The sequence below is a fragment of the Solea solea genome, chromosome 16 (genome assembly GCF_958295425.1).
Source record: "Solea solea chromosome 16, fSolSol10.1, whole genome shotgun sequence".
Lineage (NCBI taxonomy): Eukaryota > Metazoa > Chordata > Actinopteri > Pleuronectiformes > Soleidae > Solea > Solea solea.
Genome location: NC_081149.1, coordinates 17631019 through 17691141, shown reverse-complemented (window position 1 = coordinate 17691141; position 60123 = coordinate 17631019). Strand labels below are relative to the sequence as shown.

At 40.2% G+C, this 60123-nt stretch overlaps 6 protein-coding genes and 1 long non-coding RNA gene across 8 annotated transcripts; 4 read left to right on the top strand and 3 right to left on the bottom strand.

Moving 5' to 3' along the window:
- The first annotated feature begins 848 nt into the window (after positions 1–848).
- On the top strand, positions 849–10773 carry LOC131475498 (GDP-L-fucose synthase-like). The gene is made up of 11 exons (XM_058653675.1): positions 849–1098; positions 3584–3769; positions 7650–7764; positions 7886–8014; positions 8144–8217; positions 8467–8600; positions 8711–8775; positions 8944–9010; positions 9872–9951; positions 10139–10238; positions 10334–10773. Exons 2-11 carry the CDS (start codon positions 3615–3617, stop codon positions 10387–10389), a joined length of 975 nt encoding a protein of 324 aa, XP_058509658.1. The 5' UTR covers positions 849–1098; positions 3584–3614; the 3' UTR covers positions 10390–10773.
- A 7258-nt stretch (positions 10774–18031) lies between these two features.
- LOC131476153 (GDP-L-fucose synthase-like) lies at positions 18032–22199 on the bottom strand. The gene is made up of 10 exons (XM_058654684.1): positions 21747–22199; positions 20866–20980; positions 20651–20779; positions 20401–20474; positions 20014–20147; positions 19837–19901; positions 18910–18976; positions 18733–18812; positions 18463–18562; positions 18032–18368 (listed from the first exon to the last, which is right to left on the bottom strand). The coding sequence occupies exons 1-10, from the start codon at positions 21899–21901 to the stop codon at positions 18313–18315; spliced, it is 975 nt and encodes a 324-aa protein (XP_058510667.1). The 5' UTR covers positions 21902–22199; the 3' UTR covers positions 18032–18312.
- Positions 22200–24700: 2501 nt separating this feature from the next.
- On the top strand, positions 24701–26745 carry LOC131476076 (uncharacterized). Its single transcript, XR_009242561.1, has 3 exons — positions 24701–24973; positions 25351–25446; positions 25574–26745. It is a non-coding gene; the product is annotated as an uncharacterized LOC131476076 (long non-coding RNA).
- An 834-nt stretch (positions 26746–27579) lies between these two features.
- On the bottom strand, positions 27580–32982 carry gtf2f1 (general transcription factor IIF, polypeptide 1). Its single transcript, XM_058654551.1, has 14 exons — positions 32833–32982; positions 32252–32322; positions 32027–32073; positions 31731–31803; positions 31370–31563; positions 31020–31190; positions 30711–30913; positions 30466–30613; positions 30315–30370; positions 30048–30179; positions 29897–29967; positions 29514–29667; positions 29025–29163; positions 27580–28382 (listed from the first exon to the last, which is right to left on the bottom strand). Exons 2-14 carry the CDS (start codon positions 32261–32263, stop codon positions 28178–28180), a joined length of 1605 nt encoding a protein of 534 aa, XP_058510534.1. The 5' UTR covers positions 32264–32322; positions 32833–32982; the 3' UTR covers positions 27580–28177.
- Positions 32983–34929: 1947 nt separating this feature from the next.
- gng14 (G protein subunit gamma 14) lies at positions 34930–35540 on the top strand. Its single transcript, XM_058653893.1, has 2 exons — positions 34930–35273; positions 35415–35540. The coding sequence occupies exons 1-2, from the start codon at positions 35181–35183 to the stop codon at positions 35538–35540; spliced, it is 219 nt and encodes a 72-aa protein (XP_058509876.1). The 5' UTR covers positions 34930–35180.
- A 2622-nt stretch (positions 35541–38162) lies between these two features.
- fbxw9 (F-box and WD repeat domain containing 9) lies at positions 38163–42276 on the bottom strand. The gene is made up of 7 exons (XM_058653712.1): positions 42141–42276; positions 41908–42058; positions 40661–41459; positions 40321–40469; positions 40030–40233; positions 39886–39951; positions 38163–39748 (listed from the first exon to the last, which is right to left on the bottom strand). Exons 1-7 carry the CDS (start codon positions 42227–42229, stop codon positions 39674–39676), a joined length of 1533 nt encoding a protein of 510 aa, XP_058509695.1. The 5' UTR covers positions 42230–42276; the 3' UTR covers positions 38163–39673.
- Positions 42277–42353: 77 nt separating this feature from the next.
- dhps (deoxyhypusine synthase) lies at positions 42354–48709 on the top strand. 2 transcript variants are annotated; one of them, XM_058653715.1, is made up of 10 exons: positions 42354–42470; positions 43817–44013; positions 44439–44591; positions 44710–44831; positions 45918–46014; positions 46189–46275; positions 46520–46625; positions 46719–46822; positions 46947–47072; positions 47888–48709. In XM_058653715.1, the coding sequence occupies exons 2-10, from the start codon at positions 43819–43821 to the stop codon at positions 47981–47983; spliced, it is 1086 nt and encodes a 361-aa protein (XP_058509698.1). In that variant the 5' UTR covers positions 42354–42470; positions 43817–43818; the 3' UTR covers positions 47984–48709. The 2 variants fall into 2 exon arrangements, with proteins under 2 accessions (XP_058509698.1, XP_058509696.1); XM_058653713.1 differs by lacking the exon at positions 42354–42470 and adding an exon at positions 43059–43211.
- The last annotated feature ends 11414 nt before the right edge of the window (positions 48710–60123 follow it).

Here is a 60123-nt window from a genome sequence, read left to right as displayed (position 1 = left end):
ACTGTCCAGAACCGCATGGCCCTTGCTGTACGTTTATTCCAAAAAACACTGCCCCCGACAGCTCTGTGACCAGAGCCCTGGCCGGACTCTAGCTGACCAAATGGCAGGAGACTTGGGCATAACCTCCATGTTTGGCAAAAGGAAGGGGCTGATTATGTCCATTATGGGCTCCCTGGCAGTGTTCATAGCTGTACTGGTCACTTGATAGGTTGTTGTTGCATTCCCTGCATCTGCACACTGACCAACAAGGTCATTGATACTGCAATGATGAAAGAAGCTGACCATGGTGATCCTCCCCCCTACCAAATGCCCCCTACTTACTGCTGGACGTTGACCAAACCAACATTGACATTGGAGACGATAGCAGGGCGACCTGGACTACTTTGTGTGAGTACTTTCCTTTTATACTCAGGGGACATCTTATTATCCTCATCTTATATCTAATCTAAAGGAGGAAATTGGAATTTTTTTTCCCCACAGTTTTTGTTCACACTACAAGTGGTGTGAAAGGAGGGACTTTGTGGGAACATATCCTTTACACACTAAAACTTTAAATACACTGACATTTGCTGTATGCTCAAAACAAATCTAGAAAAGCTGCATCCACAGCATCATGTAAATAGTTGCCCGCTCACAACAACACCATACCAAATAACAGTTCATAAGGCAGTCCTACAGTGCAGCCGCTGGCAAGGAGGGACCAATCTAGGTGCGGCTTACTCGTACCGACATCGTGCCAACAGGCTGGGCACCAACAAGGGACTGCTACGTATTATCCATGGCTCATCGTCCATCTATTGAACCAATCACAATTGAACACATACCCATAGACTACGATAAACCTTAATTCTCCTTATCAGGTGCTCTTCTGAGATAATATTTCATATCATTTTAGAGAAGTACAGCAGCAAGGGTAATTTCACTTAGCGGAACCCACAGCTGTGTTTTGTATTTTGTTCGTTGCCGTAATAAACGTTTTAACTATAGGGAAGTTTCCTCTCCCATCTCAAAATACAAACAGAACCTGCCTCCAGCTAACGACTTTCGGTGATTTTGGATTTAAGTGTACGTTCGCCACTACACCAACTGTACCAAAAAGTAAGTGCAAGCTCAGAGGAGACCTGTGTATTTACAGAGGAATGACCTGCCTGTGCACGTGAGACAGGCCTCTTCCCTGTCCGTTTATAAATCTCTTCGTAAACTCATCTTTTTTCATCTTTTCATTCACTATTTTTGTTTTTATTGCGCTTAATTCTACGGCTGCTACTTTTACCCCTGTTTTATGTATTTTAACCTATTTTTTTTTTTAGATGTCTTTTATTGCCTTGTGTGGTCTTTTTTATGTCTTTTTTATTTTGTCCATCTAGTTATTATTCTGTGCAGCACATTGGTCCACTGTGGTTGTTTTAAAGTGCTTTATAAACAAAGTTGGATTGGATTGCACTGGATCATGCATCAGCCACTGTTATAACACTTATTCCTTAGTCCTTTATTTCTCCCGCAGTGGGGAAATTTACATTGTTACAGCAGCAAAGACAATAATGATAAAGATAATAAATGCTAAAAGGTTTTTAGAGTACCAGAGTCATTTTCTGGTTCTGAAGGGTGACTTTAACTTCTACCAGAGTAATTTTCTGGTAAGATACTTCGCCCAGGGATGTCATAATGTAATCAAAAAAGTTTATTTATTATCCAAGTGAAAAAAAAGAGTACTTTATTGTATTTCAAGTATATTTATATTTCCAATAGTATGTTGAAAATGTACTTACACAAATTGTACTTTTTGTAAATATATAAAAAGTATACTAGCATCACGCTTTCACACTAACACTTTTAACGTACTTTAAAATAATTATACTATATTACACTTGATAGAAATATATTATCCTAAAATATACTTTAAGTGAAAGTTAAGTGTACTTTCTAAAGTGTACTTATTTGAAAATTGTTTTTTACATATATTTTTGATATATTTTAAATTGTATGCTCAAAATTGTCATTGTAATATACACTGAAAGCACATTTCAAAAGTTTGTGTTGTGTGTAAAGTACGCAGATAGCAATTATTGCAGCTGTTCTGTACTATGTAAAGTCTTTCAGCCTTTAGTATACATGTGCAAGTATGTGCAAGGTAGAAAGTAATAGAGCAAAGTAATAATAAAGTATATTGACTATTAACTGCAAAACATCCTTTTTTAGTAATTGGAATGAGCCAAAAGTATAATTAAGCATATTATTAACACAGTAGAATATATTCAAAGTATAAAGCTTATATATTTTTAAGACACTAACAAATGTTTTTTTAATTTACTTATAATATAAACATAGTACACTTTAATTTTACTAATTAAGCATATATTAGTACATATAAAGCCATATGCTTAAAGTATACAAAATATACTTTAAGTTGTTCCACTTTAGCACATAAAAGTACACTAAATACACTTCAAGTTGAGCTTTTCTACAATTTAATTACAATTAAAATATATTTAGTACAAAATGAGTTGTTCCAAAATAGCATGCTTCAAGTTAACTAATCATGAACGCACTTGAAGTATAATGATTAGTGTGGCTTCAAGTACACGAAAATATACTTAATTTTAGTACACTTAGCACTCTTATTTTTCAGCTGGGTATAAATGTTTTTTATCCACCGCGAAAATATTTGAGCCACGAAACGCGGCGGAATTGGAGTGAAGTGAGTATGGATCAAAAGCGCAAGGGGAGCGCAGCAAAACTCAGGCCGCTACAACGAGTTCTACCTCAGCTGTGGGTGCAGGACCGCCGGCTTCAACATCATCAAGTGCAGAAGCAGTCCCTTCGAGTGCAGGGGGCTGTCGGACTGGCCCATGTGCAAGTAAATATTCAGGTGGATTCAAATAAACAAGGGAAATAATGCTATGAGTAGACTTGGTGTCCAATTTACAGTGTTATTTTAGCTTGCCAAATGTTATAGTTTGCAGGTGTTACCGCTTACAGTCATGTAGACTAATATTAGTGAAACATTGCTTTGCCGAAATGGATGCTTAATCATAGGTAACCAGCGATTGATTGCTAATCATGACTACAATAATCAATAATAAAAAAAAATATTTGGATAATCTATTTTGAAAAATGCAATTTTTCACCATGTCTGTCAGATGATGTTGCATCTGTATTTCAAAGCTCTATTATGTCTTTACTGTTGTGTTCCGTTATAAGGGTAATACCAAATGTTGACACTTGTGAATACATCAAACCGGAAGAGCTGTACACACTATGCAATGTTGTTATTCCCTCCAATGGAGTTGTTAGTATAAAGTGAAAAAAACGGCACATACTTTAAGAGTATTACGAGGTAGCTAATACTACATTTACCATCGTCTCGCAGTCTAGGTCATTCACATGAGGTCACACCCAAATGGAGTTGACAAAAAAAAATGCTGTTTTAATAAGAGCAATGGCCTTTTTGTCTAGGTAAACAGCCAAAACATACAGCCATTGTCTGTGACTCATGATCTGGGCTATTTAAGGCTTTTTCCCCCCCCTCATCTGCTCACTTGTTTTTTTTCCACCTGTATTCATCTATTTTGTCTTTACTCAGTCCGCTGGAAAAGACAGCTAAGAAATAGAAGATGGCATCAGGGGAGAAGACAGAGCCGATGCGTGTCCTGGTGACAGGTGGATCTGGGTTGATTGGCAAAGCCATTGAGCATGTGGTGTTTAAGGAAGGTGGGAAACGTGAGGGAGAAGAATGGTTCTTCCTCTCCTCAAAGGACGGAGATCTAACGTAAGTTGCCAGAGTTGTAAGTTGATTTTTCACATTTTGTCCTTTTGTCTCTTGAGAATTCATAGATGGAGTTACGCTTACAGTGGCCCTCATTTATCAAATGTGTGTACACGCGCACGCTAATTTTCACGCAAAGATGCGCATTTATCAGTGTGGAAAATATCACGCCAGCTCAGACCAGACGGTGCACGCAAGTTTGAAGTAGCGGCGGACTCGAAGCGCAGGGTGTGACTGTTTGGATAAATGTTATCGGATGTTCAGAGGTTCGAAACTTCTGGATTTTGCCACAACGGGTGGTGGCACTCTGCGGCATACACACTGGCACCTCAGTGGTCCTCACTGTCCTCACTTCATGGGTTTGAGTGACAGCTCCCGCCGCAGCGAATACAGGCTTTAAGACAAGGTACTGTAGTCTCAGTTTGGACTAACTTCCCAGACAAAGCAATACGTTTATTAAATGCAATGTTTTTCTTAAAATTATTATTATTGTTAAGCTTGAGCAGATACAGCACTGAGATGTGCTCTATGGATCTATAATTGCTGCTCTTTGCAGCACAGGAAATCATTCCTGCCTGTGGCTATTAAACTGTACAACTCGGACTATGGTTATCTATAAAACAAAACAAAACAAAACAAACTAAACAAACTATACTCATCCTCACTTCTTTGCTAACTATTTGTATATTGTATATATTTCCAGATTGTCTACTTTATTATTGTATATATTTTTTTTTATTTATTTAATATTTTATTTTATTTGTCGACTGGCTACAGGCAGGGATGGACTGGCAAATCGGGAGCACCGAGAGTTTTCCCGGTGGGCCGATCAGTTTTTAGTTTTTTTTTTATAAAGTCGTACATTTACATTTATGAGCATAAAGTAGTAATATTCTAACCTCTTTTTTAACTGGAACTGGTCCACTGCAGGGTTATCGGTGGATGAATCAGCTGCCGCTGTGCTTGCTGGACCTGGACTCCTCCTGGATCCAAAATCTTAATCATCAGTCGGATTGTTACTTGAGAAACCACAAAACCCCTCTGAATGGCCCGCTGATGCATCCACCGCAAAAGCAGCGATTTCCTCCAAGTCCGCCTGGTTCTTTATCCATCTGTGGAAAAGATGCATCTTCTTGCATATACTTTTTAAAGTCCTGATACGTGCCAAAAGATTAAGTATCTCTTTGGGGAAACCTATTCTAAAGTACAATTCCACGAAATGCTCCACGGCCCCTCATTTTAACAACTCTCCTCTTCTAAAACAACAGGTTCGAATATGACGACTGTATTCTCGTTAATTAGCACTTTAATTTAGTTAATTGAGACTTTAATTTCGTTAACTAAGACTTTATTCTCGAAGTCTGTCTTTAAGAACAAATGTTTTTTTTGTCAATGTGGCCCTAACACTCCGTCGTACTTTTAGTGTTATTGCAAACAGACAGCGATGTGTATGTCGGTAATTAACCGGCAAAAAAAGAGTACAACTAAAACTAAACCCAAAGTAACAACATGAAAAGGTCGACAGGATTAACCGGAATCACAATTACCGCAACATGGGATTTCTCTGGGTGAACTGACGATCTGACACAGATGCAATTAACCAAACTGAGAGCAGCTGTGCAGGTGAACCAGAGCTGCCACGCCCAGCCAGAGAGAGGGAGAAAGACGAACAACGGACATTCGCTCCAGATCCAACGGCACCCTTCTACTTCTCAACACTGAGATAGGTGCACGATCACGGCTTGTTCAAAGTCCGACCCATCGCTCTTGACTTTCGTGGTCTTATTTAGGGACCGTCAAAAAATGACTCTTGAAAAGCCAATATTTACATAAAAATTGAGAAAAACATATATACGAGGTACTAACATGGAATAAAAAAAGGTGTGTCCTGACAAGGCAGTCTAGCACTATGGCCCTATACTGATTTGGCGTCTTTAGGTCACATGACCTGGAAGCTATTGAGCTAAAATGCTAATATTTCAGTAAAAGAATTATTAAAAATGTGGGAAGTATTGCATTGGAATAAAAAGAGGTGTGTCCTGACTAGGTAGGCTAGTACTATGTTTCTGCACTAATTTGGTGTGTTTGGGACACATAACCTGGAAGCTATTGAGCTAAAATGCTAATATTTACATTAAAAAAATATTAAAAATTTGGGAAGTATTTAAATGGAATAAAAATAAGTGTGTCCTGACTTGGTAGGCTAGCACTATGTTTCTGCACTAATTTGGTGTCTTTGGGACACATTACCTGGAAGCTATTGAGCTAAAATGCTAACATTTACATTAAAAAATTATAAAACATTTGGGAAGTATTTAAATGGAATAAAAAGAGGTGTGTCCTGACTAGGCAGTCTAGTACTATGTTTCTGAACTGATTTGGTGTCTTTAGGTCACATGGCCTGGAAGCTATTGAGCTAAAATGCTAATATTTACATTAAGAAAATTATAAAAAATTTGGGAAGTATTTAAATGGAATAAAAAGAGGTGTGTCCTGACTAGGTAGGCTAGTACTATGTTTCTGCACTAATTTGGTGTCTTTGGGACACATGGCCTGGAAGCTATTGAGCTAAAATTTAAAAAAAAATTTAAAATGTGGGAAGTATTTAAATGGAATACACCTTAGTCTAGAATAAAACCTAGTAAGGACACACCTCTTTTTATTCCATTTAAATACTTCCCAAATTTTTAATATATTTTTTTAATGTAAATATTAGCCTTTTAGCTCAATAGCTTCCAGGCCATGTGTCCCAAAGACACCAAATTAGTGCAGAAACATAGTGCTAGCCTACCAAGTCAGGACACACTTCTTTTTATTCCATTTAAATACTTCCCAAATTTTAATAATTTTTAATGTAAATGTTAGCATTTTAGCTCAATAGCTTCCAGGCCATGTGATCTAAAGACACCAAATCAGTTTAGAAACATAGTACTAGCCTACCTAGTCAGGACACACCTCTTTTTATTCCATTTAAATACTTCCCAAATTTTTTATAATTTTCTTAATGTAAATATTAGCATTTTAGCTCAATAGCTTCCAGGCCATGTGACCTAAAGACGACAAATCAGTATAGGGCCATAGTGCTAGACTGCCTTGTCAGGACACACCTCTTTTTATTCCATTTTAGTACCTGTATATATGTTTTTCTCAATTTTTATGTAAATATTAGCTTTTCAAGAGTAATTTTTTGACGGTCCCTAAATAAGACCACGAAAGTCAAGAGCGATGGGTCGGACTTTGAACAAGCCGTGATCGTGCACCTATCTCAGTGTTGAGAAGGAGAAGGGTGCCGTTGGATCTGGAGCGAATGTCCGTTGAATATCCAACCTGAAACTGATTTCACCGCGGTGAAAGACGAGGAGAAAAAACAACAACAATACTCCACCCACAGTCACAACATCCTGACTTCCCTTGATCCCACTTTTTTTTTCTTTTTTTTTTTTTTTCGAAATCCCACATACTTTTCAGCTTCTGAAGCTTCTCTTTGTGGTCTCAAAAATATGATTACATGGGGGCTTGGAATTCAAATTACAAGCATTTTCAGGCACAAAGGCCGCATGTGTACAGTTTTATGCAAGTTTGCTAAATGAGGGCCAATGTGTGCCAAAAAGGAAAAAAATAGTGAGCACTGTCTTCAAAATACAGATGTATTATATTTTTACAAAGTATAGGTCCATTTTTATTGTTATTATTATTATTATTATTATTATTATTATTATCATCATTATTTTACATGTTTCCTTTATACTGTTTACACAACAGTCCTGCTTGGACAAACAGGAATTCAAACAGACAGTTATCAAAGCTGAGTTTCTTGTGATCTTTAAACAAACAATTGAATAAAGTCGTCTGTCTGTCTGTCAATGTATTGAAATATAAACAGGGATGTTGAGCAGACCAGAGCTGTGTTCGAGAAGTATCATCCCACTCATGTCATCCACCTTGCTGCCAAAGTGGGAGGACTCTTCATGCACTTGAAACAGAACCTGCAGTTTCTGGTGAGTTCATGTTGATGGACATATTAATGTCTCCATGATCCCCCACTGTAAAAGTGAAGTCTTGTATCTATTGTCTTTGAACTGTCATGGCCAGTGAGTGACAATCTGACTTCTTTTACAGAGAGACAACATAAAGATCAATGACAACGTCCTGCACACTGCCCATGAGACGGGTGTTAACAAAGTCGTGTCTTGCCTGTCCAGTTGTATCTTTCCTGACAAAACTACATATCCCATTGATGAGACAATGGTAAGTGGAGCTACACGTGTGGAGTGTTTATGATTGAGTCACTGGGTTTCAATGAGGTGTCTCAGATAGTGATGTGTGTAAATGATAAGAAAATGTAAAAAAAAGATTGCCTTATTCTCACTCTCCAAGATCCACAATGGGCCACCTCATGAATCAAATTACGGATACTCGTATGCCAAAAGGATGATTGATATTCAGAACAGGTAAGCACCAGGTGTGTGTGTCTAATGTGTACATTCATCTGACACTGAGACTAAGGATAAATGACTGGAGGATTAGTGCTTGACCACAGATTGTCTTTTGTTGCTTTTATATAACCAGCATGGTACCCATGAACTACTTTTTTTCATGGATATCACAAATGCATTTGTGTGTCATTTCTGTTTCGTCAAAAGACAGAAATGAACAACTACCAGCATCTGAAATCTTCTCTCTCTTCTCTGTGGTGACAGGGCATACTTTCAGCAGTATAAGCGTTGTTACACATCAGTCATCCCAACCAATGTGTTTGGTCCCTATGACAACTTCAGTCCAGAAAATGGCCACGTGCTCTCAGCTCTCATGTGCAAGACACACAAAGCCAAACGTGTGTAACTCACAATCACAAATCCATCTTCTGTAACAGTGACTACAACCACAGATAAAAAAAACACACAATAACTGTAGAGGGTTGTTTTTCTTCTTTGTCTCTCACAGAAGATGGAACCCACGTGAAGGTGTGTGGCACTGGAAATCCACGAAGACAGTTCATCTACTCTCTGGTAAAGTCTCAGTGTGCTGCTGTCAGATAGTTCACAGTATACAATTAATACAAACAATATATATATATATGTTGCTATTTAAATATCTTACAACGGTATAAACGTATTCCAGCATGTTGACTAACAAAGTCTACACAAACTAATTCCCATTGTTATGTTTATTCTCAGGACTTAGGCCGTATACTTGTCTGGGTCCTGAGAGAGTATGATGAGGTGGATCCTCTTATCACTTCTGGTGCGTACACTTCTCACTCTGAATGTACATTACGTGTATTACACATTATAGTCATCTTCCATAATATCAACTGTCTCCGACCCTCTCTCACTCCTCACACCACTGCCATCCTGATCCACAGCCTTGTCACTTCCCGTTTGGATTATTGATTTTGGCCAAACACAACTCAGTAGAAACCAACTGAAACTGGCAAATCACAAAGGCTTCTGTGTAACCCTGGCATCACATCATTTGTCTACAGAGTGTTCCTCATTATATCTTTGTTGTACATAACCCAACTGGGGCAGAGGACCGATAACACAACTACGTAGTCCTCCCTGTATTCCACTCTAGGTATCAGCAGAGGAAGGCTTAGGTACCAGACATCTTGACCTGAAGTCTCTCCCCTCTCCCCCTTTTCTCCAAAACCTTAGATATACCTTAACTCAGAGATTCACTGGACAGAAGATGCCCAACTCTTAACATCTCCTTGTTCATGATTGGCATTGTCTCGGTTCTCCTCGGATCTGAGCTGCCTTCAATAAAACCTTTCAACTTAACCCATCACTGACTCCAGAGGTTCCATCATTGGTCGTCTCACTTGATAATCAAAATCTCCACAACAATCCTCAGATCCTCCTCCTCCTCCATCCCCCTCACTGTCCCTCCTGCCCGTCTTGTCACCAGCTCTGGAATTCCCTCACTCCTGACCTTCACAACACTGATTCCCTCCCACATTTCAAGTCCAAACTAAAAACTCACCTGTTCAATAGCATACTCCCAATGACCACACAGCACTGTTTTGTTATCATTATTAGTATTATTAGTATTATTATTATTATTGTTATTATTATTGTTGTTGTTATTATTATTTATTTCCAGTTGGGTCAGAAAAGGAAGTTTCCCTCAAAGAGGCCGTGGACATGATCGCAAAGGCTTTGGACTTCAAGGGTGAAATAGTCGTATCCTTCAAACATTTCCTGGTAATCCAGACACCAACGCCTGCTCCCACAGGCTGGTTTCAGGATTCCTTGATAATGCATGAACTGTTCAGAAGGTGTTCTATTTTGAGCAATCTAAAAAACCATGTTTATGAACCCGTTAAGTTTAAAAAGAATAATTGGGTTTACCCTTGACACTTCACACTAGTATGACACCACTATGTCCGATGGGCAGATGAAGAAGACGGCGAGCAATGACAAACTGAGACGCTACCTTCCTGACTTCACCTTCACACCGCTTGATGAAGGTCAGAGTTCATAATAGTACAAGTTAATGAATGTGGATGAATATTTGCCTGTGTTTTAAAGTAACTCTTTCCTTTTATTTTATCTGTCCTTCCAGCCATCAAGTTGACCTGTGAATGGTTTGTGGCCAATTACGACATTGCGAGAAAATGATGTGATGAAGCACTGAGCTGAAAACACTGCATGTTCTTGCTGGTGTTGTTTTTCTTCTTCTTTGTTTTGGAGTGAACATCTGCAATATGAGCAAACATGCGAGGGCCAATAATAACTTATGCTGTTGATGCAAATGTATTCTTCTGATTTACTGATTGACATCTTAAAACTTCTCTATACTTTTGGTTTTATGGGGCAGGGAGGGGCAAGATGACCATTTTAAATGATAATACCTTCTTCTTTTTTTTTACAGTGATTATGTTTTCTAAATGAACTTTCAAATTTAACACGCAAAATCTGGTGTTCATGTACAACTACAGTGTTTTGTTTTGTTTTGTTTTTTTAAATAAAACTTGCTGTTTTTCTTCATTTCAACCTTCAATATCTGGCATTTATTTACAATTTCAACATACAGTAAATTGTAAATAAATGCCAGATATTGAAGGTTATTCTGGTAAAATTGGCAAAAGCACTTACTCACAGGATATTTTATTATTATAATAATAATTCATTTAATTTAAATCTCAAAGTGCTACAAAAGCAATCAAAAGGAGCGTGTATATCTCTTACTTCCCTAGTCCCTCATTCAAACTCAATAATAAAATAAAAAGTCAGATGAAGTAAAGTACTGAGTGCTGTCCCAAGTTCACTAAAAGCATTTGTGGCTTTTGACCAAACAAACTGCAGAATGCGCTTTTCTCCCCCTTTTCTGACCCCCAGTCGAGGCAGATGGCTGCACATCTTTGAGTGTGGTTCTGTCAGAGATTTCTTCCTGTTAAAAGGGATTTTTTTCTCTCCACTATCCATGGTGTTTGCTCACTGTGTGAATTATTGGGTTTCTCTGCTCTCCATGAAATGTACAGTGCCTTGAAATAATGTATTACAAATCAAATCGAATTGAATTGAGGAGTTGTATTAGAAATGATGACAGATTCAAACAATCTTATACAAACTACATGAAACCTACAACTTAAGTGTTGAATGTTGCAGAGATCAACTCTCAGATTCCACACAATCTCCCAACACAATATTGACTTTGATATTGACACATTCCACAATGGCAAGTGCATACAAAGAACAAGGCATTCATATGTCACACACACATTCTCGCAACACAATACTGACTTTGAACTTTGTTCAATATTTTCAAACATCACCACACCATCTCCCAACACAATACTGACTTTGAACTTTGTTCAATATTGTCAAACATTACCACACAATCTCCCGATACAATGCTGACTTTGAACATTGTTCAATATTGTCAAACATCGCAGATATTGCACATTCCATTGGGGCGGGGGGTTGTGCTGTGCCAAACGCCTTATGTTAATCTCCACTGACATAGGGCAATAGGTGGGGTCACACCCAGTGTTGTTTTTGACAGCCATTCTAGATTTAGTCTTAGTTTTAGTCTTTTGGACTAAAACGCTTATTAGTTTTAGTCACGTTTTACTCATTTCTATATGTGATAGTTTTAGTCACGTTTTACTCATTTCTATGTGATAGTTTTAGTCACGTTTTAGTCATTTCTACATATGATAGTTTTAGTCCCGTTTTACTCATTTCTATATGTGATAGTTTTAGTCCCGTTTTACTCATTTCTATATGTGATAGTTTTAGTCACGTTTTAGTAATTTCTATATGTGATAGTTTTAGTCACGTTTTAGTCATTTCTATATGTGATAGTTTTAGTCACGTTATACTCATTTCTATATGTAATAGTTTTAGTCAGGTTTTACTCATTTCTACATATGATAGTTTTAGTCACGTTTTAGTCCTTTCTATATGTGATAGTTTTAGTCACGTTTTAGTCATTTCTACATATGATAGTTTTAGTCACGTTTTACTCATTTCTATATGTGATAGTTTTAGTCACGTTTTAGTCATTTCTATATGTGATAGTTTTAGTCACGTTTTAGTCATTTCTACATGTGATAGTTTTAGTCACGTTTTAGTCATTTCTATATGTGATAGTTTTAGTCACGTTTTACTCATTTCTATATGTGATAGTTTTAGTCACGTTTTACTCATTTCTATATGTGATAGTTTTAGTCACGTTTTACCCATTTCTATATGTGATAGTTTTAGTCACGTTTTAGTCATTTCTATATGTGATAGTTTTAGTCACGTTTTACTCATTTCTATATGTGATAGTTTTAGTCACGTTTTACTCATTTCTATATGTGATAGTTTTAGTCACGTTTTACTCATTTCTACATATGATAGTTTTAGTCACGTTTTAGTCATTTCTATATGTGATAGTTTTAGTCACGTTTTACTAAAACGTGTTGGTGATTTGCACTTCAAGGCCACCGTAGTAGAGCTGCAGCTAACGATTATATTTATAATCAATTAATTTTCTCCATGAATGGAGTAATCGTTTGGTCCATGAAATGTCATGAAATGTAGATGGAAGGAAGGGGAAAAGGAAAGCCATAAGAGGATGAAAGAGGACAGAAAGGAAAGAAAGAACGAAAGAAAATAGAAGGAAATCTGTTTGTCTACTCACACAGGTAAATCACATTCAGTCCAGTCAGTGAAATCCAGTCCATGTGTTTCGCTGCTGGTTTCTGTGAACGCATGAAAACAGAAAATTAACTTGGGGCAACTTCACGTTATCGTCTCCGTCCTGCAGAGGCTGATGCTGCTCCATCATCCTTTCCTCGTCTCCTCTTTCCTCATCTCCTTGTCACGCAAACATGGACAAAGTGTGTCTCGGACCGCGTCTCATTGATATGTCCTGTCCCACAACTTAGACAAACAGTCGGACAGGACTGTGAGTCTGTTAGTGTCGGTCAGTTTTGCTCTTCGTTCACAGTGAAGAGTCCATTACAGTCCCTGCACTGTGAACGGTCATCAATTGGAAAAGGGGAAGAGGGATTGGGGAAGATAGAAAGAGGACGGAGACAAAAGAAAGGGACGTTTACAACATGAATGACGCAGACAACAATGACAAACAAACATTGAAACACCATTTTATCTTAGGTATAGTTTAATTGTTTAATAGAGAGAAGAGAAACCCAACAATTCACACAACGAGCAAGCACCAGTGGCAACAGTGGAGAGAAAAAACTCCCTTTTAACAGGAAGAAATCTCTGACAGAACCAGACTAAAGATGTGCGGCCATCTGTCTCGACCGGTTGGGGTGATAGGAGATAGGTGATAGGAGGTAGAGACAGAAGAGAGCGAACAGGAGCAGAACTACATCATCCAAAACAGGTTACAGAAATGTAAAACACACAAGGGGCCCCCATTTTGTGTGATTAATATAAACTTTTGTGTTGCTGTGGAAGCAACTTTCAGGTTTTACTTTTGTCGTCGCTTTAAGTAACTTTTTGTTAAAGAGCATACATTAATACAGATGTAACAATGTTACAATGTAAAAATTTAACATGTCCTGGAGATGTCGTGGAGATCTGCCAAGCGTTGCCTCGAGGTCAAAACCATGTTGGGTTTCCATCTGGAATAGAGAAGAAGGATCCCCCCCCCCTCCCTCCCCACAAAGCAGCAACAAACACCAGTCACTTGAGCCACAGGAGGAGATTGGGATACTCACAACCATAGGTTCTTTTTGTATCATGGTGGCCACTGACCAGGGGGGCTATTCCAGAAGTAGGTAGAAAAAAGAAAAACAGCAGCAAACATCCCAGTCATTTAAGACACAGGTCAGGTCTGAGTCTGGTAGACTCGTCATACAATGGGAGGACAGAGACAGAAACGGCCGACAAGTACTACAGATCTTTTTTAGAAAAGAGATATGCTACAGTAAGTATAGTCCAATCCAGTTCCATTGCATTGGGTCCGATCCAGTTCCATTGTATCGGTCACAAAGCAGCAACAAACAGTAGTCACTTTAGCCACAGGTGGGTTTGGGGAGATTTGCCACCCTTTTTCATTCAGGTGGCGCAGACCGGTAGGGGGAGGGGACCGTGGATCACAAGTTTCCATGTTCCGTGTTGCATTGCGACGGATCCATTTCCTTCGGCAAACACCCAATACAATAGACTGCACCCAATGGCCTGCACCAACTCCAAAACAATACATTGCACGCAATGCACTGCACCAACTCCAAAACAATACATTGCACCCAATGCATTGCACCAACTCCAAAACAATGCATTGCACAGCACACAGCCACACAGCACACAGCACACAGTCAAACAGCCTACAGTCACAGCTAAGTGCTGTTTGAAGGTCATGTTGAAAGTCACTGTTTGTTTTGTGCTGTAGCATATTTGAGAAACCCCTTGAGAAACCTAGGGGTCCCTTGTAAACCATGAAATACCTCGAAGTCATTGTGAAACCATTTCAGCCATTTTATAGGGTGTACCCACTGGCATTAAAGTTTTGCTTCCTCTGAAGCTTTAGCAATATTATTGGTCCTATATAAAGCTTTAAATATACCTTTATAAAGCCTACAACAGATAAAGGACTCATGTCCTCCCCTGCTCCCTCCCTGGGTGCAGCAGTTGAGATTGGAGCCTGTTGGGGTGAAGAGATGATAAGAATGAGAGCAGAAAATAACCAGCGTTTATTTATGGCGTATTTCCACCGAATCTACTAGCCTCTGGCGCCCTCTGTCGGTCATGTTGGCAAGTGCAGCAAGTGCAGAAGAACAGACACACACAGCCACCAAAAACTCCGTGGAGTGAAGTAATAAGCCATGTATGAAAGCTTGTTTGAGGTTTTAATTCCAGTTGTCCACATTATTATTTACTTAATATTATGTCTAGATTTGTGTCTCTGTATTTCTCTCTAAACTCAATTGAGCAGCTACAAATACCAGTAGAGTGAGAAAGTGAGTTGGACTATGGCCGAAGATGCAAAGAAATGCCCATTAAGAATTTCAAAATTTGATTTTTTTTTTGTTGCTAAAAATAAACCTGGACATTAAGTAGGGCTGCACAATCACATTTTGTCCCCACACCTGCAGCAAGGTTCCTGCATACAGTCGAAAGACAGATACAACGCGTGTGTGTATAATAATAATTTATTTATTTGTATAGCACTTTTCATCAAAGTGCTTTACATTACAAAATAAAAACATACACCATGAAATGTACACAATAACAAAATTGAAAATTAACATAACAACAGTAAAAACAAAACGTTTATAGTCAGTGCTACAGAAAATATACACAGTAAAAACAGTGACCCTAAAGCAGCATAACAATTTAAAAACAGGAAGTGGACAGTTAGAAACTACTAATTAAGACTGATACACAGTAGGGAACTGGCCTGCCTGACCTCAAGAGGAATACTTTTCCACAGTATAGGAGCCCGAAAAGAGAAAGCTCGTTCACCAACTCTTTTTTTGGAACAACCAGACAGCTACTGTCCTGTGATCTCAGTGAACGTGTGGGCACATTAACACACATTAAGTCCGATAAGTAAGAAGGTGCAAGACCATTTAAGAGACTCTGCCCCAACTCCCGGCTGGACCTGACCTGACCTCCGGAAGCTAAGGGGCCGCTGCTAGCATGTGAGCTCAGACAAAGCCGAGAGCAGGTGTAAACGGGTGGTTTTTGGATTCGTTTTAACAGCGTCAACAGTCACATCCTCGTGTCTGAAAGGTTGTTTATCCACCTCGCAGCACAGACCCCACTTCCCTACATTGCGGCGAGGTCTTGTTGGCGGATGTTGTGGTAACGAAGTTTACCAAGCGCTATGCATTGTGGGGCTTCTTCTTCTTTACGGTTGCAAACGACGGTTTGGCGCATTACCGCCACCATCTGGTGTGGAGTCTGGACCTTAAAAAGAAGAATTTAAATTGTTATTAATCCCCTAATAACAATGCAATCTAATAACGTTAGTTTGCAATGAAAAAAAAACGGCAGATTTAGGGAGTAGACCAATTTGACCGTAGCTGTGAGTGTGAATGGTTGTTTGTCCCTGTGATGGACTGGTGACCTGGCCAGAGTCGCCCTATGTCAGCTGGGATTGGCAGGACGATAACGCGGTAGAAGATGAATGAATATACATGAATGAAGTGCATTAAAGGCAGTCAATATTAGTATCATGTGTATCCCCTTTAGTTAATGTAAAATAAATATTCGCATACACCCGCCATGATTAGAGTGCAATTATTTGCGACTTCTGGCGCACACAGTGCCGTGATAATTATGTAAACAATTTATCGCGATGCGGATACACGTGGGAGCCACAGGGTGGCGCTGTTAATCAATAAAATGCTGATGACTGAACCCTACAACAGGACTGTCGTGTCTGCTGCATGAAACCACATCGACACACAAAGTTAGTTTTCTATTTTGTTGTAAAATGGGACAACAGTATTGGTGGATGTGAATGAATTGTGTCTACCACTTACACACTACATACCTAATAATAATAATAATAATAATAGGGTATGGCAGGGAGTCTGAGGCTAATCTGGTGTTGAATCTCCTTTATTCATTTATGGATAATCACAAGATTTTTTTTTTCTTAGATTCCTTTTGAGTTGTGTGTAATAGGAATGGGGTAGGTTCATGTAAGGTTATACTTCTGCCTACTCCTTTTTAAACATGTGACGAGATAAATAAATGTAAATGTTGCACATGTGTTAGAAATAAATGATCTATCTACTACCGTGCCCATTCTTTTATAATAAGTATTGCATAATGTCTCTTTTGTACTTGCTCAATCCTTGAAAAGCACCTGCATTTTAATTTGATTTAATAAACACACCATCTCTTGTCTATTAGTACAGTGTGTTGTTGTTCACAGGTTCAATGAAACTGTATAAAAACTACTATAGTGACATGGTGGCCCTATAAGTCCTAACTGATGTTCCTCTCATGTCCTCTATTGTTTTCAGTGAGCTGCACATACGATATAGCAAATGCCCTTCCTGAAGCCTCCTCATTTATCTGGTTCTTTGAGCCACTATATTTGTTAATATTTTCAGATCATTACATAATCAACTAAGTGGGCTGTATCCCTCACATTTAGTTGTGTCTTTTCTTTATGCGTTACAATTTCTCCATACCATGTTTTGGGGAATTCCTCTTTTATTAATGCATTATTGTAAACTTTTAATAGTTTTAATGTAATCTGTTCTGCTAAAGACAGTATTTTTGTTTTTAAAAAATACTGTATATTTGGGGTTAGGGTTAGGGTTAGTAGCCTGTTCGCGTCACTTGAGAAAAAAAAAAGGCTCACCCAGATAATTATGGGATGTCAAGTCATAAGTTCAAATATTTGCATTCAAGTACATAAATAGTGTGTATTGTTTTCTCCAGGTATGTTGATTAATTTTCTTATAAGAGCTGTTTCTGGGTTTGGATTTCATTTTTTTTCTTTCTTGGAATTGTATTTATTTATTGGACATGGACCCCTAAATTGCATTGTTTGTACTTTAACTTGTGTACAGTAATATGAGCTCTGACCTTGTCAGTGCTGTCTTCCTCATCTGGTCATCAGACATACTGTATATGACTTATAATTAATGAGGGTGTCTTCTATTTTTTGTTTAACAGACGACATTTAGATCCACAAAAACAACCACTGCTTTTGCTTCCGGTTGACTTAAAAAACATTTTAATCTACAACCTAATAAACATCCCCCACCATATGTAGACATTGTGCTCCGTCTTAAGAAAAACATCAACTTCAAACTTAATAAAATTTCACCATATGTTGAGTCTAGTATTCCTTTAATTTAAACATGTAACTTAGGTTCGAAACATAATCACCGTAAAAGAAGAAGAAGGTATTATGATTTAGTTCATATAGTTCATATTGCCCCTCCCTGCACCATAAAATAATTTAATAAATATAGAGAAAGAAATGTCAATCAGCAAATAGGAAGAATAGATTAGCATCAACAGTGTAAGTAATTATTGGTCCTCGTATTGCAGATGGTAACTCCAAAACACCGAATAAGAAAAACAGTGTTTTCAGCTCAGTGCTTCATCACATCATTTTCTCGCAATGTCGTAATTGGCCACAAGCCAGTCACAGGTCAACTTGATGGCTGGAAGGACAGATAAAATAAAAGGAAAGAGTTACTTCAAACACAGGCAAATATTCATCCACATTCATTAACTTGTACTATTATGAACTCTGACCTTCATCAAGCGGTGTGAAGGTGAAGTCAGGAAGGTAGCGTCTTAGCTTGTCAATGCTCGCTGTCTTCCTCATCTGCCCATCGGACATAGTGGTGTCATACTAGTGTGAAGTGTCAAGGGTAAACCGCATTATGGGTTTTTTTTTAGCTTAACAGGTTAATAATCATTGTTTTTACCTCAAAATAAAACACTCAATAATAAAATAAAATAATATCAAAAAATTGTTTTTCAATGAGAAAGCCACTGTCTGGATTACTGGGACAAGGATACGACTATTTCACCCTTGAAGTTCAAAGCCTCTGCGATCATTTCCACTGCCTCTGTGATGGAAACTTCCTTCTCCGGCCCAACTGAAGTTTAAATAAATGAACTTAGACAAATGCTAATAATGAATTAAACAGTGTGTCAACTTTCTCGCATTTTATTGCGAGTGAGAAGTGTACTCACTAGAGGTGATGAGAGGCTCCACATCGTCATACTCTCTCAGGACCCAGACAAGTATGCGGCCTAAGTCCTGAGAATAAACACAGCAATGGGTATTAGTTTGTTAGTCAACATGCTGACATGTGTTCATACTGTTGTACGATATTTAAATAGCAATACACAGTGCTTAACAAATGTATTAGACCACCTGTCAGAAGCGAGAAAACGTAAATATTTTAGAAATCTTTCGAAAACTTGTTTAACTCTTAGGAAATCTGAGGAAATTCCATCCATCCATTTTCTACCACGTTATCTTCCACATGAGGGTCGCGGGGGGTGCTGTGCCAATCTCAGTGACATAAGAGCCTGAATATGTGACCTATAAACACACACCCCCAGGTAGTCCACATAAGGAGTTTACCATGGGTAAGAGTTAAAACTAACAATTGTATTGTTATTTATTTGGCACATGACAATCTAAATTCATCTTTTTACACCCACATTTGAGCCGGCTCACTGGACTTCTATGAGAAGTCTTTTGAATTTTTGTGAATTGTATTTGAAACTGATTTGCAACTGATTACAGATAAAGGTTATATTTAGTATATTTAAATATTATTTACTGGCATTCATCTTGTTGTGGGTTGTTTTGTCAAGGCACCTGAGCCAGTCTTGACACAACCACTAAAACTAATTTTTCTGTTCAGGGATGCAAGTAATTCTTGATCAAATATTTTGATTTAATTAGATTAATTCAATAAATCAATTTTTGCAACAGACTATTGCAGAAAAAGATTTTGATAATTACCAATGCTGTTAATTTAGGACAGCTGTGCCAGCTGTGGGTGGTGGTCTGATCAATTTGTTAAGCACTGAATGTTTTTATTTTATTTTATTTTTTTATCAATCTTATACTGTGAACTATCAGACAGCAGCACACTGAGACTTTACCAGAGAGTAGGTGAACTGTCTTCGTGGATTTCCAGTGCCACACACTGTCACGTGGGTTCCGTCTCCTGTGAGAGACAAAGAAGAAAAACAACCCTCTACAGTTATTGTGTGTGTTTTTTATCTGTGGTTGTAGTCACTGTGTTACAGAAGATGGATTTGTCGTTGTGAGTTACACACGTTTGGCTTTGTATGTCTTGCCAATGACTGCCGACAGCACGTGGCCGTTTTCTGCACTGAAGTCGTCATGGGGACCGAACACATTGGTTGGGATGACTGATGTGTAACAACGCTTATGCTGCTGAAAGTATGCCCTGTCACCACAGAGAGAGAGGGGGAGAGAGATAATGAAGACAGACATTCAGTCAGCGGGAGCTTTAAGGAAGTTAAATTAAGGTAAATGAAGGTTATATAGGGCAAATAAAGGCAACAAAAGACAGCCTGTGGAACTGATCCGGTTTGTCTGGTCAAGCACTAAACCGCCAGTCATTTATCCTTAGTCTCAGTGTCAGATGAATGTACACATCAGACACACACACACACACACACACCTACAAAGCTGCTTACCTGTTCTGAATATCAATCATCCTTTTGGCATACGAGTATCCGTAATTTGATTCATGGGGTTGCCCATCGTGTATCTTGGAGAGTGAGAATAAGGCTTTTAATTAGTATTCATATTTTTAGATAAGTGCACAATGTTTGTTTTGTTTTTCATTTTTTTAGCATGTGGGCAAATGATTTTTTAAATGTTCCTTTAAAAAAACAAAACTCAGTGACTCAATCAAAAGCACTCCACACGTGTAGCTCCACTTACCATTGTCTCATCAATGGGATATGTAGTTTTGTCAGGAAAGATACAACTGGACAGGCAAGACACGACTTTGCTAACACCCGTCTCATGGGCAGTGTGCAGGACGTTGTCATTGATCTTTATGTTGTCTCTCTGTAAGAGAAGTCAGACTGTCACTCACTGGCCATGACAGTTCAAAGACAATAGAGACACTAATATGTCCATCAACATGAACTCACCAAAAACTGCAGGTTTTCCTTCAAGTGTATGAAGAGTCCTCCCACTTTGGCAGCAAGGTGGATGACATGAGTGGGATGATACTTCTCGAACACAGCTCTGGTCTGCTCAACATCCCTGTTTATATTTGAATATTTGGTTTAAAGATCATTATCATTTGTGTCCTGTTTGTCAGAGCAGGAGCATGAATGAATTAATGCAGTAATGCAGAGACCCTCTGACTGTGTGTTTTTTTTTGTACTGAATATAGTGCATAATAGTGTGTTATGTAACATATGTAACACTGCTCCTAATTCTAGGATGGGTCAAATGCAGAGAATAATTTCCCCTAAAGGGGATTAATAAAGATACATTATAATTATAAATTATAACACACTATTATGCACTATATTACTGACACACGTCAGGCAAAGTTATAACCAAATAGGAAATGTCAGCTTCAAGGAAAGGCCAGCGATACTTCTGGATTATTATTATGCGTTTAATGACATATCGAAAATCCAGCTCAGCTTCACAAAAAATAACCATATTCTTTCTGGAAATATAATCATAACATACTGAAAAAGTAATTGAATTCAGACACGTTCAGACACACATTAATTTAATTATTAAAAAAAATAATAATAATAATAATAATAATAAAAAAATAAAAATACTTTTTTTGATATTGTCAGGGCCAGCAGAGAAGGCCCCGCTGGCCCTGACAGCCCACCACTGGAAATGACTGAGTCTTCTGGTACTTTCTGAGTCTGACATGGAGCAACTGTAACAAAACAATTTCCTTCGGGATAATAAAAGTATTCTGATTCTGAAAAAAATGTGACGTAAAATGAATCGCGACTTGGACTCAACAACACACGAGAAGACATGTAAAGTAACTTACGTTAGATCTCCATCCTTAGAGGAGATGAAGAACCATTCTTCTCCCTCTTGTTTCCCACCTTCCTTGAACACCACATGCTCAATGGCTTTGCCGATCAACCCAGACGCGCCTGTCACCAGCACACGCATCGGCTCCGTCTTTATCTCTGATGCCATCTTCTATTTAAAAAAGGAAAGTTTCCAAAAAGTTGGTGTCGTAGCGAAAGTACACTTAATTCCACCGAAAGTCGTTAGTGCTTAGCAGGTTCCTATGGGCTTGATCATCAATCACCAAGGCAAGAAAGAGTTATGTTTAGGGTTAGTTGTGCAATTATTGTTGCTAGTTGGTGACCCCTGGGAGAGTAAGGATTTCAAAGAGGACATAAAAATTAAGGTCTTAAGTCAAATATTTAAAATGTAATCCCATCTGTGTAGCTTGCACGCAGAAGTCTGTTCTCTTCTGACAGCTCAGTGGTAACAGCCCATTTTATAGGTGGACATACTTCAGCAGGTAGGCGGGCCCAACCTTTTTGATTTATTTAAATTAGGCCTAAAGTAAAGGGAAGTGTTGTTTTGTAATTACCCTAATGGTCTAAAATGTCTTATACATTGTGCATCAATACACAGTCATGATATATTGTACATTATTTGCAGCTGGTTAATTGACTTGTTCTACCTGTTCTTCAGAAAGGGAAACCTGTCCATCGTGAAAGAAGAATTCAAGGCGTTATTCACACTTAAAACGTTAAAAAGTCTCTGATCTGAAGGACCCGTGTATAACCATGCAATTATTTCACACAGTTTTTGACATTGTTACAGACAGTTTTCATTTTATTGTACTGCACAGATCGGATTGTTATACTTTTGCCACATGGATGGTGACTTGACGTGTTGATGGGTTTCAATTCCACAAAAGCCTGACTGAGGTTTACTCCCAGATACAGACAATATCTGCAACCTGACTCTCACCTCCTGGAGCACAAACAAAGTCACCATGACAGCCTTGCCAGGTCATCCACAATGAGTACAAGGAATGAGGAACAAATACAAATAAAATCCCAATTGTTTACACCGTCATTGGAACGGTCAAGACTGTCTTCAGTAAACTGTAATGCACAGACCACATGTGGACGGTGCCTTAATGTGTTGATGGGTTGGAATTCCACAAAAGCCTGACTGACACAGAACAATACCTGACGAGCACTTCATGGTGCACAAACAGGCCATCGTGATAGTGTTACCAGCGTTACGTCGGCCTGAAATTCATACCTTGACTAGCTAACAAACTGAAACAAGGTCACACAAAACCGGTTTTGTTTGCGTTTTTTTCCAACTGAAGCATAACTATGGATCGTTTTTTCCAACCCCTGGAACCTAAATGTAACTATAGGTCGTTTTGGGAATGCAAATTTGAATGCTGAGTCCTTACTCTAGGCTCCATGTCTCTCAGAGATACCCTGGTATCTGCTGCGATGACCAGTAATTCCTGTTTCATTGTGTGACGATGATGTGCACAACCTTTCTCCTGCTGTGGAAGTAAAATGACAGCGAGAACAAACCAAGGAGCTGAACTGAGTGTTAAAGGGACGATCTTTTCTCACTGTTGGATGGAGATGTTTGTCAGGTTAAGCTGGGGGCTTACTGTGGCTTTAGAGAGAGAGATAAAAGGGTCCTGATGTACGCCACAGTGATTACCACACACCATCCCAAGGACACCCAAGTGTTGTACAGTTGAGGGAGCAATGGTGGGACAGCTAAACCTACTGTACCATCAAAGAGTACAGATATCGTGATCACAGCATGAGGCAGATCAGAGCCACAATCAACTGCCCAATTATATGAAAGTGAGCCGCTGCTGCCCAGTCATGACACGCTGATGGCTGATTGAATCCTCTCGGTGATAATTCAGTGCTGCATAGTATACTATGCCTAGACACCTGTCATTTCTGCCTTGAGGAAGATTCTTGTGCATTCACAGTCTTCATTACACGAAACAGACCAAATTGTTTTCTGTTGTGATCTGGGTGGACAAGTTTCTGCCTCGTAGCGTTGGAATTCCACAGGAACCTCATGTGGAATGGGCGAGGCTCCACGCATAAAGATGCAGATGAAACACAAGCCCACGGGTCTTGTGGGAATAAAGTAAGTATAATACTTGATAGTTAGCCATTTAGGATTATCACATTGTTATAACTTACTAGAAATGCATAAGGAGTCGGACTCCTGGCAAAAAGAATATACTGTAGGAGTAGGAGTAAAAATCAAGAGATACGACTCTTTTGCCAGAGAAACCCTTTTGGATTAGTGATACCCAATCACTGGATTGTTGCATCACATGATGAAGATAGAGTCTTTTTCCAAAAGGAAGTTCAAAGCAATATTTGGCTTTTTGAGGCTGATATCAATGTCAGTATTTTCTGAGCGGCTCAAAAAAGTCCCTCAAGAATGTGTTTCTGCAGCAGAATAATAATCGCTACAAAAACGATCATTTAACAGGGGGCCACATCAACAGTTTAATCTGAATCATCAGACAACGGCTGTATGCATTTTTAACTTATTTTCTGAATTGTGTTTGGTTGCACGTTGAAAGATGTCGACCATTATGGCCAACTTCATTGTGGAAGAGTCATAACTTCAGCTTGTTTGCTTTGTAATTTGCTTTAAAACATCTATATTGGGCAGCTGATGAAATCCAGACGAGCAAAGCAGGAGCCTTTTTTTTATCAACACTCATGTTGATAAAAGAGGGATAAAAATACTTTAGTTTCCACTTTGTTTAAGAATGAAATGTCTCTACTAAGATCATGGTTGGAGGTTAAATGTCTGAAGGGGGTACGGGACTGTCAAAAGTTTGGAAACCACTAATCAGGCAATGTTTTCTATCTATCTATCTATCTATCTATCTATCTATCTCTCTGTCTCTCTCTCTCTCTCTCTGTCTCTCTCTCTCTCTCTCTGTCTCTCACGGAGAAGGCTGCCACGTAGCACATGTGCCACCAGGGAGCTGTGACGTTAGTTTCCCTACAAGAAATCAGAAACATTTCAAGGTTTAAAGTCTGTGTTGGAGGAGGGGTTTGGTAGGGGAAGTGACATCCAAAAGGAAAAGGAGGACACAGCCCACAGAGGACCACCACCACCCAGGAGAACCACCACCCAGGAGAACCACCACCGTCGGCCTTCAGCACATACAGAGGCAGTAAATTGCATCTCCAGTTTATTTAAAAGTGAAGCCTCACACTGTAACAAAAGGTGATTTTGACAGATTAAGCCTCATTTTGAATGTTCTTGTAACAATAGATGAATTTCTGTGGGATGTTATATTATTGCCGTTCTATTTATTTTGTCTGTATCCATGTTGTTGTTGTTGTTGTTGTTGTTTTACAATGCTACTGTTATATAACATTTTGTAAATTTTTTGTTAAATGTGTTGTTTTTGTTAAATAAATTCTCCCAAGTATTTCACTCACTAATCTCCTGTATGCTTCAGCTTCACTTGCAGATTGTTAATGTAAAGAGGGGGACCCATGTCTTGCTGATGACTATTGTGACCACAGCAGTGTGTGTGTGTGTGTGTGTGAGAGAGAGAGACAGGGAGATGCATAATTTTTTGTTGTTTTTTTCTGTAGACATCAATAATGACTGGCCAGACCTGTGGAGTGCTAAACAATCAGAAGACTTCAAATCCAAGAACCCCTGGTCAGGATCCGAAAACAAAAAATTGGGTAAGTTTAGGTAGATTTTGGGTAACTTCTGAAACAGTGGGCACATATAACTTGTGTGTGTGTGTGTGTGCGAAAAGGACCATGCACACGTACAGCTGTGGATACATTGTTCGTTTATGCTTCACAGGATGTCTGGACTGTAGCAGTGTGAACCCCATTGTGATCGACAAGGAGCAAGGTGAATCACTCTCAAGAGAATGTCAAGTGTCTGGCCGGGGAAGTAGAACAACATTCTGTCATTCTTGAGAAATAAGGTGAGGAAACATACGTTGTCCAAGGCCCACACTCAGGCTGTGAAGGTGGCAGAGCAACAGAAAGCAGCTGCCATTGAGAATGCAGTGGAGACTATGACTGAGGGAAACTGAAGCCGTGTTTCGAACAGCCTATACCATCTGGCCAAAATGAACCAACCCTTTTCTGACCATGAGAGCCTCATTGAGCTGCAGGAACTGAATGGTGTAAAAATGGGCTCAATACTTCATTCACGTTACGTCAGTAGCATTACAGCATCATCCAGTAAGTTCGCTGTCCTAATAGATGAGGCCTCACAAAGCTTTCATGACAGTTTCTTTTAAAGGATCAATTCAAGAACAAAGCCCTGAGGTCATATTCCTGGAACTTATTGAACTGGAAAATCGGAGAGCCCATTGGCATAGTACTGGCGTGAAGAACAAGTTAAGCGACTGTGCAAGCGATTTAACTTGTGCACAGACCAAGCACTGGCTGGGATGCGGGACCTACTGGAAGAGCCCAGTAGTGAGCCCAAGGACCTAAACCCACTTAGGAACTGTATGGAACTGTATGAAAACATTCCCTGTCAGTACAGCAGAGTGTGAGAGGAACTTTAGCCTTATGAACAATATAAGCTCAGACAAGAGGGCTGCCCTTCCGATCTCAAACATATCAAACTTGATGATGATTAATATCAACGGCCCACCAACTTCCAAGTTTGATCCTAGAAAATATACAAGGACCTGTTTGAAGAGCCATCGTGCTGCCTCTTCTGTGCGTTCTAGACAGTGCAGTGTGATGGAATATGGAATATACTGTAGTATGAGCAAAGGTCGGAAACCCAGTGCTGGGTTGAGAGAGTATACCATTGTTGATTTGTTGTAAATGCATATATTTTTGTTGTTTAGTAACATATTATTTTGTTGAATGATTTACCGGTAAATGAACATGTTCAAAACAAAGCATTCATTTTAAAAAAATGACGATATTCAATATTTGTAGCGATATTTATATATCTAACGAAGTATGCTATAAAAACAGTGTTCAACCAAATATTTTATTTCAATTTTATGACTTTTAAGTTTATCTGATTGGTTTTGATGTTTGGAAGAGAATGATTTGTGGGTTTTATTTAAGATGAAATATGAACAAGGATGCATTGTCAACTTCAGATTTGAGGTATTTTATTTAAATAAATGTGCAAAAAATAACCGAAACACCACGTTTGCCTCATGATAAATACATTTTACATTCATCCAGGCTGCTTGTGTGAACAGTAGTAACTACAAACTGCTCCTACTCAAGTCATGATCATTTTATTATAGTGAGAAAGTAGAAATGACAGATTTTTGGGTAAACTAAATAGAGTAGTCTTACATGTCACTTTTTCTAAAACAGGGCTTTTTTTTTCTAAAAAAAATAAAAAATAAAATTGGCATATGATCAGATCAGATCAGATCTAAACAAAGTACTAAGCGATGTACTGACATTATACATGTCAGTGTGAAGAGGACGGTCAATTTAGAGCAGGGGCCAACAACCTTTTCGAGACCGAGAGCTACCTGAAGGGTAGAGAATAATATGGAGGGCTACCATTAACATGTATTCAATTGCACACACATTGATTCCAGTGCTTACTCCTAATGATTATCACAGTTTTTATAAATATCATTTTTTTCTTAATGTGTTGTGGGGTTTGCCCTCTCAGGGCCACCATAATATTGGGCAGCTGATGAAATCCAGACAAGCAAAGCAGGAGCCGTTATCAACATAAGTCTTTGGATAAAAAAATCCTCTGTTTAAGAATGAAATGTCTCAACTAAGACTATGGTTTGCCAGAAAATATTTGACAACATGTACCCCCCTTTATTTAGGATAAAAACAGAGGAACTTTTACAGCAGCACTTTTTACATTTTTATTAGAAAAACGTATAAGAAAATCACATTTAAGGACTTATCACTTGTTCCAAGTTAAACACTTTACAGAGTCTGGGGTGTTTCTCACTCATCATCAACAGTCTTTCTTTTTTTAGTGTGACATTTTGTGAAGTGAAAAGATATTTCAAGATAAGTAAAAGGACAGATGGATTAGCAGAATTGGTTTATATTTGCATTGTGTTTCCATTCGTATATTATCAGCTGAAAGTAAGGACACCGTTCTCGTCGTCTTGGTATCACCCTTACATCTACATCAGGAATGGATCCTCTACAATGGAGTCTGACATCACCATGTTTTTACCACTATCAAGAACACAAAAACAAATACTAGCTCCAGAGATGTAGCCATTTTTACGTAACCCGAAGGCAGCTTCAGGGGAGGGTATGGGGCCTGCGATCGGCACCTTCACTACAACATACCACTAAACCTTACTCACTGAACCTCCAAAAAATACAATTGAATGAACTCTGAAGACATTTTCAAACTCTGATCCTATGGCATGTCAGCAGCATTAGCCATTTATATTTGCACACACACCTCACCATCCCTTGGCTCTATCAGTTATTCGGTGAGGTAGAAGTGCATTTTGTCGTTAATATTCTTGCGCTCAGGATTAAGGCGTTTCAGGATCTGTGCCAGCACGTTGACAGTCTGCTCACTGCTCAAGCCGGTGCGCTTGGTCTGAAACTTCTTAAGCAGATCTTTGGTAGTCATCGGTTTACGGATCAGATAGCGCCGCACAGCTTCCTCCGTCAGTTGCACATCACTGTGGGGCATATGAATAGCAAAGAACATAGGTTTAATCCTGTTTCCAGTCCCCGGATCAAAATATAGACTCAAACTTAAGCCACATCTACACGGAAATGGCAAAAAACAAAAACAACCCTTTTCTTTGCCAGTTTCAAAACTATCCCCGTAAAGACGGCATCATTTCAGGAAATATCTCTGTCCACGAGGAACGCCCTGAAACAACTCAAAACGCTGTAGTACATATGACAACACTGTAGTTGTTGCCGGCCCCTTAATCACCATTTTGTCCCAAGCTTTGTCTCAAGTATTTATTTTCACAATCTCACAACAATTGTGAAGGGAAAAAAAAAATCTGGTTTCTTGAGGAGTGGTTGTATGAAGTATTGACACAGTGCTGTCTATGCTATGGGCACTCCCTGGGTCTAGAATCAGCAGAAGGATTGTATGCTCGCAATAAGTGCCAACTGACAAAAGGCTTATCTTATCGCTGGCTTAAGTCTACTTTAGAGAACACATGAAACCAAAACAAAGCTATTTAGGGAGGCTACATATTTCAACTCCATAGATTTATAGAATGCACCATGTTGGTCGCCGGCAGCACAGGGTGTGTGCACAGCTCAGTTCATCACTCAGTCACACTTGTGTCACATAAACGCACCTGGAGCTTGGGGTGGATTTTCCTGATGGAGGTTGAGGCGTACTCTTCCCAGAAGGAACAGGACTCTGACTGCTAGGCTCCATCTTCAGCCTTTTTGCAGCTGGTGAGTCAGTGCCAGGACCCTGAATCTGTCGCTTACCTGTGCAGGAGAGAGATTTCAATGAAATGAGGGGCCACAAGTTCTAACCAATGACCAAGCTGTAGATTTCACAGAGTGGATTTTTTTTTATTTCCGCGACCAGGTGGATGCTAAATTAATTGTCATCTTATTTTAGTTCAGGATTAATGAATGAGCCACAGGCATCCTCCATAATAAAAATATACCAGGTGGTACAAGGAGGGGGCTGTCTGCTCGACTTACTTCTCTGATATTATATGATGTAGATGTGACAACTAAAATCACTATACAATGATATATTTAGAGGGTTTTAAAGAAAGTGATGGGGGAAGTAAGTGCCTATGTGTAAAAGTCACAACATGCTACTATACCTTGCTCTAACTTGCTAGCAGCAGCACGGAGTGTATTTGAAGTGGAGGCGGCGTCTATGGATGGTGTCCCAGGGCGACTGCCGGTCCTGGAGCTGCCTGCAGAGCCACGCCCTCCACGTTTTGGTGGAGTACGCTTTTTCTGATTAACATGTCCCTACATGTTTGGTCAGCACAAATAAGTAAACAACATGAACACATTAATGCAGAACCATTCATACATTCACAATCACACAAACACATATTTCTCATTTAACTAGAATGAACGCCACATAAAAAGTTAACTTTAGGGTACTTGTCCCGGCTCATGACAAAAAACAATTAATTATTATGCCAATAATTGACACAAATATCCATTAACTCAGCCACACACACTCTCTAATCACCATGAACAAAGCAGAAGCCGTCTCTCCCTCAATGTCGCTGTCATCTGAGGTGTCCGACTCTCCGCTGCTGTCTGTTAAACACAAATCAAATAAAGTCAATTCAAGCTGAAACGAATGTCATTTACGCCTCTTGTCCATTTAAAGATTGTACCCTTTTTCTTCTTCTTTTCAACTTGGACTGGGGTTTTCTTCCCTTCCTCCTCTTCTTCCTCCTCTTTTTCTTCAGCATCATTCTGTTTTTCTTCCTCGCTCTCCTCTTCACTTTCAGATGCCTCATCAATGCCTACAATGAACAAATATTTAGTTTTCATTTTTATAAACGATAGATGCATATATTGCCATTCTTATGAGATATTATTCATATTCATTTATATATATTATATGTGGCTTGATGCGTTCAGTAATCAGACAATCTAACCTTTAGGAAGTTGCTCTCCTTTGTTGGGCTTTCCTTTTTCTGGCTCTTCATCTGAGCTAAATTCAGAAACAGAACTTCATACTGATCAAAAAGGAAGCATACAGGTTTATAAACTAGTAGCAATTACGTGCAACAACACTATAGATCTGACCTGCTTTCATCTGACATGTAATCCACCTCCAGACCCTCGTAGTCACCATCATCACTGTCTTCCAAAGCCTCCTTATCACTGCTTTTTGGCTTCTTCTTCTTAGCTCCTTTACCTGTGTTTTTCTTGACCTTAGGCTTGTTGTCACCATCTGCCCAATGAAGACATAGGTTGAGGGGGAAAGCAAAAACTCACAATGACCAAGGGAAAGAGGACGTGGACACATATGGCTGTTTCTTTCAACTTACCATCTCCCATACTGCTGTCACTGTCATCGCTGCTCATGCCCAGGTCATCCTCTAGGTCATGAATACACAGGTCACCCCCTCTGCCCCCCCTTTTTTTCTTCTTCCCCGATTTCTCTGCCTCATCTTCCTCAACTTCACCGTGCTCCTGCTCCCGGAGACGCCTCTGAAGCATGATGCTGAAGTGATTCACAACCTTGTTCCTCCTGTAAAAAGACAGGAATGACTGGTGTATAAATAGTTTACAACCACCACAGTGAGGTAAACTCTTCCTCTACAAACAGAACCGTCCCTGTTCATCCCCTTTCCCACCTGCCCCACTCCTCCTCAGCCTCCTCAGCAGTGAGAGTTCGGTGTTTGGCCTGTGGTGTAAAGTTGTACCAGCCATGAACAGGGAAGGCTTCGAACGCTCCATCAGGACACTGTGTGAAGATGTAGTATGATGCATTTTCTGTAACGCCGCCCTTCTTCAGACCTTTAAACCTGTGACAAACATGCACGCAGACAGCAAACATTTGGGATTACCTATCGGGCCTTTAAATGTATTTTCAGGGAGATTTTTTGACATAAAATTGTATGTCGTAAATGTGTGTGCTCCCTCTGAATGCAATGTAGTGCAAATGTGAGTAAATCAATGGATTTAGAAATGCATCCCCTCTCACCTCTTTCCAGCCTTGCCATTGACCTTGAGGATCCAGGGCTGGTCCTCAACTTTGAATTCACGTGTCACAATTCCAAACTTCTTGCGTCGTGCTTCCTCGCGCTGCTTTTTGCCAAACTCACTTCCGGCTGCACCTTCTGCTGTCTCTTCCTCCCCATATATCCGACGACCACTCATGTCTCTTTCCATTCGAGCCTGGCAAGGGAGAGTGGGGGAGGTGTTGCCATCAAGAAATGCTAATGTGATCTAATTAATCACACAGCTTGTATTTTTTTTCCAGTACTGACCCTGTGCCCCACCTACTGGCTGGTATAATACAAACTGTCGTGTTTCATGTATATACATGCTAATATGACACCCACCTGTGTCCAAGTTGAACAGTTGACTCTGTCTCCTGCATTGAAGGCCATGATGTTGTACTTCTTGCTGGTGTTTCTATTGGTCAGAATGCAATGAATAATTAACTTGTTTCTGCTAATGCGACCTTTGTTAGTTGCTGATATATCATCAATTACATCAGACTTTACTTCATGAATTATTGAAATAAATAAAGAACTAAAGACTCTAAGTACAGTACAGTTGCACCGAGAATACTACAAAGTGGTGACACATGGCAACACTTTTCTGTGGATCTTTTTCAACAGTTGCTGTTACTCACTTGGGGACACGCACAGTGTATTCTGTGGCTGAGGAACTGCTGCTCCCCTGTAAGAAAAACACAAAGAGGATTTCTTTAAAAATGTTTGTACCATCTGTACTGCAAGAACAGACCTCATTTAACTACAGGAATGTGATGCAGGTAAACAGTAGTGAATGATGCTGCGCACACGTGTGACTTTGTTACCACACGGAGCACAGGCGTAAAGAGAAATACACAGCTTACCAGTGACGTCATGACCGCTCTTCTCTTCTTGGATTTACTCACGTCAGTCACCGAGATTCTGGGTTTAGTTGCTGTAAAAAGAACCGCGTTGACAATTGATTTAAACGAGGTGGAACGCAGAAAATGGGCTAATTAAGCAACTACGTGTATGCATCACATTGAAAACTCACGTAAATCACATTACATTACATGTCATTTAGCAGACGCTTTTATACAAAGCGACTTACAGCGAATCACGTACGCATTATTTCGGGTATCAAATAGTGTACACTACAATTATGTGCACCAGTCCATCGTTTAAATTAAAATCAGGTTGAGGTTGACAATATCGATTAATGTTGGTAATTGAAACACTTGATAACGTATTCTACTGAGCTGACTAAATAAAATCTACTTTAGTATGGTTTCCTGTAGCTGTAGCTCTTGGTGCTAAGAGCGGATTTACGTTTAGCTGCGTTGCCACTGCTAACGGTTAATGGCCAAACACATGTTTGAACCAACGGTGCATTTGTGTGAAATGAAAGACCATCCAATAACGGGCGGCACGGGCATTCGTAAACCCCCAGTACAAATATATTTACCCAAACGTCGTTAATTTGCCGGTATTTAAGTGTGGAAACTCATTCACGGATGTCGTTACGGTACTTTATGTTGTCGACTGGAAACCTCGACTGTGATCGTTAGTTCCTCTTCCGCCTCGCCTCGTTCACAGATGCGGACGTCATGGCTGTGGTGGTGCGTCTTGCTCGCGTGTGTGTGTGTGTAGTATAAGAGAGGGTAAAAGGCAGGTGTTCTTAATCACAACGGCACAGTTTCTGCTGCGTTTTACTCGCCTGTTCTCAGTCGTTACTCAGACAGAGAACGACTGAGAACCTGCACAGCTAGAATAGTTAAAAGAAAATTATTCGAATTCATCGTAGACACGAAAACTAAAGCGATATGTGTCAGTTTTATGTAATCACGCTGGTAGAATGTCAATATCATTACCAACAGACACCCAAATTGTGCAGTGGTGTGGTTCACAGTATGTTGATAAAATTGTGCAACATTAAAAACATTCACTTTTAATAGAAAACATTTATTTACAATGAAATCAGAAAGATTCTTTAGAGACCAAAAGGAGGAGAGCGCTATACTGGTTAAGATCAAGAAGGAAAGTGCAGGAGTAGAGAGTGCTCAAGACAAGTTGGGGGTAGATTTTAGAGATATGGTGTTCTTGAAAAAGATGAGTCTTGCAGAGAACAACCTTGACTAAGATGGGTGTGAAGGGGCGGCAGAATGAGACATATGAGGTTATCTTAAAGATAAGTGATCAACACAGAGAAAAGCAATACCTGCTGACCACATACTGCATATCTTGAAATAAGGGGTCAACCGTTGGCATTAAATTTAATTCCAAGTCTTGCTTTGTATTGTTCTGAAGCTGTTGAAGCACTTTTGCACAAGACAAATGTCCCTCTAGGGCAAGGGTCTCAAACTGGCGGCCCGTGGGCCACATGTTGCCCTCCAATCGATTTCATGTGGCCCTCTAAACAATATCAAGTTGTAACAAGTCATTTCTATATGTTTTTATTTTTAAATTAATAGATTAATTTTGCATTATAAATATGTTTTTTTTTATTGTTGCATATTAAAACAAGCACTTATATTTCAAAATTATCCAATCCAACTTTATTTGTAAAGCACAAAACAAACAGAGTGGACCAAAGTGGTGTACTGAATAATGGATAAAAGACAGAAAAGCTCACACGAGGCAAGAGTACATATAAAAAAAGGAATTAATACGGCATATTGATATGTGATTTTGAGCTCATAACGTCCACGGCAACTGTTGCTTTTCCCAAAAAAGTTTTTTTTACTTGACTGGCCCCCGACTGACCAGACGAGACAGTCAATATCAAAAAGTCAATATTTCTTTACATTATATTTCAGTTTCTGTATTTAAACACAGCTCAGGAGTTTGATGGTTATGACTCAGGAGCCAGAACTGATGAGGTTGTGTGCCCGGCAAAGATCACAGTGGATGCTATGCCTGTGAAGGTATCTTATATATTAATGAATTAATGAATGAAAAATGCATAGGCTACTCAAATGAGGTACTGGTGCTAGATAAATAAATGAATGTGGACCATCAGACAAAAATGTAAACTGACAACAGGTTACAATTGAATATGCAATACATGTTCAAACAAATGTCACATATGAATCCATGAAATTAAGTATCAAATAAATGCCATAGGTCATTTTCCCATTGACTTCAACTCAAATTGGCTTCTTTTTGCAAACACCAAGCCTCAATATATTGTTACTTTTGCATTGGCATCCTCCGGCACACTGGAAGACTGTATATACACAGTCTATGGGTATAGCCCGCTAATTGTAATTAATAGATGAAAATTTGAAATGATCAGCGGTCACTAACAATGATTACAGTCCATTACAGTGGACAAATAGACAGAAACGGCTGCATTTACCATTTTCACACCGACCTGTTAACACTGTTAGCAGCCTAACATTTCTTTCAAATCCTCTGAGTGTACACTAACAACAAAACTGATCAATTCTAAACAGACAATACATAACAGTACACCTGAAGCACAACATAATGCCTTGCCTGATAATATTTTCAACTTCAGTGGCAGCAGAGTCTGTGATGTGTGTGACATTTCCACGGCTGTGTTCTATGACCTTTCACATCAAAAAAGTCTTTGAACCACTGGCAACGGTGAATCAAAAGGGGGTTTACAGGTCAAAAGGGAACGTCAAATGCTTCTCTGACCAGACACTTGTGCACAACCTGTGCCGACTCTTTGGATGAGGTACAGTAAAGGAACAACAACTTTGAATCAATTTCCAGCTACTGCTTTAGGTGTTGAAGGAGGTCACTAAATCCAGATCCATAGGAAATTTGGAGCCTTTACACCGCGGAATGTCGGAAAAGACGTGCACCAGCAACAGTGTTGTTCAGACACATAAACTGATCGATCAACTGCGGCTAGAGGCAAGCATGGAGAGAATCAAGGTATGTAAAATGTTCATCGACAGCTGCTCATTATCACATGCATTTATTATGTACTAAAATGATCCATCCAATTCGTTTGAATTTAATAATAAAATGCTTGGAATCTAGTTGAAGCCAGCCTGTTCACCTTTGTCCCAGCAGATATCCCTGACAGCAGCAGACTTGATCCAGTACTGTAAGGATCACAGACACAGTGACCCTCTGCTCACTGGCATCGCCAGCTCATCCAATCCTTTCAAAGATAAGAAGACCTGTGTGCTGCTTTGACAGTCCTGAGAACAGATTATCATCGTAGACCAGACCATGTCTCGCTGCCACCAGTGGGAGAGCAGAATGCACATTTGACGTGATTGGTGTGATTTAGACGTGAAGACGACAGCATGAGATTTTTCACATAATGGCTTTAATTTATTTATTTACTTCAGCACCTGTATTATCATTATTGTGTCCTTAAAAGGCTTTATCCTCCTGGGAGCTGCCCAAATCAAGTAAAGTTGAGCAAAGATGATCCATATGGTCAGAGCCGGATTAAATAAATGGACTATACTAGGCAGACTGTATTTTTTGGGCCCCCCTCCATCGATGTTATTTATGAATTGAAGTCTGAAACTTACCAAAGTTACTAATAAAAGTTAATTCACATTTTACATACTGTAGTCTTTGGTTACGAGTTGGTTCTTTGTATGCCAAAATAAGTCATGTGTTGTATATTAAACAGTCTATCAGACTATTTTTTGATTTTTATTACCGTATTTATACGTAACTACAAGGCTCTATTAGATGCTATTAAATTATCCTTATCTTATCCATTGCAAGTGTCATTGTTAAGGCAGTAGTACCAGTAAATCACCAATAGGTGTCAGCATTGCTAAATAAGATAAATGTTGTAAGCTATTGTATTTTGCAGAAAATCTTGATTAAATGTGTTGATTAAATTGAACAGTTTAATAAGTAGTCAAATATACAAAGACCAATACAATTTGCAGTAAGAGAAACTGTGCTGTAGTGGTAAAGATGTTTATTTTCATGGACAAGCATCACCTCTCTTCCATTTTCTGGTATTCAACACTCAGCAGCTCAGCTCCTGGTCTGGACTGTTCAGTAGTTTTCTCCACTGGTCTGGATGTTTCTCTGGATGGTGCAGTATTGTTTTTGGAAGCCATTCTAGATTTAATCTTAGTTTTAGTCTTTTGGACTAAAACGCTTATTAGTTTTAGTCACGTTTCAGTCATTTCTATATGTGATAGTTTTAGTCCAATTTTAGTCGATGAAAACTCAAAAAAGTTTAGTCAGTTTTAGGTTGTTAAAAAAAAAAGAAATATAGTCTTTTAACAAATCCAAGTATTGGAGATTACTGTTGGGCAGAAACCTTTAATCTCCACATTTTAACTTTTCAACAGTTTTCTTCATGAATTGATGCGACTTCATCATACAACAGTGTCACACATAAGTTTAACATGAAATTTCCTCAACCTATTCATGATGTTGCATTTTGTTATGATGTGGAACAATAAAAGAAAAAAGTCTAATTATGACACAAAATAAATAAAATAATCACGCAAGGACAACTATAACTAAAACACTAAACAAGCTTGAGTGTTGAATGTAATCCATTTAATAATGTAATGAATATATAACCCATTATATTATTATTACTATAATAAATATTGTTCACTGTTTACTGCCAATTACTAATTAACATACTCAGTATTCTGTCTTTATTCTATCCCTTCTTCATTATGTGCACATATGTTGTTACAGGATATATGAAGTCATTGTGGGTAAACGTTTATATTAGCATGTACACCAAACCTCACCATTCTTGTAGAACCAGTGTTTTTTCTCTGACAATTAGAGGAAAAACAACCTCAAAAGGCCTGTCTAACAGCTTAAGCGAGTCTTGGTTTCTCTGTGCTCATTCCACGATGTAGCGTCTCTAGCAGCCCCACCTTTGACCCATGGGCTGCAAGTTAGAGAACCCTTCAACGAAAAAAATCTGAGTTTCACAAAATGGTGGCTGTGACAAGTATAAGCAATATCTTTCCAATATGAGTTTATTGTCTGTAGTGATAGCTCAATTGAATCAAAGAGGGAATTTTTTTTAAATTGCAATACAAATACTTGAGAAACTTTATGGATAAATTGTAATTTTAGGAGTAGTTTTATTGCAACATACTACTTTTACTTTTACCTGAGTATATAATTGAAGAAAGAATGGTACTTTTGGCTAAGTGACGATCATTACTTTATTTTTTAATAGCTTTTTTTATTATTATCTGAATTGGATAATCCTAATTTATTGTACTTTTAGGTAAAGGGTGATGTATTTAATTTCCCGTAGAATGAATGTACTATTGTTTTAGTTCAACGGTTATTTATTTCTATATATAAAGACCGTATTTATTGTTTTATTTTAAAATATTATTATTTAACATATCTTACATTAAACATTGCTGTTTAATATTATGTTGTGTCTATTTTGTACCATTTTGTACATAAGTTTGACATGAAATTTCCTCCGCCGGTGGTGCGCCGCGACCGACTCTAGATCGGCCTGGAAGGGCTCGGGGCAAAGGTGGTTTACAGCGAACCCCCGCCCGGACCTCGCCGCGGACATGTGCACTCGCTGCAGCTTCTCCCGCCCGCCTGCTACCAGCGTGACTGTCGATCGGAGCAGACTGTATTCAGTGCGCCCTGACAGCGTTGTGTCATCAGGACGAGGAGCGTAAATCGTCTTGAAACGCGGACCAAGTCATTTTTAGGTTTTGATTGTCCCTCTGTCTACCCCCCCCCCCCCTGCCAATCGGGCCCTAGGCACGTGCCTAGTTTGCCTTTGCGTTATTCCGGCTCTGCATATGGTGTGTGAAGAAATCCAGTGAATGAATCGAATGCTAGTTGTTCAGACCATTTATTGACATCTTCTATGGAAACAGTCTCACAGTGTCTGTCAAAATAATGTATCTGTCAAGTTTTGTGTACGAGATTTATGGTTACATACCACATGTGCGACAACTACATAAATATAGTGAAGACATACAAGGCATTTGAAGAATCTGTGTGCAGAGGGCTTGGATACAAGTGTTTCACTGTACGTGCTGTGTACTTTCTAACTAAGGTGTTGTCACTTACTGTCATGGAATCAATCGATTTGGGAACATTTAAATATAACTGACCATTTAAATCAGGGTTTTCAAATTTCAAACTCCAGAGGCCAAAACGCCTCTAGTTTGATCAGGATGTGGCTGGTCAAGTGAAAAAAAGTCCAAAGCCCCCCCCCCCCCCCCCCATCAAAACTGGTTAATAGAGGTGGACAAAATATATTAAAATCATATCATATTATTCATGATGTTGCATTTTGTTATGATGTGGAACAATAAAAGAAAAAAGTCTAATTATGACACAAAATAAATAAAATAATCACGCAAGGACAACTTTAACTAAAACACTAAACAAGCTTGAGTGTTGAATGTAATCCATTTAATAATGTAATGAATATATAACCCATTGTATTATTATTACTATAAAAAAATATTGTTCACTGTTTACTGCCAATTATTAATTAACATACTCAGTATTCTGTCTTTATTCTATCCCTTCTTCATTATGTGCACATATGTTGTTACAGGATATATGAAGTCATTGTGGGTAAACGTTTATATTAGCATGTACACCAAACCTCACCATTCTTGTAGAACCAGTGTTTTTTCTCTGACAATTAGAGGAAAAACAACCTCAAAAGGCCTGTCTAACAGCTTAAGCGAGTCTTTGTTTCTCTGTGCTCATTCCATGATGTAGCGTCTCCAGCAGCCCCGCCTTTGACCCATGGGCTGCAAGTTAGAGAACCCTTCAACGAAAAAAATCTGAGTTTCACAAAATGGTGGCTGTGACAAGTATAAGCAATATCTTTCCAATATGAGTTTATTGTCTGTAGTGATAGCTCAATTGAATCAAAGAGGGAATTTTTTTTAAATTGCAATATAGCTATACAATTGGTTGTGCTCTTTTCAAAAAGATATTTATTACACATTTTAAACATTTATCTCCTCGTGTTGTGAGTTTTTTCCTCCAGTTTCCTCCCACAGTCCAAAAACATGCAGAGGTTACATGGACACTCTCCATTGACTGTAGGTGACCGCAGGAGTGAGTATGAGAGTGAATGGTTGTTTGTGTCTTTATGTTTGCCCTGCGATGGACATGGCGACCTGTCCAGGGTGTGACCATGCCTTTCGCACCTTTGTCAGCTGGGAACTTTGGCTACTCTACCCACCCCTGTGTAGTAGTAGTGGTAGAAATTCTAAATTCAAAAATGCTGCAAGACCAGTATAGTACTGAAAGCTTCTGGTTTTGCCTCCTCCTGCTTTTACTGCTGCCACATACTCTAGGTTCCAGGCGTTGCTCTTTCATTTCCTGGGCCTCCAGACTTCTACAAACATATCCCTTGTTGCTACAGCAAGGACTCCAGCATCCACACTGAGCTGATGGTTTTAGAAAGACACAAGAGGGGAATGGGTGAGATGGTAATGAAGCAGAGGAAAAAAAAAAAAACATTTCAGAAATGATAAATATAATATTATATAATATAATTCATTTTTAATTAAATAAAAGCACTAACCCCGTTGACTCCGGCTTCATGATACATTGTGCATAATGTCCTTGGAGGTGCACAAGGAACGTGGACCTGCAATACAGAGATTTATAAAGCAGTAATTCTGAAGCAAAGTTGGCCACATAGATGTAACAAGGGATTTATTTCTACCTTGAGAGTGGAATCAGATGAACAGGTGTAAAGGGCCCCAGGGGACCTGTGGATGCCAGTAATCAGAGCTTTGTGTCCCACATCAAATTGGAGCAGGGGTTTCAAGGTTCCCTCTTGCATGGAATAGGAGTGGAGCAAGCCATTGTTGTCTCCTGCCCATACTTCACTACCACTGTAGCTCATGGACAGCAAGTATGACTTCAGCTAGAAATGGACAGGTTGGTTTGAGTTTATGTTGGTACAAAGGAAAATCAGAGCATTTTCACCATGTGAGTGTTTGGGTGCATCTACCTGAATTTTCTTCAAGCCTTTGCCTGCCCTACGGTCAAACACAGCCACACTACAGTCTTTACTCCCAGAGATAATGTACTTGTCATCTGCAGCTAGGCACATTACAGCACTACCATGGAGACGGAGACTCTTCACCAGGGGTTCAGCCGCTGGAGATAAGATTGTAACATAAAAAAAGAACGCGTGACTTTATTGTGAATTTTCTTGGCAGAAGGACCAGAAGGAGAAAATACAACAAAACAAATGTTGATTTAAGTGTTAACTGTACTATGTTCATAAAAGCAAACTCAAGCATACTCATCATGTCTGTCATGCAAGTTATAGTTCAACACTCCCCCACCTCTGGTGTCATACATGCTGATCCTCTTGTCAAATGTCCCAGCGAGCAACACATCCGATTGATAGGACAGGCAGAGGACAGTGGCCCCAGCTCTGATTAGACCCCTCTCTGCACCACCTGACTGCAGGTCCCACAGCCTCACTGTGCTGTCGAAGCCCCCTGAAGCCAGTAGAGATCCCTGAGATGCCAGGCACCAGACCCATCCCTGATGAGTACTAAAGTTTCTTGGACCTCCCAAACTGTGCAGCAGTGCACCACTAGAGTTTGTGTGAAGATCCCACAGTTTAACATTCCAGTCTCTGGAACCAGTAGCACAAACTGTCCCCTCTCCTCCTACCAGGAGGACTGAGTCAATCTGGGCAATGTGGTCTGTTTGAATGGTGATGCATTCCAGTGCTGGTGGTGTGGGCTGCATGTCCCCATTCTCACTTTCTACTGCCACCTCCACCCCTTCATCACCACCACCACATGCAGCCTCCAGTGCAACCACTCGTGCCCCTTCTACCTCAGCCCCTCCACCATCTCCCTGTCCTTCTGGAACTGGTTCTTCTCCCTGAACTGCCCTTTGCTGCTGCCTCCCTTGATACCTTCCCTCCTCATCTTCTTGGGTGTGTTTGGCTAAAAGATGTGTGTGGCTTGTCCAGCTGTTTATAAGCTGCTCCATCTCGAGGCAAGCAGTAGGCCAATCAAAATCCTCCCTTGGCCCCACTGGAAAGGGAGTTTGGGTTCCTGTTAACTTATGAGCTCGGAGTTGCCAAGCTGTGATGTCCTTACTCACACTACCTAATGCCTGACAGACCTAGAAAGAGGAGAAGAGATTCAAGATAATCCTAAAATCTGCAAGATCTGTCAAATCAAGCTTCTGACTTATGGCATGATGGGGCATTTTTGAGTGACTGTACTATTACAAGGGTGTACTTGCACATGCACATAGAAATAACTATATGTATTACAAATATATACAGTACATATAGACATGTTGCATGCAGGAAGCGCATATCCCATCAAACTGATTACAACAAAGGGGTTTTTAAGGGCACTTTGTGTTTTTATTCATTGTACAAGTTATTTGCAGTCTCACTACACTAGCACAATGCTGATGTTGTCTCTGTCTTGACACAAACCAGTCACTTCCAGTGGGCAGTGTGGGAATGTTAGCGGGCAACATGCGACCAGGTGATAGGCATTGATAGCATAGAATGAACTAATTTGACAATAACCATTGTCAAACAACTAAATTAACTTACCTTTGGCAGCACAGAGGTGACGCACTGTGCAGGTAGGTGTGAAGCAATTTGGATTATCAGCTCCCATGGTAAAGACAACAAGCCACTTGTCTCAGCCAAAGGTGAAGAGGGGCCAACACCTGCTGAAGATTGGTGATCAGCAGGCTGAAGACTGGAAGGAATACAAGGACAAGCATGACTTGTTTATCATTGTCACCAACTGCCACACAACTGAGGATAAATCAAAGTCTTACCCCTCTAGATCTGGAGGCTGTTTGCTTAGCTGTTCCACTGGGTCCGGTCCACCCTGCTCATCATACGTTGATGCCACCGATTCATTCATATTTTCCCTGAAAATGGCTAACAAATGCAGGGCGAAGCAGCGCGAAACGTCCTCTATACTGTTTTGTTGGCTGCATGTGTTAAACTGTGTAATCTATGAACATAAATCCTAACACACTGTGACAATATTTTCCAAAAAGCCTACTACAAAAATTGACCACAAGTGAAACGCAGCACGCAGTTGGCTTGCTTCAAAAAATTGACACACCTGACCAGCCAAACGTGACCGTCTGTTCCACTCTGTGAGTATATCTCCATCGTAGTTCCTTTGAGTATGTGCAACTAAATGGGGACAACGGTCGCTATGTAAACATAAAACTAGAACATGTGCATTGTGCGATAAAATGGAATAGGATATAGGAATGCTCGGTACTCATGCCGTTGACTTTGAAGTGCGTTTTCCATTCGTACCTGTGTTTACATCATTGTCATTGAGGAGACCAGTGCTTTGATGTAAAATTATAAAAACAAAAAACAGCTAGACAATATTTGGAAACTGACTCGGAATTGTCAACCAATAAACTCATTAAACTGCATATATTGCTGAAATATTGCCAGTCGTCGAATGTCGGCGAAACTGTTTACTGACACTGCTTCCGGTGCACTATCATGTCGTCATCAAATTGCGCGCTTGTCACAAACACACGTTCAACGCGTATATGTATTTATTTATTTACATGTTGAATACGTGTGTGTGTACACACCTATGTATGGACATACAGTATACCCGCCACACATAAAATATTTTACTTTTATTTTACGTAGACTAATTCATTTAATTAAAGAGGATTGCGCAAAGGCAATTTAGTTAAGTTTATTCTTTCACACTTTCCGTAGTGAGAGCTAGGGCACACCCCTCAAGACATTCATTGAATGTTTTCAAAAAATAGCTTTCACGGTTTTTACTAAAACCCTCTTTCTTGTCCTGTAACGTCAGTTCTCCACTTAACCATCGTCGTATTCTTACGTCTCTTCAAGAACCGGTAGGTTTGGACCCGTCCTCACTTATTTAATTGTGCTTCAAGAAAGTCGTGACGACAAAACAAACTCCTAGTTAGCTTGTTTCGTCACATGGACCCTGTATTTTCTACGCGATTTCACATTGTAATACCGATTCAGATTTTAATAACCTTGCTAATATAACGCTACTAGAGTTGGTCTTAGCTCAGCTTCTATACGGTACGTAATCGAAACATGTAGTTGTACTGTAAATGGCACAGAGGTGGGATCCAATGGCGGCTGGTGATAACACATGTTAGAAAGAAAAGAAAACAAAAAAGCGCTACTTGAACGTAAATTTGATAAAAGTGAATGGAAAGAAAAAACATTTTGAGAGCTTGAGAGTAAATGACCAAGAAGGAGAGTCGGTAGAAGAGCCACAGTGGCACAATATTTTTTAATAACTCAATAATATTGGTGATTCTATAAATCAACCCTTGGTCAACCCTTCAGCGGTGCAGTTTTGTGCTCTTACTTTGCATCTATAAGAACAGTGCTGATACTTGTAACCACAGACTAAGAAGATCATTGTGCACCTGCCTGATTATAATTTATAACCATGCTACTCACACTTTTTTCCCCACTGAAGAGATGACAAGCAACGCCCCCTCTCTTGCTATGGATGCCGTCCTCAAGCCCTCTTGCGACCTGCCGGAGGACATGACCAAAATCAAAGGCTATGACTTCAACCAGGGCGTAGACCTCCATGCAGTGTTGAAGTCCTACCTCACCACAGGCTTCCAGGCCAGCAATTTGGGCTTGGCCATCCAGGAGATCAACCGCATGGTAAAATGAATGAGTGTTGTTTGTGACATCATGCACTAGAGCAGAAACAATTAATCCATTATTAATCGATTACTAAATTAATCAACAACTATTTTGACAATCGATTAATCGGTTCAAAGCTTTTTTCATGATTAAAACAAGATTTCCGATTGTTTAAGCTTCTTATATGAGTATTTTCTTCATTTCTTTGCTCTGGATAACAAAGAAATCATTAAAGTTAATCATGTTGGTTTGTGGACAAAACAAGACATTTGACAACATATTTTAAGGTTTAAGGTTTAGAGATGTTCCGATACCATTTTTTCCCTCCCGATACTGATTCCGATACTTGTGCTGTGGGTATACAAGTATGTTTGTTTTGTTGGGTGTTAAAATTGCCTTTTTTTTAAGACACAGATTTGGTAACCTGTCATCAATCTACACAGATAGAGAAGCGTCTTGAGCCAGTGGAGACAGAGTCTAAAGAGTCTGGCGACTCATTCCACACCTCAGGCTGCACCATCTTTTTGGGCTACACCTCCAACCTCATCAGCTCTGGTGTCAGAGAGAGCATCCGCTATTTGGCAGAGCACAAAATGGTACAAAATCATACACTTTTTGTAATTATGCAGGTCTGGTCTCTGCTCCCACATAGCATTTAAATAAAATGTACAGAGGCATTGCATTAGGTTAAAATAATCTCTCATGCTTTGTTAGGTGGATGTGATTGTTACCACTGCTGGAGGCATTGAGGAGGACTTGATCAAGTGTCTGGCTCACACATACTTGGGAGAATTCAGCCTGCCTGGCAAGGATCTTCGTCTGAAAGGGATTAACAGGTTGGCAAAACGTGGTAACTAATTATGCAGATCATGGTGGTCTTCCATAGACATTGCGTTTTACACTTGGCTCCAACAAAGTATTTCGACATAGTGGGCAGTGCATTTTTTTTTTTTTTTCAAATTATTAGCTCATTTGTGAGATTATGTTCACCTTCTAAACCCAGCTACCCAAGTAGCACTAGAGGAAACATGCCATAGGTTTACTAGCGCTAAGTAGCTGTTGTGCTTCTGCCTTGGAGCCATCAGTTGTGATTTGAAATGCATCACTGTACAGTGTGAGCACGTCTCCACAGGCTCAAAACACAGAGAGTCAATAAGCGAATAGGCTTGTTCATCTCTATTGGCGTATTTCCACCGGCTCTACTCGCCTCACCTCGCCACAGCACGGTTTAAGTAGTGTATTCACTAGCATAGTACCTGGTACCAGGTACAATTTTTAGTACCTGCTCCGGCAAGGTTCCAAAAGTGTGCTGAGTAGGTACTATGAAATTATTGGCCAGACTGCCGGCCACTGATTGGTCCGAGTGCCATCACAGGAAGAGACGTCCGGACACACAAATCAAGAACAGTGCGGAACTGTAGATAAGTTAAACTACTTAACAATCCTAAAAAACGTGGGTTAATCTCCAACAATTACCAGGAGTCTGGTGTAAAGTCTCTAGTCACTCGTTTGTGTGTGTGTGTGTGTGTGTGTGTGTGTGTGTGTGTCGCAAATAAAACGATGTCACCTGCAGTTTCACGCTGCTGTGCAGTGATGACTCCGCCCACGTTGAGTAGTTACATTTTAATGTAGTGGAGATGCAACCTAAACCGTGCCTTGTGCTGTGCCGAGGCGAGGCGAGTAGAGCCGGTGGAAATATGCCATAGGTGAACTTATTTGACAATGGTTTGAATGTAGTGGACATTTTCTTTATATTTTAAAGTTGCACACCACAGCTTTAAGTAATATGATATAAACATTGCCAGTGGTCAATGTTTGAAGGTGATAGGATAACTTTCAGTGCATACGTCTGGTAAAGTTTATGCATCACATCCTAATTTGTTTATACATTCTTTCCATCTCTCTGTCCTTACTGTTTGAAGGATAGGGAATCTATTGGTGCCCAATGATAACTACTGTAAGTTTGAAGACTGGCTGATGCCCATCCTGGATCAGATGTTGTTGGAGCAGAACACAGAGGTGGTGGATTTGGATATGTTTTATTATTTTGCACCCATAGCTACTACTACTATTGCTAGTGGTAGTTAGTTGTATACTTTACACAACAAATCATTAGTCTCTCCTCAAAAGTTATGTAGATGTTTCTGAATTGGTCCTTATATTGTTAATGTGATGTGGCAAACGTTTTTTCAGGGAACTCGTTGGACCCCCTCCAAAATGATTCATCGCCTTGGCAAGGAGATCAATAATACGGAGTCTGTCTGCTACTGGGCGTACAAAGTGAGTCCTGTTTTTGTCTGTCTTATATTTTCAGTGGAGATTTGTAATGACATGATCATTAGGCGATAGAATCACCCAAACACTCAAAACACAACACACAAATTCTGACTTCATCATTATTTATGATGAAAGATCATAAATAATGATCTTTCATCCTGCTTTCTTCCCTTGCTATTTCTGACGAGTACATACACTGTGGCCTTGCCCATGGATCAGTAGATGTGCTGTTATGTTCTGTTTTCAGAATGATATTCCAGTGTTCAGTCCTGCTCTGACGGACGGCTCTCTGGGAGACATGATCTACTTCCATTCTTTTAAGAACCCTGGCTTGGTCTTGGATATAGTTGAAGGTATAAAACATTACTACTACAGAACTAGATCACCACAAGGGTCTTAGTTGGTAATATGTGGACTATATGTTGTGAATATGGATTTTGTTTCAGATATTCGTGGGATGAACAATAAGGCAGTGTTTGCCAAAAAATCAGGAATGATCATTCTGGGAGGAGGGCTGATCAAACATCACATAGCCAATGCAAATCTCATGGTAAGTCAATTTAATTTCACAGCCGCTATCAAGATGCAAAAGGAACAACATTTATTTAAATTGAGAGAGCACGACAAACCTCCTCGCAAACACACTGTATGGCTTGTCTTCTGTCTCCTTCCAGAGGAATGGAGCCGACTACGTGGTGTTTGTGAACACGGGTCAGGAGTATGATGGCTCTGACTCTGGGGCCAGACCCGACGAGGCCGTATCCTGGGGCAAGATCAGAACAGATGCAAAACCTGTCAAGGTACAGATATATGTATCCTGTCAGTTGATCAGGACTAGACCAGGAGCATTGTCAAACTATGTTCTCTCGTCGATTATCGTATTTATCAGAAGTTATTTTGAAGTGTGTCCCCTTCATTTGCTTCACTTTTCAAATACCTCTCAGATACCTTTGACAGTGAGCCTTTACATAATGCGTCTTAACTGCTTTCTGTCGTAAAGATAATCATCTTTTCATTTTATTTTATAGTTAACTTTAATTTTACCTTGAAGAAACTCCTTGAGATTAAACATCAATTTTGCAAGGGTGTCGGGGTGAAATGACAGTGGCTTATATAACACTAACTTTTAAGGTGTATTTTTAGCTCTTACGTGACATGTAGTCGCTTTTCAGACACTATTATACCTTTGTGACTTGTGTACAATATGAATATTGAATGTCCAAGTGGCAAGATGTTTTATGTAGTTTCACACATGACTTATACATATATACATATTTTTATATATATATGTGTATATATGTATATATGTGTGTGTGTGTATATAATATATATATATATATATATATATATATATATAATATATATATATATAGCTGGTTTGTTTAGCAGATGTCGCAAGTCAACAAGGAGTTGTAGTCCCAACTTTGGCCTCATGGTGGCAGTGTCTGCACAGCATTTGGTTCAAGGGCACAGTGTGACATCAGAGCACCCAAACACAGATATGGAAACCAGGAACTGGTTTCAATAGAGAGTCGCTGGCATGCAACATAGCACAAACACAACGCTATCACAGAAGAGTAACGCTGCTTTGTTGTTGGTTGTTGTTTGTTCCCAGGTGTATGCAGATGCCTCTTTAGTCTTCCCTCTGATAGTGGCAGAGACCTTCGCTCTCCATGCTGACAAGCTGACTGCTGACAAGAAAAGTGACTAAATGGCTGCCTCCTTAACCGCTGTTTGAAACACTGACCACCTCATTTGCCCAGTATATATACGGAGTCGGTCTTCTGAACTTTCCCAGTGGATACCCATGGTCATGACTTAGCGCCTGTAAGAAGCAACATCACGGTGTTGTCACACGTGCGATGCTGCAAGTTATAAAACTGTATTTTAAGGGGATGTGGTGCTGAGGGCGTCCTGTCTTAATACCTTCAATGCCAATATTGGCAGGTTTAAACATGTACACTTTTTTGTCTTCACTATCTACGGCAGCTGAAATCGCATGGTAGCAGGATATAGCATGCACCGAGAAGACCGGCAAGAATGCATCGAAATGTAGCTGAACTGTGTTTCTGGATGTGTAAAGAGAGGGAGAGAGAGAGAGAGAGAGAAGGCACATGAGAGGGAACACTTCCATTTAGTGCTGTTTTGTTTAGCCATGTTTTTGGTTTTTATTTACCTCACTTTTCAAGGATGAAAGATGTGCCTGTGTAGCTCAAAAAAAAGAAATCATGATTATTCAGTGGGGTTTTAATCGGCTATTACAAATAGCCTGTGTGTAGTGAGGGTGTGTGCGTGTGTGATAAGGCCATGAGGTTATAGGACTGTGTGACAATGACTTTCACTTGATTATGTTTGGAGTATGTTTTGGTTTCTTGTATAAAATAATTGCCATGTATGTTTTTGCTGACCTATGATCTAAATTAAAAATATAAAGTTATATGCTCCTGAGTTGCATTTTAAACCTAAAGGAACAAGAGGAGGACTCATGAGTAGCTTATTGTACAACAGAGAGTTAAACTCCATAGCCACTTTATTAGGTATAGCTGCAGTTTACTACAGTACATCGTGTCTGTTGGTAGACTGAATGCACGGAGTTCCTTTGAACCATCGTGATTTACAAAGTGCTTTGGCATGTGGACAGAAGGTGCCTGGACTGGTTATTGTACAACTCCGTTTACCACATCTGTCCTTGGTGCAGTTGTTCGCTACAGTTTTGGCAGAAATTAATTAAATTAAAGCTCATTTCTTGGCAATAATGTAAGAAATGTGGAAAGTAAATAATGCTTAGTATTTTAAATTTCAAGTGTTTACGGGCTGGAATCTTAGGAACATCCCCTGCTTTTAAAGCATTACATCGTACATTAAGAACATGGTTAAAATCGACCGCATAATCTCATCACAATGATAGACATTTCCCAAGACATTTCCCATCGTAATGCATCAGTCTGCTGTTGTGGGAATGGACATTTCCTGTGGCTAATCACTGCTCCCATATCCTCTGCACAGAGTCATTGTTATATTCCCAGCCCGTGCTGTCCTTGGAATGGAAATGACAATACAGTACTTGTTGTATCACATGTGTGTATATTATAGTCACTGAAGCTTAACGTTTGAACTGTCACAGTGGCTTTTTTATTTAGTGGGAATAGTGACCTTTTCTTTTATGGAAACGGAGCTGGAGAAATGAAATTGGACCTTGGATAAGGTCAACCTTCCCAACAACCTCAGCCCCATGTGTCACATACAGAAGTTGGGCGTTCCTGTCTTGGTACAAACTGCTTTTCCATTCAGTCGTCCTATCATTTCCTATTCACGGTGGCACTAAGTGTGTGTGTGTGTGTGTGTGTGTGTGTGTGTGTGTTTACCCAGGGCCTGACAGTTAAGAGATTTTTTTCTTGACAAACATTTTCAGCTCTATAGAAACTTATGTTTGCTCTGCCACTTAATGGAAAGATTACAGAGAGACTGAGAGGGCTGAACAGAGTGAGATCGAGTTTGTGTTTGTGGATGAGCTGTAGTCACGCTGTGATAATACTGTCAGGCGTCTGTATGGCGTGGAAAGTGTTTTCCCCCTCCTCCTCCTCCTCCTCCTCCACAGTGGAACAATCGGTATACTGTGTGATGTACATGGCTGTGGCAGTCCGCAGCAATTATGCCTTCTTCTTCTCCCAGCCGGTTTGGTCACTTCTTTTTAATGGCGAGAACTGAAAACCCAGACAGGGAGGGAGACGAAAGAAGAGAGATGGAGCTGACCTGCTGCACAGCTGCAGGGTGTGGATCGGTGAAGAGTGGAGGGAAGAGAGAGGAAATGACACAATACTATATTTGTGCACATTTACATATTCATACTTAAAAAAAAATAAAAAAAACAAGTAAGGGAACTGTGTGTGTGTGTGTGTGTACATGTGTAATTTCCAGTGATAGTGGGTGGTCTTTGTTCGTTATTATTATTATTTTATTATTATTATTTAATGCTCAAAGCGCAAAAAGAGAAATTGCATGCTTGTTTGCCCTAAGTTTTAACTCTCCCCTTTTTCAATAAGTCAATCTTTATTTATCTAGCACTTTTTATACACTGTATACACTTCCAGACACATTCACGTACCTCAATACCTTTATTAATATATCCAACTAAATTGTTCATAATTATGTAAGTTGATCATACCAAATTTAAAAATGTAATTTAAAAAAAACTAAAACTAAGTAAATCATTTGTATAAAACTTACTTTAAAAAGATTATGTAAAATATGCAAGACTTAAATGGGCTGAAATATAAATAAAGGGTTCAAATAAATTATAAATTTATTTATAAATTCAATTGAAAGCCAGACTAAAACAGGTACAGTACGTCTGCTTTCGTAATTGTCATCTCTTTGTATAGTGTATTTATTTGTACTGGACACGTTTGTGAGCAGAGGTGATTTACCTTATCTCCACCTCTGTTTACCTGTTATGTTGCCATGGATACTCACTACTCAGAAGCCCATTGGTCAGCTGGTAGCAGCAGGTGAGCCGGTGCAAGTGTGAGGGAGGAAGAAATATCGTATTTACAGAGTGAGGAGGAGCTAACTGAGATAGAGGGGTACCTAACCAGGTGTCACAGGGAAACAGTAGGGCAATAAACATAAAGACAGCCGGAGAAGACTTTAGAAAGAGGTGTGTGAGACGGTGACATGGAATGACAGGGAGGTGACTTGGCTTTTATCTGTAACTCTTGCTGCTTTCCCAGAAACAGGAAGTTGTCAGTTGAACCGCCGTCTCCTCCTCTGACGCAGCTGGCTGATGCCGATGACGGCTTTGTGTCAATGTTGCTATAGTAACCACTCAGCAGAGGCCAAACATCCGGATGACTGCTCACTGTCCCGTCACCTTTTTTTCTTTTTTTTACTCCGTCTATAACTGGTTTAACCACACTGGTCGCCATGGTGACAGGATGTGCAGGTTTAGGTTTCACATTAAACTTTATTTTTGGTCTATATGATGTGGAGACAAGCTGAGACGTAAGACTTCCACACTGCAGTCACTGTACGTGTCATAAAACATGTGGTGCAAACAAAGAGACAACAAACGTTTTTTCCAGCCAGAGAAGCATGATTTTCTTCCTTTGTCTTTTTTTTTTAAATCTCTAATTCAATAGTATAGAGTGACCTTATATCTTTATAAAAATGGCTGCAAGACATCTGGACCTTTAGAAAACAAACATCACACGTATTCACTGTAACTGTACTGGGTGGGAGTTTGGTGCAGATATCCTGCAGCCCTTTTTTCCAGGAATTATATGAACACAGGAATAGATGAATAAATAGTCTCGGTGAAAAGACAAACATGTCATGTTGGAGGAGGATTCTCCACTAACTGGTCACTGAAAAGCTCTGATTGATGACTTACTATTTTGACTCTTTGTTGAGCAGTAAGTAATCATGCACGGATACCAAAAATAAGATTTCCAATTGACTTTGCATTCCTTAGCGGATGAGATTCAATTTGTAGTTTTTGTAAAGTATTAGGCGAAGGTGATTGTCCTTTTTTTTTTTAATTGTCTTTTTGTCCCCTTGTTCATGCGAAACACGTTTGTTTTTCGTTTTTATCGGCCTTTCGGGAGAAAACATCTACCTTTTGTGAAATGAAATAATTATCCTCAAAGTTATGAGTGTGCAGCTCTTGACTGTGAGCCATTTTTAAATATATTGGCAACATGACACTATATTTTATTGTTGCCTCATGTCTTTCTAAAGTTGTTGTGTGTTTTTTTTTTACCTCTCTTTGGTGAGAGTCCCATGAAGACTTTCATCTTTGCAGCTGTGTAGTGTAGGTGTCGTACCTCGGTTCATAGAATGTCAGGCGTGAATGTTGCATAATTGTAACGCAAGCTCTTTCTCAAGTGACACATCTGGATTGAAATAATGGAGATTCCGTTTTCTGCCTCATTCTTCTCTAAGTGCAGGTTAATGCCGAGGGAAGGACAGATTTTGGTGATGATCCAAACAGGGAGGCGATGTAAAAATATGTGTAAATATTGACATGTTGCACTCTCTGGGTACCTTTCCGTAGTTGTTATTGTAACCCAGCATTTAAAAAACTTGGTGAGAATGTGTTTTGTCAATGCAGAATTTAGGTGAGGAAATGGAGACATGCTTAATTAACAAAGCACAACACACACACACACACACTGCTTTTCAAAACCAGTTTAATTTGAATCATTATTGATGAAACCATCACTGCTCAGACATCATTTCTGATGTGTGTATCAGTTTATATACAAATGTATATTTGGGGGGGTAAAAGCGAAAACATTAAAAACAAACAAAATCAAAGGAAAGCATCAAATGTATTTTATTATTAAATAAAACTCTAAAAAAATAATAAGCCATTACACTTTGGCTGTTAATTGAGAAAAACCGAATGACAGTGTAAACATCTGTTGAGGGGATAAAAAAAAGCAATGACTTAAGTGACACAAACGACTGTTTCAAACAATTGTAACGACAACTTTAGACGTGTATCACATTCATTATAAAGGCATTCATTAAAATGGTATTAACGTGTGTGTGTGTGTGTGTGTGTGTGTGTGTGTGGAAATGAGACCAGTCCCCTGTTCCTGCTGAACTGAGCCAGCCGACGTCACACACTGATTATCAGCACAGCAGGCACAGGAGACTGACCCAGCAGGGGGTGAGCAGGGGGTGAGCAGGGGGGCAGACAGAGGTGATCTCTCTGTCTCTCTCACACACACACACAACAAACTGACACTGATGCTAATGTAGAAAATACAGATTAAGACAATATCAACGCACACAGACGATCGCATACACTGAAAAAACCCTTCCGAGAACTTGGGCAGCCGTGTGAGTGATTGAGATCAATGACAACGTGAGATGACACACTGCTCGCCCCTGAACGCAGCACAAACCGTCTTCGACACTAATGAGACAGCTGACATTTAGCAGACATCGACACACACACACACACACACACACACACACAAGCTGCAACAAATTACCAGTCATTACGAGGAGCTTATAGAGAGTCATACCTGTTCTTGTACACACATACACACACATATACATATATATATATATACACACACCTAAAGAACCCTCTTGTCCTCAGTTCACTATCATCTACCAAAACAATAGTGAGTTGTCTTAATATGACGTAGAAATGGCTCTGGGGCCCCACAGTAGTGACCCTTGTGTTTTGCACTCAGCAATGTCTCGCTGAATGGTCCGAAGTTTGGTGTTGACGTTAAGTGTGCGGTCGTTTGCTGCCCCTTCCTGACCTTTGTTCTCCTCCCTGCAGGCTGCAGCCCTGTGGCGGCAGAACTTAACCACTGTGAACATGGCAGACACTCACTGCTCACATGTGGGTTAAGTCCTGCAGCCGCACAGCTGGGTCGTGACGTCGGTCTGTGACGGCGAGTACAAGGGAAGGTGTGCGCGACTGCGTGCCCCAGCGTTAGTGTGTCTGTTGGTTTCTTCATGTCAGCCATTGGAAATCCCTGGCAATGTGATTCAGTCCTTAAGTCTCAAAAATCACCCTGCCAGGAATTCCCCTGGTCAACAGAGATGACTTCAAAGCACACGCACATACAAATAATGAAGACCAAACTAGACCGCCTGCATCATTGTTGTCGCATTATGTCCGTCCCACAACTGCATCTCTGTGGGGAGGAATGACCTGCAAGGAAGCCTGATGTGCCTCATCTTTACCACATCACTCTGTGTCTCCTCGGCCCTCTGTGTGCGCTCTTGTCATCTCCAGGACTTCACAGGGCCTCCAATAAAAATAGCCTTTCAATGACAGAATGAATAATTAGATTATAAGGAGGAGGAGGAGGAGGAGGAGGGCAGTCAAGTGGCACTCCCTTTAAAGACATTTGCCCAGCTCTGTTCTGCTTCTGCCCCTTCATCTGTGCCCCTTGTGTAGAGAGCCACTGGGCTGTGTTTCCTCTGCTGCTAAGCCATACACCTAATTCCCTTCAGACATTTCAAGGACATTTTCACATTGGGGTTAAAGGCGGTGTTAACTGTATTTGAATGTCATTGCCTCTTATGTCTGCCCACATCCAACACCTTTACAACAACAACAAGGAAAAGAAAAGCACATTGTACCCGCAGGAGAACAGTACCTTACATTGAGTTTGCTTGTCTGGAAAATAATTCCATGGGATTCCAAACTCTATATTCACAACGTTGGTTTTTTACTGCCGTCCTCTTCCTTTATTTTCGGCAACACGAAAATTCCACCATGTTCAAGGTATGAGTCAGTCGGACACTTTTGGGGAAGTCCAGGCTCTAAATAAGTCTTAGCTGCCTGTGTGTTCACACTGTTGGCCTGCCTGAGAGCTGTGCCAGGAACACAGTGCACTCTGGGCACTGTCACTATCGCTGCATGATTGTTGTTACAAATCCGCTGCAGTCAGGTCTGACAGTTTGGAAAGAGCTTCCCAAAATAGCCAGCTTCTTCTTCGGCCCCTCTGTGCTGCATCGGAGAGACTGTTCGATATTTCAAGTGTTACTCAGCTCAACAGCGTGTTGTGCTCCGAGCTGAACCTCACCCACAATAGGAACCCAGTTTCATGGGCACGCGCTCTCTGCTCTCTTCAAGGCTGACGCTCTTTCCTTCATTCCTTGTGGTTCAATCAGCCCAATAACTCCAAACGACATCCAGACTGAACACAAAGTGATTTTGGCGCTACTGCGCAAAACACAACAACAACTACGAGGCCTTCCTCTTCGTCCACTTGCTCTTTGTTTAATATGTAAACACGCCTCTCGCTCACAAACAACAGGGCAAACCGTTTTTTTTTTTTTTTTTTGAAGAACTTATCAGTGTCACCTTTCCCAGAGGAAGTCATTCGAAAACCGAAAAGTGTTTATTTTCCAAATGTAGTTCTACACCGTTTTAATCATGTCCCCCACCTGGTCTGTCTCCTAACGGCTTATTGTCACAATAAGTCGTGCTGTGTGAAGAAACAAGGTCGTTTAAGGTCGTGGCAGCCATCAAAGACAGCACGCAAACTCCTCTTTAACTCCTCTCCTCCATCAACTGAGAACCCTCTATCCCGCCACCCTTTCATCTGGCAGGGTGTTATTTTCTCTGCCTTTTCATCTTTTCCATCGGTTTCTCTCTTTCCCTTCGTCAAACCCGCAGCCGTTCATGTCTATGAGCTCATTCCTTCCCTTCCCCTGCAATGACGGCATTTGGTTGACGCACGCTGTCCGAGTCCAACACCTCACCTCAAACACTCAAACTTGTCTCACGTTTGCAGTTCGGCCGCTCGGCGGCTGTTGCAACTCTTCACTCACTGGATGTTTATCGTGGCCGGAAATAATCGTATGGTTCTGCCGCATGGGCAGGTCTGTGGCAGGTCCTAATTGTGCCAGCGTGTTGCATCCTGTTGGAGGCATAGAATAGGAAAATCTGTATCACTGTGAGTGACTCTCGCCAGCAGACATACGGGGTGTATTGTTTACACTGTGCGTGTGTGTGTGTGTGTTCTACTACGTTTGTATTTGTACACACGTCCTACGGCGGTCCACATGTAGACGTGGCCACAGTTTTCTCCCTCCTCTCCAGCCAGAACTGACATTGCCGTTTACACAAGGGCACACGGTTAAGTGGAAAAGCCTCTGGTGAGACAGCTGGATCCCTCCACCTCTTGTTGTTTCTACACATTTTCTTCTCTTCTCCAAAGCACACACACACACACACACACAGTCGCATTAAAAGACGCACTCTATCACCGAGATATTTTCCTTTGCATCTTTTAAATAATGTTGCATTTGTGCTGATGCATTTACCGCCTAGCTCTGACCAGCCATTTAAAAGACATTTTCAGCTATCACTCAGACATCAGTGTCAGACATTCTCTCCTTACACCATGCCACCTATGTTTAGTAAAGCATTCATCATTTATGCCATATTTCCAGTTTTACGGATCATATTGGGCTTTATGTTTTATTCCGGATATCCAAGCCGTTGATTTTAGCCAGAATCAGTCTCTAGTTCTCACTGTGTCTCATAAACCAAACCGACATGTATGTGAATGCTGTATCTTTCCACTGCACCAGAAACTTTACCAGAAGCTGGCTTGTTTTCTTCCAACTTCATCTTCATGTGAAATCAGTTTGTCCATGTCTAGTGGTTTAGGACATTGTGTCAACACTGGAGCACAAGGGTTACAATAACACCTGGATTCCCTCCTTAAAGTTCAAATGTGCCACGTTTGCTTTTCATAAAGGCCGTCGTATCCATGACACCTCTTGAACACACTCGCCCTGATAGGTCCAGACTAGAGCATATGGCTTACCAGGGAGAAAAACGTGGAAAAGTAACGTAAAGGTGTTAACTGGATCACCAAAGGCCAAAAACGTGAAGAGATGAGCGTGGAAGGGAAAGATGTCTGACGCAGCAGAAGCTGTGGCCTAATTTGCTTTCAAGTTCTTTTCCTAACAATTTTTTCAGTCTGTAATCAGACTAATTAAGAAAAAAAACGGAAGCGGATAAGTATCAAGAAACTCCGCAATCATTAAATTAAAAACCATAACGCAATACCTTGGAAAAACGGTAGCAAAGTTACAAAACACATGCCATTGACTCAAACCTGGATCTTTGAACCCACACACCTCATGCGGCACCACACCCTGGTCTTGTGCTAGCAGATGGAGTGTGTGTGTCTGGGTATGTGCACGCACGTGACTGAGATTGTATTTGTTTCATGTTGCGTGTGAGGGCGTAATTATTGCTGAGGCCGTGACATTCAGTGACATTCAGACAAGGACTTGTGCTCTTCTGCTATGAGGCTTCGTCTCTGATTTACTTTTACTGGAATCAGTGGAACGCACCACATGTGCGACATTAGGCCGAGAATAAAAAAGTATTTTCGGCTCCAGATTAAAAAAAAAAAAAAAAAAAAAAGAGAGAGAGGGAGGGAAAAAAAAAAAATCAAAGTTTCAAAGAGTTTTTGGGCTGTAAAGTTAGCCTCAGCAGTGAAGAGCCCAGCCCTAGTACGTGGTCCGCTCCCAATGTGTGTAACCCTATCCACAGCCTGATTTGTTGCCAAACACCCTTACCACCACCAGCCCTGTACTTAGTGTACAGCCGCCCTGCTGCCACTGAAACACACATGATGCACAAATGGATTCAGAAGCACCGCATCTGCTAACACACGCACGCACATTTTATTCCACTACGCCACGGTTTCCTGAGCCTGGGCCCATTCCTACAGATTGCTGCTGGGCACACCCACCCACCCCAGCCACCCACCCCAGCCACCCACCCCACCAAAGCCAAACTTGCTCTCCTCCTTGTGCCCCCACTTTTCTCCATCTATATCTCCTTCCAATGCTCCCTACATCCATCCACCCCATACTTTCAATTTATCCATTTTGCCTTCTGTTGTAGTTTCCTCACTGGAAAAAAAAAAGAGGGAATAACAGTATCTCCACCTCTTCTCTTCTCTAGTCTTAAGATTCCCAAAGTTGGGCTAAAATAGCTCTTTATTATCTTGTCTTCCCCTTTGTGTTTGAGTCACATGTCTTCTTGGCTCGGCTCAATTTGGCCAATGCCAACATTCCCAAAAGGGAACCTTACAGGAAGACAGAGGCTGCCGGCCGTGAACTGTAGTTGAAACTGGGTTAGCTACAGTAGCTGCTAGATTCCCTTCCTTTCATGGAGGTTTGGGAGCTCACGGACTTACAGGGCCTCTGAACAATGAGAGGAATGTTTCAGCGCCTCTGGCCTCACTTCACGACCATTACATCTCTCTGCTCCGTCTCTAAAACTTTTCATGACCCACTCTAACACCCGCTCTGTAATGCCAGCAATGCCCCCGCAGACAGGCACCAGACTGATGGACATGTAGACAGATAGATGATACACATGCGTAGACAGATGACATACGTACTGTAAACAGACAGCGGCAATGAAAGGCAGACAAACAGGTCCAGACATACCTATTATGCATTAAGTCATTCAGATGGGTGGGGATCTAATCTTTCAGTCAAACAGTCGGGCAGGCGGACAGAAATTAGGCCGTCCAATTCAAAGGAACTATTTACGTCTGACCTTTGTAATGGAGCCGGTCCACAGTGGCAGACCTCAGATCAGGACAATATTCCAGCGCCAGTATTACGGCACATTTGAACCGCAGGGCGCACGCGTTCATTTTTGCTCAGTGAACGTCTTTCCTGATCAACAGGTTGCAAGAAGCGAGCGTGAAGCGCTTCTCTGTGGAAGACCCGGGCGGGGGGGTGGAGGGGTGGGGGGGGTCAAGACAAACAAGGAAAAGAAAAAAAGGGGATTTGCCAGATCATAAAGTCATAAAACAGTAAAACATCAACAATAAACGGCTCAGAAGACGCATACACAACGCTGCACCTACCCGACAAAACCTTTTTTTTTTTTCTTTTTTTTTTGTACTCCTTTTCCTCATGTTCCCTGTCCTCATGTGCTCCAGTGTCAACGCTGTGCAGTCGAAGTTCACAGTTGTCGTCCAACCTCTCCCTCCGGTCTCTCAGGGTCTCTCTGTGTCTCTCTGTGTCTCTCTGTGTCTCCCACTCGTTGCCTCTGCTGTCCTGTCAGTGTGTCTTCTCCTCCGTCTGTGCAGACAGGAGTGTGTGTGAACGCAAGTGTGTCTGGGAGCCAGACAGGGTGAGAGTGAGGGAGTGGGCGGACCCATCCCAGAGCAGGGGATTCCTTTATGACGATGTCAGAGGAGTGGGGCCCTCCCATTCCCTTCTCTCTCGCTCTCTCCCCCCCCCCCCTCCCTCCTTCCCTGTGCATTACTGAAGCTGCTGGTAGAACACAGGAAAGGGGGCAGGGAGATAATTGGCCGCACAGCTGCTAATAAATGAGCAATGTCTGTTTGAGTCAATACAGCAGGCAGGAGGAAGACTAAGCAAAATGTGCACTGTCTCAATGGAAAACGTACGCTTGTTTGTTAAACTTTGCAGTAATTTGGAGATGCTCTATGCTCTATAATATAGTACAATAATGTCATAAGGTGAGTACTGTCATGTAGCAAAGAACAAATACTTCCTTACTTTACTTAAGTACAAGATTCACGTGTCTGTACTTGACTTTTTTGTTTATATTTCTAGCAACGTTTAATTTTCACTCCACTACGTTGCCTCTAACTATCTTTGTTACTCGTTACTACCAAATAAAGTCAGAAGAAGAAGAGTTGGTGATGGTCTGTATTTACAGTATATAGTATATAGTGTATAGACTAGCAGAGCCAGGAATTGAACCCACAGCCTTTATTGAAAGACAACTCGCTCTACCACTGAGCTACCATTGCTCAACTTTTTTTTGTTTTACTTCTAAAACTTAAGCACATTTTATATCAGAAAATGAATTTTGATACTTTAGTAGAGTAAATGTCTTATACTTATACTAAAAAAAAAATGACTTGACTTTAACTTCTACCAAAGTCATTTTCTGGTAAGATACTTACTCAAGTATCCCTTAGTACTTTGTATCGCTGTCGTATAGTACTTGTCATTGACAAAAATAAAATTAGGCCATGACCAATAATAGAAAAGTGCTGTCTCTGTATCGCTGTGGATACTGTTTTAAATCTAAATTTAATCTAGATGATTTTACACTCAATACAAACAAGTGTGTGTTAAAGACATACAGCACACAACCTTTTCAATCCTGGAGTCATAACCACAGTTCATGTCCACCAAAAAAAAAACAACTGCCAGTTGCACGTTAATTCTGAGAGTAGGAGTGAGACAGCAGACTGACTGCCGCAGCTCTCCTGACACTGGACACTATTTCAATATGGAAATCCTTTTGTGAGATCTATGGATGTGGGTTAGATGTTCATTTGAATGTGCTAC

Excerpts from the sequence above, each read along its gene's own strand:
- dhps (XM_058653715.1), top strand. The coding sequence starts at position 43,819 with ATGACAAGCAACGCCCCCTCTCTTGCTATGGATGCCGTCCTCAAGCCC. Across the intron at positions 44,832-45,917 it reads CGTCTGAAAGGGATTAACAG|GATAGGGAATCTATTGGTGC; the intron begins GTTGGCAAAACG and ends TACTGTTTGAAG. Across the intron at positions 47,073-47,887 it reads CAGATGCAAAACCTGTCAAG|GTGTATGCAGATGCCTCTTT; the intron begins GTACAGATATAT and ends GTTTGTTCCCAG.
- gng14 (XM_058653893.1), top strand. The coding sequence starts at position 35,181 with ATGTCGGAAAAGACGTGCACCAGCAACAGTGTTGTTCAGACACATAAA. Across the intron at positions 35,274-35,414 it reads CAAGCATGGAGAGAATCAAG|ATATCCCTGACAGCAGCAGA; the intron begins GTATGTAAAATG and ends TTGTCCCAGCAG.
- fbxw9 (XM_058653712.1), bottom strand. The coding sequence starts at position 42,229 with ATGAATGAATCGGTGGCATCAACGTATGATGAGCAGGGTGGACCGGAC. Across the intron at positions 42,059-42,140 it reads CAGCCTCCAGATCTAGAGGG|TCTTCAGCCTGCTGATCACC; the intron begins GTAAGACTTTGA and ends TATTCCTTCCAG. Across the intron at positions 40,470-40,660 it reads CAGCATGTATGACACCAGAG|CGGCTGAACCCCTGGTGAAG; the intron begins GTGGGGGAGTGT and ends TCTTATCTCCAG.
- LOC131475498 (XM_058653675.1), top strand. The coding sequence starts at position 3,615 with ATGGCATCAGGGGAGAAGACAGAGCCGATGCGTGTCCTGGTGACAGGT. Across the intron at positions 8,218-8,466 it reads ATGATTGATATTCAGAACAG|GGCATACTTTCAGCAGTATA; the intron begins GTAAGCACCAGG and ends CTGTGGTGACAG. Across the intron at positions 9,011-9,871 it reads GGATCCTCTTATCACTTCTG|TTGGGTCAGAAAAGGAAGTT; the intron begins GTGCGTACACTT and ends ATTTATTTCCAG.
- gtf2f1 (XM_058654551.1), bottom strand. Across the intron at positions 30,180-30,314 it reads AGGAGAGCAACTTCCTAAAG|GCATTGATGAGGCATCTGAA; the intron begins GTTAGATTGTCT and ends TGTTCATTGTAG. Across the intron at positions 28,383-29,024 it reads AAATCCACCCCAAGCTCCAG|TGATGTGCAACTGACGGAGG; the intron begins GTGCGTTTATGT and ends TATGCCCCACAG.
- LOC131476153 (XM_058654684.1), bottom strand. The coding sequence starts at position 21,901 with ATGGCATCAGAGATAAAGACGGAGCCGATGCGTGTGCTGGTGACAGGC. Across the intron at positions 20,475-20,650 it reads ATCCCATTGATGAGACAATG|ATACACGATGGGCAACCCCA; the intron begins GTAAGTGGAGCT and ends TCACTCTCCAAG. Across the intron at positions 18,369-18,462 it reads CTTCACACCGCTTGATGAAG|CCATCAAGTTGACCTGTGAC; the intron begins GTCAGAGTTCAT and ends CTGTCCTTCCAG.